This window comes from Sapajus apella, unplaced genomic scaffold (assembly GCF_009761245.1).
Source record: "Sapajus apella isolate SASKATOON/1434 unplaced genomic scaffold, GSC_monkey_1.0 scaffold7, whole genome shotgun sequence".
Taxonomy (NCBI): domain Eukaryota; kingdom Metazoa; phylum Chordata; class Mammalia; order Primates; family Cebidae; genus Sapajus; species Sapajus apella.
This window is the reverse complement of record NW_022436947.1, coordinates 13,951,293-14,023,381: the sequence shown is the minus strand read 5'-3', so window position 1 is coordinate 14,023,381 and position 72,089 is coordinate 13,951,293. Positions and strand designations below refer to the sequence as shown.

The 72,089-nt window shown below is 37.0% G+C and overlaps 1 protein-coding gene and 1 long non-coding RNA gene across 6 annotated transcripts; both read right to left on the bottom strand.

The window, feature by feature from the left end:
• Nucleotides 1-14,448: 14,448 nt before the first annotated feature.
• ZNF800 (zinc finger protein 800) lies at nucleotides 14,449-66,014 on the bottom strand. 5 transcript variants are annotated; one of them, XM_032276083.1, is made up of 6 exons: nucleotides 65,532-66,014; nucleotides 64,778-64,896; nucleotides 59,311-59,406; nucleotides 50,283-50,426; nucleotides 46,436-48,128; nucleotides 14,449-17,879 (listed from the first exon to the last, which is right to left on the bottom strand). In XM_032276083.1, exons 2-6 carry the CDS (start codon nucleotides 64,836-64,838, stop codon nucleotides 17,693-17,695), a joined length of 2,181 nt encoding a protein of 726 aa, XP_032131974.1. In that variant the 5' UTR covers nucleotides 64,839-64,896; nucleotides 65,532-66,014; the 3' UTR covers nucleotides 14,449-17,692. The 5 variants fall into 5 exon arrangements, with proteins under 5 accessions (XP_032131974.1, XP_032131972.1, XP_032131973.1 ...); XM_032276081.1 differs by lacking the exon at nucleotides 65,532-66,014 and adding an exon at nucleotides 65,337-65,512; XM_032276085.1 differs by lacking the exon at nucleotides 14,449-17,879 and adding an exon at nucleotides 44,553-44,916 and having other exon boundaries at nucleotides 65,337-66,011.
• LOC116550226 lies at nucleotides 52,304-55,241 on the bottom strand. The gene is made up of 2 exons (XR_004268282.1): nucleotides 54,522-55,241; nucleotides 52,304-54,488 (listed from the first exon to the last, which is right to left on the bottom strand). It is a non-coding gene; the product is annotated as an uncharacterized LOC116550226 (long non-coding RNA).
• Nucleotides 66,015-72,089: the final 6,075 nt, after the last annotated feature.

Sequence of the window (72,089 nt, the reverse complement as noted above, 5' to 3'; positions counted from 1 at the left end):
TGAAGTTGTTCTTCCCACAATGAATATCTGAATCACTGGTATCAAATGTATGTCCCATTGCTCTGTTTTTGTGCCTTTCCTTGTACATAGTAACTTTTCAATGCTGAACCATAGTGTATCATTTCTGAAGACTTCTTTCTCAATCAGTGGATTTGTTGTCTTTACCAAAAAATCTTCATGGAGACTTAAGATTACGTTGGCCAGTTCAGGCCTCTACCTGAGCTGTGAGGAAGTTGGCTACCTTCTGAACAACCTGATCTTTCTTCCAGACAAGATAGAATTTAGGATAATGCTACCTCCTATTTTAAGCTTTAAATATCTTGTTAGAGACTGGATTCTCTCTAGTAGTAGCACTGAGAAGAAAGAATCCCCACTGCCAACAATGTCAGGAATCTTAAATGTAAAAATAAAAAACATCCCAGCACTTTGGGAGGATGAGGTAGACAGGTCATGAGGTCAAGAGATGGAGATCATCCTGGACAACATAGTGAAACCCCGTCTCTACTAAAAACACAAAAATTAGCTGGGCGTGATGGTGTGCACTTGTAGTCCCAGCTACTCACAAGGCTGAGGCGGAAGAATTGCTTGAATCCAGGAGTCAGAGGTTGCAGTGAGCTGAGATCATGCCATTGCACTCCAGCCTGGTGACAGAGCAAGACTCCATCTCAAAAGAATCAAAATCAAAATCAAATAAAAACAATTCATCTAAAAATGGAAAACTATGGGCAGGGCAGTGGCTCATGCCCATAATCCCAGCACTTTGGGAGGGTGAAGCAGGCAGATCATGAGGTCAGGAGTTTGAGACCAGCCTAGCCAACATGGTAAAACCCCATCTCTACTAAAAATACAAAAATTAGCTGGGTGTGATGGCGGGTGCCTGTAATACCAGCTACTTGGGAGGCTGAGGCAGGAGAATCACTTGAATCGGAAGGTGGAGGTTGCAGTGAGCTGAGATCGCACCACTCTACTCCAGCCCTCCAGTCTGGGCAACAAGAGGAAAAATCTATCTGAAAAAAAAAAAAGAAAGCTATGATAAGGAACACCCCTGATTTCAGCAAGAATTAATGTCAGGGCTTATCTCTTCTCAGTTTGTATACTCTCTGAAAGGATTCGGCTGTTCTATCAGGAATCATTTTTACACGTAAGTGGAAATTATCTTTAAAATTTTCTCTTTTCTGTTATACAACTAAAATGAGAATACATTGAATATAGGTGGAGCTTAAAGATGAATACCAACGTATATTGCTAAAAATAACAGTGGGCCATAATTAGGGTTATGCTTATTTTTCTAACAAGAAAGAGAACTTGTTTTGAACTTAAAGGACTACTTAAAATGTGGTTTCCAGTGGCAGCCTAGAAAAGTACTGGCGACTTGCATTTCCGCAATACAAAAATGTGAAACTCAAATCAATGAGGAGACATTTAAATATATCCTAAATTACTCCAAGTTTCCAAGTAATGAAGGGGGAAAAGCCTTACCTAAAACCAATTAAAAATAAGTGTTGAAATCACTGATCATTAGAAAAATGCAAATCAAAACCACAATCAGATACCATCTCACACCAGTCAGAATGGCTATTATTAAAAATTCAAAAAATAACAGATGCAAGGTTGTGGAGAAAAAGGAACACTTATACATTGTTGATGGGAGTGTTCAACCATTGTGGAATACAGTGTGGCAGTTCCTTAAAGATCTAAAGGCAGAAATACCATTTGACCCAGCAATCCAATTACTGGGTATATACCCAAAGGAATATAAATTGTTCTATTATAAAGACACATGCATGTGTATGTTCATTGCAGCACTATTCACAACAGCAATGACACGGAATCAACCTAAATGCCCATCAATAATAGACTAGATAAAGAAAATGTGGTATATATACACCATGGAATACTATGCAGTCTTAAAAAAGAACAAGATCATGTCCTTTGCAAGGGCATGGATGAAAATGGAGGCCATTATCCTTAGCAAACTAACTCAGGAACAGAAAACCAAATACCATATGTTCCAACTTATAAGTGGGAGTTAAATGATGAGAACACACGGACATATACAGGGGAACACCACCACAGTGGCGCCTATCAGAGGGTGGAGGGTGGAAAGAAGGAGAGGATCAGGAAAAATAACTAATGGGTACTAGACTTAGTACCTGGGTGATGAAATAATCTGTACAATAAACTCTCATGACACGGGCTTACCTATGTAACAAACGTGCACATGTACCCTTGAGCTTAAAATAAAAGTTTTTTTTTAAAGATTAATGTTGAAAATGAAGTATAAACAGTACCTTAACTAGTAGAATCAAGGATTCCTTTTACTTTTTCCAATTGTGAAGGCTAAAGCCTTCTTTCAGGCTTTAACCATATACATAAAATAGTTGAACTTTCTATGCCTCCTTATGTTTCACTTTTATTAACTTATGTTTTCCAAAAGCGCTGAGTTACATGAGTTCCATGGATTCCACTTTATTCATAACCTAGAAGTCAGCATCAAAAGATAGAATAGTGTCTGTGACCAAAAACGATTAAACATCAGATCCATGTCCCAATGCCCTGCTTATCCTATTAAGTCACACTCTTTTTCAATTTGTACTTCAATTCTCTGTATTCATTTCCAGTAACTCATTCAATCAAAATAAACTGAGTTCTTTGGATAGGGACTCCAAAATAATGACAGCTCAAAAGCAAATCATTTCTCCTCTTTTTAGTTCCTTTGTCATCTTTATCAACTTACATGAGAATGCAGAGGTCTAAAAGAAGAAAAAAAAGAAAGAAAGTGTAACATTTTTTAAAAAATGTGATTATCCTAAAGCATTTGCTTCGGCCAGAAAATCAGTCTTTTCAAAATGGATTTTCTCAAGTAACATATTTCTAGTTTCTCATTTGGTTCCTTTGATTTTCTGCTTATGATATGGTGCTGATGTGGGCAACTACTGGAAAAAGTTATATGCAAGAGGATGATCATCCAATTATGTAAAAATATTTCCTGGGCAATTAATTTAGAGAAATAACTTGTGACATTCTATTGAATTTAATATGCTATCTTACATTTTAAATAGTCAGCAAATGGCTATATTATGAAGTATGAATGGGAACATTTCCAAGAACTGTGAACTTTAAGTCTTGCCCTCACTGTTCTTTCTTTCTGAACCCCAGCCTACCCTTATTAAATACAGAACTTCTACTGACTTTAAAAAAATGGAATCATATAATAGCTGAAGTGCTTTCAGAAGAATACCTGAAGCTAAAATAGACAAATGGGATTATATCGATCTAAAAAACTTCTACACAGCAGAGGAAACAACAAAATGAAGACAACCTACATAATGAGAGAGAATATTTCATCAGTCAAGAGACTAATAGCCAGAATATAAAAGGAAAGACAACAACTGACTAAAAAACAAATAATCTGATTTAAAAATAGGCAAAGGGCAGAAGTTCCAGACCATTAGGCCATTGTATTTGATGTATTATGCAAAATGATAAAGCATCCTATATCATGGAGTAGTGAGAGTCTGTTAAGTAAAACAATAGCAAACCGTATTTTTCTCTAAGTGTTGCTTTATCCTAAAAATCTTAAGTTTGCATATATCATTTTCAGATTTCTGCTAACACTGCAAACAAAAACCTACAAAGAGGGATGAATGATATTATTTGCATGAAATCTAATTTCTATAAAGCACTTCACAATATTTGGATTTTAAAAGTATCATAGAAAATAATTTAAACCATCAAAAAAGTGGAATTGATAACTGCATATCTCTTTTAGTTAGAAACAATTAATAATGTTAAAGGATGACTTAGAATATCCCATTCTCATAGATTAGAAGAATTAACATTGTTAAAATATCCATACTACCCAAAGTGATCTCCAGTTCAATACAATCCCTATCAAAATATCAATGACATTCTTCACAGAAATAGCGAAAACAGTCCTAAAATTCATATGAAACCACAAAAGACCCTGAATAGCTAAAGCAATCCTCAGCAATAAGAGTGAAGCTGAAGTCATCACACTACCTGACTTCAAATATACTACAAACCCATAGTAAACATAAAAGTATGATACTGGCATAAAAACAGACACATAGACCAATAGAGCAGAATAGACAACCTAAAAATAAACCCACACATTTACAGCCCACTCATTTCCCACAAAATGCCAGGAACATGTGCTGAAGAAAGGACAGTTTCTTTAATGAATGGTGCTGGCAAACCACAGTAACCATATGCAGAAGAATGAAGCTAGATCCTTATCTCTCACCGTACCCCAAAAAAAAAATCAAATCAAAATGGATTAAAGACCTAAATCTATCTCAGATTTGAAATTAAGAAACTACAGTACTGGAAAGCAACATAGGGAAATGCTTCAAGAAATGGATCAGAAGAAAGACTTTTTGGATAAAATCTTAAAGGCACAAGCAACAAAAGCTAAAACAGACAAATGGGATTGTATCAATCTAAAAAACTTCTACACAGCAGAGGAAACAATCAACAAAATAAAGACATCATCTATGGAATGAGAGAAAATATTTCACCAGACAAGAGACTAATAGCCAGAATACAAAAGCGATGATAACAACTAACTAAAAACAAATCATCTGATTTAAAAATGGGCAAAAGGCAGAAGTTCCAGACCAGCCTGGCCAACGTGGCAAAACCCAACTCTACTAAAAATACAAAAAAATTAGCTAGGTATGGTGGTGCATACCTGCAATCCCAGCTACTCAAGTCGCCAAGACATGAGAATTCTTTGAACTCAGGAGGTGGAGGTTTCAGTGAGCCGAGCTCATGCCACTGAAATGCAGCCTGGTGACAGAGCGAGACGCTATCTCAAAAAAATAAAAAATAAAATAAATAAACAAATAGTATGAAAATGGGCAAAATATCTGAATAAACATTTCTCAAAAGAAGACATAAAAATTGCCAACAGATATATGAAAAAGTGCTCAACACCACTAATCATCAGAGAAATGCAAATTAAAACCGCAATGAAATACCATCTCACTTAAGTTACAATGGCTTATCAAAAAGACAAAAAATAACAGATGCTTGTGAAGATGCAGAGAAAGGGGAAATCTCACACACTGTTGGTGGGAATGTAAATTAGTACAGCCACTATAGGAAACAGTATGGAAGTTTCTCAAAAGACTAAAAATAGAACTACCGTATCATCCAGCAATCTCACTGCTGGGTATATATCTAAAAGAAAGCAAATCAAAATATTGAAGAGATATCTGCACTCTCATGTTTACCACAGCACTATTCGCAATAGCCAAGATGTAGAATCAACGTAAGTGTCCAACAACAGATAAATGGATAAAGAAAACATGCTATATATACACAATGGAATATTATTTGGCCATAAGAAGAATGAAATCTTGTCATTTACAGCAATATAGGTGGAACTGAGGGTCATTATGTTCAGTGGAATAATCCAGGCACAGAAAGACAAATATTGCGTGTTCTCACTCATAAGTGGGAGCTTTAAAAAAGTACATCTCATGGAGAGAGAGAGAGTTGACTGGTGGTTACCAGAGGCTGGAGAGGGTATGGAAAGTGGGGCAATGAAGTAAGGTTGGTTAACAGGCACAAAAATGCAGTTAGATAGAAGGCGTAATGTCTAGTATTTGATAATATAATAGGGTGACTATAGTTAATAATAACATATTGTATAATTCAAAACAGCTAGAAGAGAAGAATTAAAATGCTCCCCACAGAAAGAAAAGATAAATGCTTGAGGTGATCGATATTCCAGTTACCCTGCTTTGATCATTACTTATATACATGTATGCAAATATCACATGTATTCCCAAAATATGCACAGATATTCTGTATCAATAAAAAAAGACATAGAAGTAAAACTGCAGATTTAAGGCTTATAATTTCAGAAAGCATTTTCATTCAGTTCAACATTGGTAAACTGCTCATTAAGAACTGGCAGTTAAACTTGAGGCTTTATTTTTTTTCCACAGGGAGCTAAGAAGCTGCTTAAGAGAAAGCTATACCAAGGTGCTAAACACCATGCAATTTAGAAATGAAACTGAAATCTGACCTATGACCGGTCAAAGCAGAGGGACTTTAAAAGACCACCTGGATGAGATTATGCTTTCCTTCAATTCTGGGGCTACAGTGAACTTTGGTCTTAGCCCTGCTTGTGTTAGTTTTCCACTAACACAACAAATTACCACAATTTTAGTGGCTTTATTTTCTATATTTTTTTGAGACTGGGTCTTTCTCTGCCACCCAGGCTGGTGTCACATTTTTGGCATCTTAAGCTTTTGGAAGTCAGAAGTCTCTGTAGATAAGATCAAGGTGTTAGCAGGGGCGTGTTGCTTCTGGGGGCTCCAGCGGAGAATCACCTCCCTTCCCTTTCTCAGCTTCTGAGACCACCGGCATTCCTTGGTGTCTCCTTTCAGCCTCTGCTTCTGTTGTCACATCTTCTCTGACTCTCCTGTTTCCTCTTTTACTTAAAGGAAACTTCATAATTACATTTGGGACCACCTGGATAATCTAAGATCATCTCCATGTTTTAAGATCCTTAATCACATCCCTCCCTCAGAGTCTTTTTTGTGATGCAAAGCAACATGTGTTCATTGGCTCTGGGGATTAGACATGGACATCTCAGCATGGAGCAATTGTTCTGTCCAAGCACACCTGAGGAGCACCCACTGGCTAGCAGCTGAGCAGTGAGCCAGGGGAGGAAGTCTCGCTGGGCAGCCTGTGCTCCAAGACCACATCAGGGCAAAGATGCCATGGACCAGAAGTGGACAATGAGAGAGAGAGAAAGAAAGGGAGAGAGAAATTCAGTTGCTGTGAGAGCAGACAAGCCTCAGAGGAGATAAGCCAAATACCACCATTTTCCAGGCACTAGGGAACAAGGGAAGGAGCGATGAGCTAGATCTGTGCCCTTCATGTGGTACCTGAGGATCAGGGCTGGTCCACTGACTGTTACTGGTTTATTAACCAGTATGGTGGGAATAGTACAGAAATCGAAAGTAAGCTTTGCTTTGTTGTTGTTGAGACAGGGTCTCACTCTGTCGCCCCGACTGCAAGGCAGTAGTGTGATCTCGGCTCACTTCAACTTCCACCTCCAGGGATCAAGTGATCCTCCCACCTCAGCCTCCTGAGTAGCAGTCACAGGCCACCACCCCTGGCTAATTTTTGTATTTTTAGTAAAGGCGGGGTTTTGCCATGTTGGCCAGATTGGTCTCAAATTCCTGAGCTCAAGTGATCTGTTTCCTTCGGCCTCCCAAAGTGCTGGAATTACAGGCATGAACCACTGCGCACAGCCCTTGAAAGTATGCTTTTAGAAAATTTTATAGCAGCTTGACAGTAATTTTATGTCTATTCAGTGTGATGATTTAAAATGTGGGCTTCTATTTTGTAAGACTTTTTTTCTTATTTTATCTTTGCAGTCATTCATTTTTACTGTGTGTTTTCAAAAGTATCAATCCACGGCAGAATGGAAATTAAAACAAAAACCCTTGGTTCTTTACCACAGATGGTTTTTCAAGAAGCCCCAAGCTAGGAGAAAGTGTATCATTCACAAAAGAGAACGCTAGGTGATAAAGTCCCCCCCAAAACATCCCCGAGGATAAAATCATCTTTAAATACCTGTCAGGCACAGAGTTCCACACCAACTCACTACGCTATCAGTCTATGAAGAACTTTCCTGGCGCCCTTTCCCACCTCCCGCCCCGTGCCCCAAACCCAGAGACCTGGCAAGCTGGGGAGGAGTCAGAGCACTGGGCCTGGAAAGGGAGAAGCCTGCCAGTGCAGCCTTCCCCACACCAAGGGAAGGGAGAGACTCCGCTTTAAATCAAATTTATTATTATAAGAGAATAGACATGCTAATTACTGAATTGAGAATGTACTCTATGGCTTCAAGTGAATGCAGGACTTTTTTTGTTGTGTAACAGTAACCAGAAAATTCATGAGGTCTGCTGAAGTTTTCATCCAGTAACAGGTCAAGAACAAATCCCACAGAATCATTTTAAAGGAACAGTTGAAGACCAGAATAGAAGTTGCTTTCTGATTTTGTCCCACAAGTTATGATTGTTTAACCTAATAATTACATTACTCAGATAGAGGGGAAGTTTTCATACAGAGCCACTCAAACTAAGATTTAGGGCAGCGTTTCTCAACCTTAGTACTATTGTCATATTGGGCTAGATAATAATTTGCTGTGAGGGGGCTGTCCTATGCTTTGAAGGGACAATGACCTCTAGAATATCCATTCCAAGTTTATGGCAGCCAGAAGTGCCTCCAGACTGCCAAATGTCCACTGGGACTAAATTGCCCCTAGTCGAGAAACACTGATTTAAGGGAAGAGTGTCTCTTCTTCCTGCCCTTCCTGCACCCAGTAATTACCTCCCTATCAAGCCCCAAAGCATCTGAAATTCCATCATTCAACACACTCTTTGCCCATTCCAGAAATACTGTTTTAAATTCAACATCCTCTGAGAAATGACATTGAACTGTTATCATTGATAGGTTAGTGTGAATGGGATCATCAAATTTCTCTCTTACAGATTGGCCCATTATTAACTTACCGGTTGTATGAAGCCAAGCTGATGAGGCACAAAGATCTGGGGGAAGCCTGTTGGTTTCTTCCATTTGTAAAACATCTCTTGAGACCATCTTCTCCTCAGCGCCACCTCCACACCAGTTCTCTCATTCAGTGACCCCACCTCTCACCTATATAATGGCAATACATTTTTACCATGTCCCCCTGCACTGGTTTCAGATCCCTCAAACTCATCCTCCACATTGTTCTAGGAATGATCTTTCTCATAAAATCTTTAAAGAGATGAAAATATCCAAGCTCTTTAGCAGAACATGCACCCCAGCCTCTGTCCACACTGCATTTTTCTATCCCCGAAGACTTTGCTGTTGCTCTGTTGCTCTTCCCTTTCCCTTTCTCTTTCCTTCACAACCCATTTGTGTCCAGGAAAACTCCCACTCAATTTCCAGGCTCAACTCAAGCACTCAAGTTCTTGAAAATCTTTTTCTGATTCACGCAGCAATATTTTAGTGCTCTTTTTTCCATGCTCTCAGATAACAGTGAGTAGATCTTTAGTGCAGCACTTACCTCTTTATTTTCTTATTAGAATCACTAGACCATGAACTCATTGAAGGTAAAAGCCGTGGTCTGGTTATTTTCCTGGAGAAGTTCATGATGTGGTTACAGCGCACCATGATGAGAGAAAGCATCATTGTGTCATTCCTCTTTGTCTCATCCGTCCACTCTCTGTCTTGCTTTCAACTCCCAAACCCTGCAGGCCTCCATTCAGTTCTAATTCATCCTGTTATCTCCCACCTCCAACCTCCCCATATGGTCTTCACTCCTGTTTGCTATGCTCTTCTTCTTTTCTTACCGCGAACACTGTTCCTGAAAACTATGCTCATTTTCCACCTCTTAGATAAATGTCACCCTTTACAGAACTTTCCTTAAACTTCCAGACTGAGAGGTTCCTGTGTTTCACTCTTCCAAGGCATGCTGTGCTTTGTTTTGTACTATTCTGTACTTATTACAATATAGCTAGTGTGACTCTCATACCATTATGCTTGGGTGTAACAGATGTGCTATTAATTTTCTAAATAAAATTCAATCTGATTTCTGAATTTCTCACTTGCCAGTGTAGGAAAATAATCACAATCAGCCCCGTTTTGGCAGGTCTGCTAGAGCACGGAATTCTAGAGACGTCTGTAGTGCCTGGGACTTGGGGTAAGAGTCTCTAGTCTTCAGCCCACTGCAGTCACAGATCCCTGCTGAGGTACTCATTGTTCAGAGTATGGTCTATTCAAAGACTGAAGGCTCTGGTGCTTCATGCCAAGCTTTAGGGCTCCATCAGGCTGAGTGTTATGACTGACACCCAGGGTTCTCTCTCAAGTTGCACCCTGCAGTCACTTTCCTCTCAGGCCCCAAGACTTCCCAGTGCCATTGTGATTGCAACTTTTGCTTGTAGCCTCTACGCACCAATCTCACCCCTAATATTTGCAGAGTAAAATGGAAGCTTATATACCATATGTCCAAATATTTTCTTCTTTATTTTCTTTCCTTGCCTCCCTCTCTCCTTCCTTCCCTCCCTTCTTTCCCCTTTTTCTTTCTGGAAGGGACTCCATCATAGCTCACTGCAGCTTCCACCTTCTGGGTTCAAGCAGTCCTCCTGCCTCAGCCACTTCAGTAGCTGGGATTACAGGTGTGAGCCACTGCACCCAGCCCCAAATATTTTCAAAGTTACAAAGTGAATGAATTGTTAAATAAAATGTGTTCTATTGCTCTATGCTGACAAATATATCTATGTAATTTCCTAGAAGGTTATATTCAAATTAAGAATTTTAGATTCCTTGGAGTCCCATGCTAGAACATGGTGGCCTGGTAAGTATAGGTCCCTATTTCATACCCCACTGCATCTCACCAAAGGGCCTCACATGTTTGTGTGTGGTTCTTTAGCCTGAAGAAACAGGCTATGTCCACACCTCTGCAAATGGCCATCCTTTGGCCTCCCTTTGGTCCTAGGTGTGCTCAACTGGTGGCACAATAGGATGAACCTGAAGGAAGGTCTGTTTGGATTAAGAGTTCTGGGCCCCAGGAGACCAGAATGTATCCTAAAGAAGAGGGCTTAGGTTCTAAGTGGACATATGCCCTTGGCTGCACAGATGGCTTTACCATGGCAGAGCAGGAGTGCCCAAAGGAGGGCCAGGGGAAGCCTTGTAAAGCATGGGTCCAAAGCAGGTCCTGTCTTGCCTGTCTGACTGCATTCCTGAGACCACATCCTACAGCACGGCCAGACCAACTAATCAGTAAGCAACAAGAAGCATCAGAAAGTAAACTTTCTCTGGCTGGGTGTGGTGGCTCACGCCTGTAATCTCAACACTTTGGGAGGCCAAGGCGGGTAGATCACCTGAGGTCAGGAGTTTGAGACCAGCCTGGCCAACATGGTCAAACTCTGTCTCTACTAAAAATACAAAAACTAGCCGGGCATGATGGTACGTGTCTATAATCCCAGCTACCCAGGAGGCTGAGGTGGGAGAATCACCTGAATCCAAGAGGCAGAGGTTGCAGTGAGCCGAGACAGTCCCATTGCATTCCAGCCTGGGTGACAAGAGTGAAACTCCATGTCAAAAAAAAAGAAAAAGTAAACTTTCTCCATATGATAAATCAATTGAGAATTGACTATTAATGCTAATTTAATTGACACTGATATGTGTAACAAAGCTGAAGACCCATGGCTATATTGCTAAGCCAATAAACAATTCACTGTTTCCCAAAGCTGTATAAAAATTATTAGCAGGTCTTATTAGAAGAAAGTATTCAATAATTGAAGAAATACATATTTTGAAGCAAACTTTTTTTCCTAGGAGCCTTTTGTTTTGTTTTTTTGATAGCATCTCACCCTGTCGCCCAGGCTGGAGTGTGGAGTGCAACGGCACCATCTCGCTTAACTTCAACCTCTGCCTCCCAGGTTCTAGCAATTCTCCTGCCTCAGCCTCCCAAGTATTGAGACTACAGGGGTGCACCACCATGCCTGGCTTTTTTTTTTTTTTTTTGTATTTTTAGTAGAAATGAGGTTTCACCATGTTGGCCAGGTTGGTCTCAAACTCCTGACCCAAGTGATCTGCCTGCCTCAGTCTTCCAAAGTGCTGGGATTACAGGTGTGAGCCACCACACCCGCCCAGGAGCCTTTAATAGAGGAATGCGGCCTGTGAATCCTGAAATAGACAAAAAAAAGTAAGTTATATTTCCCAGACTTATATGGTGTGTGCTTGTGTATGTGCGTGTGTATGCACACATGCCTGCACATGTATGTATATCTCTTAGCAGTAGAATTCTGAAAATGCTATCAATCAACTAAAAAAAAAAAAAAAAAAACTGTATCAGAGTTCTTGAGTACACAGGATAGAAAATACTTATGGCCAGTTAAAAGAACAAATGAATTAAGTGGAAGGATATCAGGGAATTTTCAAGGCTCCAGTTTGAAAAGCAAGCAGCTTGGACAGTAGAAGCCACAACAAGAAGAGCCCTGCCCTAGAGCTACTGTTACTGAGATAAATGAGTTCCCAATCATCTCCATTTTCAACATCACAGGGAGACGATCACAAATAATAATTGAAAAAATAAGCGAAAAGAGCATGATCCCAATTCAACAAAAGAAAGAGAAAGATTTACAGGAACAATCTTAGAAGGAAATACAATGGAATTTTAGCAATGATTTTCTGTGGGTAATGAAGTTACAGGGGATTTTTATTTTATTTATGTACATAAATTACATCTGTAATTATAAAAAACAAATATCTTTCAAACTACTTTTGCCAAGTCTAAAAGAAAAATTGTTCTAATGCCAAAATTTTGAGACAAAGTCTATGTTCACAATATTCAAATCCTTCCTAATTTCATAAACTTTGATGAGTTGCTCTAATTATCATTTGATCTTTTAAATTTTATTATACTTGAGGATTTCTGGTGCAATAAACATTTTTAAAATTCTCTCTTGACTTTTATATGGGTAAGTAGGACTTTACAAAATCAGAATTCCTGTAAATTGTTGGCATTAGTGGTGTACCAAGTCCCTGCTGTCAGTGATTATTACAGCTGCCACTAGCTGGTGCTATTGGTAGAATCTTGTAACAAGGAACTCTCCACGGTGCTTGTATACAGCTTCAGATGAGACTACTTCGCAGATAATTTCACTTTTTCCAAACAAAATCAGCTCTTTATTAAAGTGGCAACATAAACATTAATAAGTTTATTCTTTTTTAAAAAGAAAGGATTAACAATAACAAAAACATCACAAAACTATCCTAAATAATACATCAAAAATAAAATAAAAGCAGCAATTATAATCCATTATTATTAAATAGCAACAATTAAGAGACTACATACCAAAACTTTTGAGATGCAGTCAAAGCTGTGCCCAGAGGTAAAGTTATAGTCTTACGTGTCCTATTATTAAATAAGAAAAAATAAAAATAAATGAACTAAGTCATCAGTTAGTACAAAACATTTATAAAACAACAAAATAAACTTATAAGAAATAAGGAATGAATTAAAGATGAAAAGTTATATTAATATTATATCAAATAGAAAAAACAGAATTGATGAAATACTCAAGTGTTAAAGTGTTGGTTCCTTAAAAAGACTGGTAAGTCTAATAAAAGAAAGGAAAAAAGTAACAAAAAGACTAGAAATTAGAAAGAAGCCATAACCAGAGATACAGAGAAAAATATTTTTAATTATAATTATATATAGGCAACAAATTTTAAAATTCTATGAAAATGCATGATTTTCTTTAAAAATAAGATTCTTTAAATTGATACTCAAGAAGTGATAGTTAAAACCATAGAAAAATTTTTTTAAGTTTTCAGAGAATTGTCTTCTACTCAAACTCCCTTAAGGAGATCGAGGTCTGAACAGTGTTATGGGTGAGTTTCTCCAGACCCCAAAGAATAGCCAATTCATATACTATGTGCCAATCTAGAGCATATAACGAGATGGAAAATTCATTTTTTTGAAGTTGATAAAGGTAGAATTCAAAAATGTAAAACTACAACCCAATCTTATTCATAAATGTAAATGCAATAATCCAAATAAAATGTAAGAAATTAAGTTCAATATTGTTATACAAAAAAAGGAGGGGAACCACCATGATGAAACAGGATACATCTCATGCAGAAATAATCCAATATTGAGAAGCTATTAACATTATTTATTGTGATAATAGGCCAGAGGACTAAAACCACATGATCATTTCTAGTTGCCTAGAGTATGGTTAATATAACTGAACAGCTTCCAATAAAATGCTCAGCATATTTGAACCAGCAAACCACATCCTTAACCTGATAAAGATCTGTATTTCAGTCTAAGAGCTAACATTTAAAAGTTGGTAAAATTTAATGGCATACCTAACAATTCAGGAATAAGGGCAAAGTTATCACCATCACTTATTTAACACATAAGATATAAGTACTACAAAGAAAGAGAGAAAAATCATCATTAATTATACTTAAAATGACTGACTACTTAAAAGAGAATCAACTAGGAGTATTAATGAAGGGTTTCAGAAAAGCTACCAAATACAAAAATCAATAGCTTGACCCCAGAAGGAGCAATCAGTTATTAAAAAATAATGGAAAAATGATCCCATTCAAATGCAATAAAATAAATGAAATGGCTAATAATACAATTAATAAAAATATGCAAGACATACAAAATTACTAAAGAACATTTGGGAATTGTCTTCAGTAACCTTGACACATGACAAGTTCCTAAACGAGAAATTTAATATTACAAAGTTGGCAATTCTCCCCAAATTAGTCTATACTGTTAAAGCAATCTTAAACAAAATTGCAATAGAATTTCTTTTGGAACATAATCAAAACATAACTAAAGCTTACCTGGGAGGATACATGCACAAATATACCCAAAAATATTTTGAAAAAAAAAAGTACCATTTATCCCATTAATTAAGATGCTAAATACACAGTAAAGCAAATGATAAAATGGCAATAACTAAAACAGCATGGTTCAGGAACAAAGGATACAAAAAAATTAAACAAACAATAAATTCAGAAACCACTGCAAGTGTGTGTAAGAATTTAATATTTGATAAATGTGGAATTTTTAAAACAGTAGAAAAGGAAGTTTTCAATAAATGATGATGTAACAACTAAATAAATATTTAGACCCTTAATCACACCTATATCAAAAATAAATTCCATTTGGAGTAAAAATTCAAATCTAAAAAATTAAAATAAAAAGACAGATATTTATGTAACATTGGGAAAGAGAAGACCTTTTTAAACATATCATCAAAAGCAGAAATCATGAAAGACAGATTTATCTAAATGAAAACTGCAATATTTCTGTTTATCAAAGACATCATGGATTAAATTGATAGATATCTGACAAAGGACAAAATGTCTGCAGCATACAGAACAAACAAATGGTTAGTGGTTTTAATATATAAAGAGTTCTTACAAATCAATAAAAAGTGAACCCTCAACAGAAAAAATACCAAATACGCTCATTCATCCCTTCAACAGATATTTATTGTGCAGCTAATATGTGTCAAATATTGTGCTACAGGTGGAGAATACAATGTTGAAGAATCTAGACAACCAAACATGGTCTCTTCCTTTATACTTTCTAGTATGGGAAATAGACCTCCCCAAAAGGTAAATAAACAAGTAAATAACATTACAAGTTGAGATACAGGATTAGAGTGATGAAGAAAACAGAGGACTGATACAGCAAACGGGAAGAGAGGAAGGTAGGGTCTACTTTCAATAGAGTGCTCCGTGCAGGTCTTTCTCAATGTTATATTTCATCAGTTATCTAAAGGATAGGGTTGTGATGGGAGAGAGGATTGCTGTGAAAAGCAGCTTAAATAGACAGAACATCATTTCCTAGGCCCCTGAGGTGCAGAAAATATTTTGGCATATTGGAGGAATTAGTGTGGCTGCATTCAAGTGGGCAATAAAGAGAGGAGCATAGACTGGGGTAGAAGGGTAGGTAAGGGTCAGATTGTGCAAGTTTATGTGAGCCATGGTAAGGGGTTTAGATTTTACCCTAAAAGCAACAATTTGCTTAATTCGATTTGTGAGAAAGGCTATTGCTGCCACTCTATCAAAAATGTATTGGAGTGGTTAAGAATGGTGGCAGAGAGACCAGGTAGGACTGGTGTCACCGTATTCCCATAGGAAAGAATAGACAACTCCATTAAAAAGTTTAGTTCTAAAGGGGAGCTGAGAAATGGCTCACAGATGGAGAAGATGTGAACGAGGAAAGGTGTGGTTAAAATGAAATACACTGGAGCACACGTACAGGGAATAATCCATTGAGAGGAGGCAGGATTGAGGATGCAGAAGAGAGAAAAGGGAAAACCTAAGGAGGAAGTCCTTGAAAAGGCAAAGGGGCCGGGATTTGGGGCATGAAAGGAGGGACTTGCCTGTGAAGTTCCCTATCACAGAAAGGAAGGTTACCAAGGTAGCTGGGTTGGAGGGTTTTGTGGTGACAAGATGAGGAAGTCTGTATGTAGTAAATTCTGTTTTCTTAGCGAAATGTGAAGCAAATGGGGAGGAAAAGATCAGAACATTTTGAGGAGATGAAAAGGTATGAACAATAGTTTCAGATGTGAGGAACTGAGATAAGGTAGGAACAACAGCACCAACTTGAGGTCTGAGTTAATGGATTGAAAGCAAAAATTAGTTGGTTGAATTGTGTGGTTTTCTCAAACAAAATGTTCAGTTGTCCCAGAAAGGCCCATGGAAGGCAGATGGTAAGATTTATCCATAATTGAGATTTTGTCAGGAAAATAAATAGAAATTGAGGTTCAAGAGTGCTGAAAACATTGTATTTCAAGGAGAATGATGATGATAATGGACCAGAGAATCTAGGCTAAGCAAGGATGAGAATGCAAGACAGGGGCTGATAAATAGTGGAAAAAAGGAAGCAAACGAATTAGCTGCCAGTGAGCAACAAACCTAGGATAGGAAGATAATGATTGGAGCATGGAATGTCTGATGATGTGCTAGTTCAGGTCCTTTTAGAAGCAGACACCAAGACAGGGTTCAGTGTGCAAGAGTTTTATTGAGGGAGCTCCTGTGAAGGATAAAGGGGAGGAAGCAGGAAAGGGCAAGAGAAACTTCATATTATAATACGGGTCTGACATCTGTGAAAGGAGAGGGGAACTGGGCCCAAGAGCCTCAGAGTGCATGCAGCACAGTTCTCAGAAAGTTTCAACCAGGGCGCTCAGGTGTTCCCAAGCCAAACTTGCTCATCAGAGGAGTCCTGCATCTTCCATGAACGTGCCACCTCCACACCCCATGCTGTGCCCGATCACTGACTGGGAGTCGTGCTGGAAAAGCATGGCCTCAGTGCAAACCCAGCAGTAAATGCCTTGGGAAGGCAGGGGGACCTGTCATCACCTCCACTCCCTGGAGCAGGAGATCTGAGAGGTAATGATCATCACAGACAAGACTGCAGAGAGGATGCGGATTCTAACGATGACAAGGTCTAGAACTGTAGGAGCAAGGACTGAGTCTGAAGGGGAGAAATGATCACTGGAGATGAAGTTATAGGAAGGTGGGGACTAGATGTTGGAGTTCAAGGTCAACCACAGTTAAGCACCCCACACTCACTGAGGATATGGACAATTATTAAAACAATCTTCTAGCAGATGGCAATATTTGGGGTTGTGGTTGTGGTAGTGGTGGTGGGGGGTCTCGGGGGCTGGGGAACTAGCTTGTCGATGCCAGGATTTGAGGTGAAGGTTCAAGTAGGAGCTAGTCTTTGAAGAACTAATTATGACAAAACTCACTATGAATAGGAAATCTATAAATTACAAGCTGGAAAAAAAAAAAAAAAAAAAAGATGGTATTGTCCAGTGACAAGATTCTCAAAGAAGCCGGGATTTTGGCAGGCAGAGGACATACTGCCCTGGAGCAGTCACGACTCGTACGGAGGCCGCCCCAACCCGTCCCTAAGGCACGTGGTCCTCTAGAGGGCTTCGCGGGAGAGTCCTGGCTCAAACCAGGGCCGATGAGAGGGGTTTGAGGTGAGGCAGAGGACTCAGGAGTCTGCGGATGACAGGACTGCCCGTGGAGACGGCCGCGGCGAGGCGCCTGAGGTACCGTGGTGCGAAGGGAGGGCGAGGTTCCGCCGGCGGCCAGGCAGCGGCGCTGCTCACGGGGCTGCGGGCTTACCCAGGCCCCGAGATGCGAGCTGGCGCTCCCGGGCGGCGCCACCGCGGAGCTTGGCGCGGCAGCTGGCTGCAGCCTGACGCGTGGTGACGGCGCCCGCGGGCGGGCAGCGGCTCCCGGGGGCGGCCGGGCGCAGGGCGGCGGCGCTGCGGGGCGACGGCTTCGCGAGGCTTCGGCCCGCACGGGTGGCAGCGGTCCCCAGGAAGGAAAGACAAAGACACGCGGGTTAGAAACCAGGGAAAGCGCGCCGACGCCTCTCAGCCCCGCAAGAGCTGCAGACCCACGGGCAGTGCGGTGCCACTTTCGCCCAGCAGGGTGCCACGAGAGAAAACTGCAGTGGTCAGAGGAAAACAGATCCAATTCAGGTCTCATGCAACAACTGGCTGGCAATTTAGGAAAATGTATCAAAACCCTTAAATGGCTGAATACTGTTTGACCCAGAAAGTCTGGCTTGAGAATTTTCCCTTAAAGAATAATTATGAATACGTACAAATTTTTCATACAGGGTGTTCAGTTCAGTATCTATAATAGAAAAAAAAATGCAAGAAAAAAGGGCAAAAAGAATGGAAATGTCCTATACCCAACAATAAGGTATTGATTATAGTCTTTTTCTTATAGCGAATACTAAACTGCTATTAAAATAATGCTGTAAAATGATATCTAATGATATGGAAAAGAATTGATATATTCAATGAAAAAAATCAGTTTCATCTCCATTTGTACCATATGCGAGTGTATACTTACGTGTACATGTGTGTACAAATGACACATCACTGTTGTAAGAATGGGGAGAAACACACCAAAACGTTAAGCAGTTATCTCCAGCTGATAAAGCTGTAGGTAACCCTTTTTTAACTTATGTTTCCCAAATTTCACACTATAAGCATGTTTTATAGTAAAAAATATATACTACAAGGAATTTTACTCCATTTTTATGTACCCATTGTACATTTATCTCAATTCAAATTCATGAAAGTATTTATTTTCTATTGGGTAGCAAAGTGGTGGACATCAAAGTTTTTTTAAATGAATAGGTAGTTCTCGAAGTAGTTTATCTTCCTCAAAAGTTATGTGTAAATTACACTATTACAGAAGAGTTTATTACTTAAACATTTTGCAGTTAATCAAAGCCACTGTCTTTTGTGATGCTATACTTTATTTAACTATAGTAAGAATTTCCATTTCAGAAAAAAAATTCTGGGCTTTTGAGAAATGAAAAATGTAATTTGATTTGTAATTTCCACTGACTTGGGAACACAAAGTTTGCTAAAAACAGAAAAATGTGGGACAAATGTTTTAGGTAATACTAATGTTTTACAGTAATTCAATGAATTTCTCTTTAGTTTGAAATAATTCAGTGGGATCAAAACTAAAATATGACAATGAACTAGAATCTAAGCTTAACATCCTGGTCTCCCAATCATAAATTAATTTAAAATTTTAAGTTAATACCTATGGAGTCTTGGTTTTGCTAAACCTTGTTCCAGGAATGTGCATAAAAGTGATAATAAAATTATATTAATTTAACACAGGAGAGGGGTTCCAGGGCTTTGTTATTAGATCTATAGAAGATCCATTATAAGTTTCAAATATATTTTAAGCTAAAGTGAGCTCAGAGTTGCCAGGCTGATTTTATTTAATGATGAGCAAATCCAAGATTAGATGTTTATTGGAATGTTGCTTTGTTGCTTAAAAGCAACATGTGATGACATAAGTATTCACACCATCCTGTAAGTTTCCTTCACCCTGAAGGTACTGGATACAATTATTGTGTCTGGAAGCATGCTTTTGGTTAAAATAAATAAATAAATAAATAATCAGAAAAAAATAAAATGTCCAAAGAGAACAAATCCCCTTAAGTCCAAAAGTTTTTGTTAACCAACTGCTGCTGAATAAAATGAAGGTCGTAGGAGCGTTTTATAAAACATTTTCTCTCAAAAATCTTATTATTCACCAAATGTTGTAACCAGTGTTAAATACAGATAAGACAGAAGAGCATTTATTATTGGTGCTACAGTCCAGCTTTCACTAACTATACAGTGATTTCAATTTAACTTGACATTTTTGGAGTGCCTATTATATCTCCTGCACTGTCCTCAGACAGTAAGAACAAAAAAATAATGTTCCAAAAAAAAAAAAAATAATGTTCCTACCTTTGAGAAGCTCTATCTAGAAAATTACCTTCAGATTACTCAGATGTGGGGGTTAACCTGCATCCCTAAATCACTCACCACTGTCCTGCCAAAGCTTCACATCCCATAGTCTTCAGATGAGCTGATTTCCTGTCATTTCTTTGCTCAGATTTATCCAGAGCAACCCACTGTCTCCACAATAGTTAAATCAATAGTTCTTAGCCGTTCAGGGAAGTCAAAGACTGGTTATGAGGTTCTGACTAAAGATATGGACTTCCTCCTCCAGAAACATGCACAGAAATGCATACACCATATACTTTGTTTCACTGCACCAGAAACTGATTTCCTGAACATAAGCCATATTTATAAAGGATTATGCCTTCTTTCTCTTTTGAAAGAAAAATGGCTGTTTCGTGGGGGAAAAAAATTTTAGAAAATTCTGACTTCACTAGTACATCTCAATGAGATTTAGTTTAAATGAGTTGAAATTGTGCTTTGGCTTTTGATATGGCAACATATACTTCATCTTTGATAATCCATTACAACTTTTTCCCTATGGCAACAAGTGCTGAAATCCTTGACTAGCAAAGGTACATATTTAATAGAACCAAAGCAAAATTGCATAGAATGGAATTTGCCAGGTTAAGGTGGCCTGCATACTGGAACACCAAATTCCTCCAAGACTTTCAAGTTAGACTCAAGTCACATTATTTCCTCTGCCTTCAAGTTCAATTAAGACTTCTGGAAACTCAGCAGATTTCTGTCTGGTTAGAGAAAAACATCACACCCTGTTCCTATTTCTTGGCAACACCTTTTGGAAAGGTGGCGACAGCTGCTGATATGGAAAGTAACGAGGCACAATGACGTGCAGCAATCCTTTCCTCATCAAGCAGGAAAACCATGCTGTGTTCCTGACATCACAGGTGCACCAGCTGCCCCTCAGAGAGCAATTTTTCTTCTTCTACTTAAGATTATTTTGAAGATGTAACAGTCTTTCCAGCTTCCAAAAGGTGTGCTAAAATGGAGTTCTCCTTTGATGACATCAGCAAGCACATGAAAATTTGAAGCTGGATGCATTGAGAGGCATCAACAGTTTCATCCAGTTGCATGCTGAAGAGAAATATGCATAACTGCCCATTTCTTCCAAGTCTGAAGTGAGTGGTGTCATCTGACAGAAGACCTCAATTTTCTTTCATGGGCCCCATTTAAGAACCCTTGAGTCAAACTATTTGATTCTGCATTTCCTTACACTGCTGTTTCCAGCCTCTGTAGTTCTGTTCTTGGCATTTCACCCATTGAAAAATGTTTTCTCCCTCCTCTCATCTATTCAAATTCTGTCCATCTCTCAAGATCCAGACCAAAGCCAATCTCTTTCATTAAGCTTTCCCTGAGTACTGCAGCCTGGAATGATCTCTCTCTCTTCTGAATTCCGACAATGGTTCCTACCTTTGACCCCAGTTCTCAAAATGTGATTCTGAGTCCACCACCTTCAAAAATCCACCATAATATGTATTTTTATAAGCACCAGAAAGAGCTGTGGCAATTTCTCCAGTTTTCCTGAATCTTCTTTGCCACTCTTAAAAGAGTAATTCACCTCCCAGATGGATGGGAGAGCAGAAGACTGACAATGAATATTTTTTCTGGGGTAACCAACTGACTCATCTGAATCATTCTTTTCTGTACTCATTTTCACACAAAATGTTTTGTCAGTTGTGAATCTGTCAGGGTTGTAGGGTCATTGCTGACTGCTGAAATCCTACCTTTACCCATGGATTTTCAATCACAACCTCCCAGTGCCATAGCCATCCTTCTAAGGATTCAGATGCTGCTACCATTTTCAAAACAACTTTACACTCTATGAGAAAGAATTTAAACAGAGCTTAAAATGAAACCAAGCACAGTTACATGGAAAGGGCTGCAACTGTCATCATATACTCAAATAAGATATAAAATCAAATGTATTCTGGAACTGAGCAGTAACTTCATCTCTTCCAACAGATTCACATTACACATGGGGGAAATATGGAGAACGGGATATTTCAGAGCGAGAAACTGAAATTTAAAAGAATAAAAATCTCAAAGTTAAAACAATAGCAAAATCACACAGAGTCAAAGGCACTGTCCTAATTAGCTTATGGAGTCAATGTTAAGGTTAAATGAAATGAAACTGAAGAATTAAATGAAAAGATTTAAAGGATGAAAATAACTCAAAATGTAAAAGATGGATCACACTCATCTATTAAAATGGCCCAAAAGACTGTCTTTGATATTGCAAGTAACAGGGTGACTTGGACTCAAAACCAGTTATGCTTATTCATAATAATAGTTATCATGTACTTACTATATGCCAGGAATTGGGCTAAGTGTTTTACATACATTAATTAGCTCAACTGTAAGAAATTATAATTGAAAAAAATGTATTAAAGGAGGAAGTCTATAACACCTCTGTAAGAAATGAAGAAAGTAAAAGGTGGCTGTACATCTGTGGCCTGGTCTAGTAGAAAGGATGCTCTGAATATTGAACAATATCTGGTCTGAGTGGCAGTTGCATTCCTACGGGGAAGATGAGTGTGTCACAGTACAAAAGCTTGCTGACACTGGTTGCTGAGAGCTGATTCAATGCTCATCAAGCAACCTTCTGATTATAATTTATCTTTCTATGTAGATTTGCCAACTGGGAGAAAATGTACTGAACCACAAACATGAGAAACCACTGGGCCTGATACTTCCCATCACAAATTAAAGAACTGAATTGTGGTATTTATATGCTACTATCTATGAGGCTGGTTAAAGTGGTGCAGGGTTCTAGTACCTAGTTGCCTCACTGGATGAACCAATAATCAGGGTCAGCCTTAGAAAACAGTGGCCACGTCGAAGTTACCTATGAGGCCTGACAGAGAGGCCAGCCTGCCCTCTGTCTTGCTGTTCACCTTCTTTAAACAGCAAAATCCCATGTGATTACACACACACACACACACACACACACACACAAAAGAAATAACCATTTCAATTAGAAATGGAAATGATGGGACAAGGAGGAACAAAATATAGTGTTTTTCCATGATCTAGAGCACTACCTTGTGAGCTTAGTTGTTACAGCAGAGAAGACCAAAGGTGTTTCTTTTTTTCCCCAATGGGACCAATAAGTACTTATTTTGCTTATTAAAAGAATCAGTCACCTAAGCAAAAAGAAAAAGTTCAAGAACTTGGACATATAAACTTTTACCAAAGAATAAATGTAAAAACATTTCAGGTGTCCACAAATACATGCAATATATCATTACTTAGGGGTGTTGTTCTTTTTGGGATCTTTTGTTGGCCAGTTTTTGTTTCCTGACATCATTTCCACAGGAGAGAAAATTAATAAATATAGCAGGATCCTAATATGACTCATCACAATTCTTGACAAGACTTTTAGTTCATTATCTCACATCAAGAATTCCAAAGTCAGAATGCAATTAGGACCCTGTATTCAGGGTTGAGGATAACACATATAAAAGCTGCACTAAAGCTATGAATCTCAAGAATACGATCTTACTTGTTCAACTACTGATTTTTAACTATGATGATGGTGTTATGGAAATATATTTTTAGTCTGATTAACTTTTTTTTTCCAATCAACAACAGTTGGAAAATAGTTAATACTATTTTCAAACAGAATTACACAGTAAATAATACATTGAGAAGGCCTGCCATCTTTAGGAAGAAAGCAGAATTACTAATTATCTAACATAAAGTTCAAATATAAGTACTCAACCTCTATGAATATTATCACGGACACTTGGCATGGGACACATTTTTTAACGGATTTGTCTTTTGTGATACAATTTAGTCCACAAGATCTAAAATAAAATAGTTCTGACAGCCTCTATTTTTCTCTGAAAATTAAGGCAATAATTGCACTGATAGATAAGTTGGCCAAAAAAACCCCAGAATGATCAAAATTAATGGTGTATCTTTATATAGATGATCATGAGTCATATCAAGATAAAAAGATATAGTTACAAACTGTTTTGAGAAACAAATGAAAAACTATTTCTGTGATATGCATTTGAGGTTGGAGATTTTAAAATTTAGAACATGAAACAAACATCTGTGGTTTGATACTTATAACATCACTGCTTCTCACTAGTCTTGAGATAAACTGTTTGTACATACTGTACCAATTTTTACCCAAGTCTGAAGGTAAATGATTTCCCTGGAAACTTCATCTGCCAATTCTTTCTCGAATAGAAAAGTAAATATACAATTAGCTATTTTTAGTAAACAGCAATAACAGCTATTTGTAAATTTCCCTTATTTTTTAACTTTCAACATTATTTATGACAAAATTAATCAGTGACCCTCTCTTCCTGAAAGAAATGTGAAATACTACATCATGTTGCATGTGCGGTACTCAACACATATACTAGAAATAATTTAATACTCTGTCCATTCATATTAACAAAAAACAGTTGTCTAAATAATAGGCAGTGTAGCAAGATGGAAGGCTCGTGGACCAAGGAACAAAAAAATCCCAGGCTCTACAATTTTCAGACATATTGTTAAGTAAAAAAAGACAAGGTGCAGAAAAGTATGTATAATATGCTACCATATGTGTGAAGGAGAATGTATACACTTCTATGGTTGTACATACATGAAATAGCTCTTAAAACCCCCAGAAACTGGTAACTTCTTGCCTCTGGGGAAGGTAATGGAAGAACTGAGAGATCGGGTAGGGAAAAAACTTACCTTTCACAGTATACCTTTTTGTACTTTTTAAAAACATGTTATTACATATTAAAATAATCTTTAAGAGATAGCTGGCTTCTATCCCTGCCTTCTTCATTGGCTACACATTTGACCTTGTGCAATCACTTACCTCAATTTTTTCCATTTTAAAATACGAAATCTCTAGATTCTCCATGTACAACTCAACAAAATTATGGCTCAATCAAAGGTATATACAAAATGACAGGTGTTAAATAAAGTAACTATAAGCCTTAATATGCAATGACTTACTCTTCTTTCTTTTTACTCTGTATCAAAAGTGTGGTTAACCCACCTTTTTAACATATCCAAACTATTGCTTCTGAGATACACACTCTCAAAACATTTCAATTATTGAATAAATATTCAATGTAAATATAAAGAGGTAGAATTTTTGTGGTAGAGTTTCAGAATTCAACCTGAGATAGGAAAAAGCTGAAAAATCACCCCTGTCTCCAAAAGAATTTTCTAAAAATCATCCATAATCTTTATAAACAGAAGATACTAAAATAACCAGAGGTAACCAAGAGTAGAGCAATAGAAAGCTTAACCAGGACAAGTAGGACATGAAGAAGGCACTATAAAAAAGAAATCAAAACTTATTGAGAACTTATAGGACAAGGAGAATGTGGACAGGCCTGGTGACCCATTATTTCATAATCCTATATGCTGCAGGGTAAAACTGCAAGCCTTGGGTTTCAAAGGGCTTAGGGTCTAATCATGCGGGGCAATGTAATTAATAATGCAATAATAACATAAAGGATGAAAGTGAAAAATAAATGGTAAGGAAATGTGAATTTATCAGAAGAGGTCTCCATGACTTGGAACTATCAAGAACAGATTCATTGAAGAAACAGGACTTTGAAGTCTGTGTAATAAGCAAAGATTAAAACGGATAAGTAGCCTGGATAAAATGAAGAAGTCAAGCAAGGAGAGTCAGTTCTAGTAGGATGGGAGCAGTAATCGTAGATAAGAGGATGATGAATTTAGTTTTAGAACGAGTTTGATTCTAAATAGTAACTTGGCTAAAAATATTAAAAATTATTTTTCAAATGTTGGGTTGCCAAATTTTCTGTAAAGAATACTACATAGGAATGTGACATGCTAGTAATACATCAAAACTGGCTGACTAGGCAAGATCAACACACATCTAAATCCAGCTTTTTAATAGGCCGGGCCGTGAGGTATGAGAAAATCACACACAGGATGTTTAGCAATCATCTTCCAGTATTTTCTTGCAGGTGCCTAATATTATTTCCTAACACAACTTTCATAGTCAGGAATCAGCTCCACCCAAAAAACACAAACCAAGAAATCAAGAGGTGCCAGTTTTACTTTGCCATTGATTGAGTTTGTGAATTGGGCCTGGGTGATGAAATTCAGTGCTGTGGGTTTTACTAAATGAAAAATGTCTAAACAAAATAAACCAAAAAACCCTCTGTCAGTGATCTGGTGATTTATAAAAAGGTGTGTGTGTGTGTGTGTGTGTGTGTGTGTGTGTGTGTGTGTGTGTGTGTGTGTGTGTGTGTGTGTGTGTGGTTATTGGTAGCATACTGATAAACCTTGTAAGAAATTTCCAAAAATGTATTTCTTAAATGTTGGCATAGGGTAAGAAAGAATATAAACAAATATAAAGAAGGCTATAAAGCAAATGAAGTCCTCAATGCAGAAAGCATATATTCTAAAATTCTATTCTACTTTACAATCCTTTAAACACCCAAATACACATATCTTCATCAATAATCTCTTAGTGATTTGCTGGGGTATGAATGAGAATATAGAGGCTTGCCAGGAAAACAAAAAATGATGTTTAAACAAATTTATTTAAAAAGAGACTCGAAACAGGTATTTAAAGTTTATGGTTAATATAATTGTGTGTTACAGAAGTGTGCCTTGTGTTATTTGATGTGGATATTAGCATTTAATGCTAATACCCATTATTGATTAATTTAAAGGATAAATAAAGAAACCATTTGCAAAGCATTAAAACAAAAAAACTTTAAAAATGTGTGGGTTTTTTAACTATAGATCATAAGAGAATAACAAAAAGTTGTTTTATTATAGCTATCCTCTTCTAATTCAGGTCTGTCATTTCTATTACTGGCTTCAGTTTTTAGGAGTTATAACTCATTCATAAAATTTACTCTATTGAAACTTGACAAAGTCTCCTGGGAATTCTTTCCTTTAAAGGCATATTTTAAAAGTTAACACCAAAAGAGTTGGATATAGACCAATGGCATCTTGAGTGGTATACAGACCTATGCTTTCTTTATTAAATGAATGGTTTCAATCCCAAGCAGCGCTGACTTCTAAAAATTCATTTTTCATGCCCTCATAAGTACCCACCGGCCTGGGGGTGGGTGGTGGTAAATAGGCTGCTTCATTTCACTTTCAAGGAGACAAAAATTTCCACTTTTAATACTAGTGGTTTTCAAGATGACAAAATCAAAAACAGTTTTATCATTAGGTTCTTCCTCCAGAAAGGAGGTGGAAAAGGGAAAAACCAGTGAGGGCCACAGGATGACAATGCAGGATCTACATTTTATTAATTACGTATTCACCAGTCCAAAAAGTGCAGCTTTGCAAAGTATAATTCATATATTTAAATCATCGGTTCAACCTTTAACAGTACCTTTTTTCTCTTAGACTCTGGCTATGGATACTAAATTACTTAAGATTCTCATACAGATTACATCAGATTCTATCAGGATCTTATAAGCCAGATGGCTTTCTCCTAGTTTGTCTCACTAGATTAGGCACACAGACAGTACCTGCCTTGATCAGAGGCATGGAGACTAAACCATGAAAATTCCTGGACAGATCAAAGCTATGGGACTCAACAAATAAACCTTATTTAGTCCAAGAACACTAATAAATTGCTTTATTTTTTAAAATAAGATTTTCCCTTTTTAAAGAAATATCTTTTAAAATAAGTCTTACAGATTTTATCTTAAAAGCTCTCTGAACACAACACATAAATTAATTCACATTGCCTAATACTATTACAGTTTCGTTATTCAGTACTTCTCAGAGTAACATCAAATACATGTTATATTACATATTTTATATGGAGGTGAGGGGATACAGAGAGAGACACAGAGAGAGAACCAGAGCTAGCCAGATACTTAGTCCCAAATGAAAAACTAAAACAGGCTAGTATTATCATAAATTACATGATAAATGAAAAGAATTCATGTAGTAGCATAACTCATTGATTCTATTTATTCTTCCTGGTAATCCTTTCAAAGTCTATGGCTTCAACAACTACATGAACACTACTGACTTCTAAATCTCTAGCCCCTGGCCAATTTCTCTCCTGACCTCTAACCTGTATATCCTACTCCTATTAAGCATCTCCAATTAGATGTCCCACTGCCACCTCAAACTCAACAAATCTAAATTTTAATTCAGCATTTCCCCCTGGAAAAGTGTTCTTCCTTCTGTATTCTTTGCCTTGAAGAAGGGTGCCACCCACCTGCTCAACCACAATGTCTGAAATGGAATCACGCTAGATTCTTTCTTCGTCTCCACTGCCTGGAAATTTTCATTTCTGAAATAATTATTTTATCTGTATCCTTTTCTATAGTCTCATTGCCAAAACCTGAATTTAGGTCCTATCACTCTTAGACTTCTGAAACAGTCTCCTAATTGATTTCCCCCACACAATCCTACCTCCCCACCTCTACTCCAATTCAGTCCCCTTGATGCTATCGTATGCCTTTAAAATATTTCAACAGCTATTCCTAATCTTGAAATATAGTTCAAACTATTTACTTGGTACATAAAAGCCTTCTTGATTTGTCAATTTCCCTGTCTCATACTCCTTCCTTTAATCTACATGAGATTTCATGTTTCTGTACCTACATGAAAACTTTTTCTGCCTATCCCTTTCAAAACTCAAGAATAAATTTAGGAATTATAAGTATTTCCTAACTCCTCAGTGTGCCTTAATATTCCACTTCTATGTCCTTATAAGGTATTCCTCCTCCATCATACTTGAAGAGGAACTGCATTGCTTAGCTCTGTACCTGACTCAGTGCCTCACACAAAGCAGGAGCTCATTTGTTTACTGACTGAATGAAACAAGTCAATGTAAGACAGTGAAATCTGAAAAATAATGATGGAACGCTTTAACTTTTGATATAGAGCTAAGAAATTGTTTCATTTAACTTGCTAATTACTACTAATCTGTCCCTGATCATATTTTTAAATAATTTCTTTCATCTTCTATTCAATAAAGTGTGCTAAGTTGAAATCTTCAACTTTTAAAAGGCAAATGCCTCATTTCAAACACAACTAGTCTTACAAGTAATAAACTCTTTAATTAACATGTAATACAAAGTCTTGCATTACTCAAGAGACTAAAAGGAATTTGGGTTAATTTAACCCAGCAAATACCTGTTTGCCTGCATACCTAGGACACCATCTGCGCCATCAGTAGCAGGTAAACAATTCTAGCTGCCACCACCCCAAAGCCCCCAAATCAACTGCATCAGTAAACCTCCTGTCACATATCACAGCCCCGGCATCCCTTCAGCTTCATATGTTCAACCCAGTAAAGTCTGGATTATTTTTAATTCTTAGCAGCAAAGATAATTTAGTTATTTAAAAGCTGTAACTCTATTTCCACCTCTGTATGGAACATACCAAATTAAAAATATAATGAAGAGGACCTGAAAGGAAAATATTTTTAAATAAAGAAATTAAAGTTATTTTTTAAATAGAGCCTATCAAAAAACAAAATTGTCAATGCCTAAAAAACAATAAACACACCTAGTCCTAACAATATCATAATGAAAATTAAGCGTATGTAATTTTCAGAGTTGAGATTTTTAAGAGGCAACAGAGTCTCTGAACAGATGACTTGCTGCTTCTACTCATCTTTTATTTGACCTCAAAGGACCATAGCTGACAGGAGGATTGGAAATGAGAAATGACTTTTAGATTCATGCTTATCATTTATCTGATGATCACTGGAAAAAATGAAGGACAAAGTTTCATCCTCTGTGTACTAAAACTTTAATGGAAGACAATATCCAAAACAAAACTATTTTAGACTGGATCTAAAGCCCATTACACTCGTCTTACAGAATAAGCAAGAGTAGGAACAGATACACCACACTTAAATAATTTTTTTAAAAAAAGAAAATCTTTTAAAATATAGAGGGTTATTATTTATAGCATTATTGTTCAAAGTGTGGATCACATACCATCAGCACAGACATCACATGGATGTCACACCCAGAGCTCCTGACTCAGAATCTGCATTTTAACAAGGTCCCACATATATATATGTTAAGGTTTAAGGTTCTTTGGTTTATATAGTTGAGTAGTTCCGGCTAACTCATCAAATTCCCCAGGTAATTGGTACAAAATATACAGAAGCTTGGACACTACCACTAGAAATTACAATCTCATAGATGTGGAGTAAGCCAGACATCTGCATGTTTTCAAAATTTTGTAGGCAATTTGAATTTATATCCTGATTAAATAATCAACCACTAATGTAATCAAAGGAATCTTGGCTTTACCAAAGTACAGAACTCCTTTAAATACCAAACTCTCTAGTACATTGAAAATAACATTTTATATATTCATGTTTTAGGCACTCTATTTTGTAAAACAGACAAATGTTAATTTATATATTTACATATAATCCTTTATAATAGATTCAATATTCTGTCCTACCGAAAAGTTGAGGTCAACTCAGATGTATGCCCTTCTCCAAAGAAATCCGAACTGGTTCTTTGCTTAAACAAAATACATTTGAAATCACAAGGTATCACTAGCAAATAATATATTACTTGTGATTTTTTTTAACATGGTAAGTCATCCAAGAGGGCAGCTTTATACTAATAGCAACTCAAATAATTCAATCAACAACAAAGTTAAAATAAAGACTCAAAAACATGAGAACTAAAATATGTAAAAATATTTTATCAGTATCACTGATATCACTAAGGCACATATGTAATGAAGCATGCAAATGTGTGCTTGAGTATAATTAAGTTAAGAATAAAGACATAAGTTAGTATTGCTCATCAATAATGAGCAAAGAAGACTGAACCTGACATGATACTAGAGCATTCTGGCAGGTCACTTTACCAACAGCCTCCATCCAAAATGCATTCCCTCCATAAATTCTATTGATCAGAAACTGTGTACTAGGTACTGTGCTCAGCACTCAGGACACAAGGACGCAGCCCTGCCTTCAAGGGCCTTTTTCAGTCTAGCTGGGCAGACCCAAATAAACACGTAGTTACAAAACATGGTAGTAACTGCCACAGCAGGAGAGGGAGAGGGTGGGATGAGTACATTGAAGGGATATCTACAGCTGCCTTGGAAAGGCAGGGAGAGTTCCTAAGAGAGGAGTCCTAAAAGAGGAGAGGGGGGTAACACAAGGGGACATTCCAAGCTGAGACCTTGGAAAAAGATGAAGCAAGAATTTACACTTTAGAAAAGTCACTCTAAGGTCTGGTGTGGTGGGCATGCCTGTAATCTCATCGCTTTGGAAGGCCAAGTCAGGAGGATTGCTTGAGGCCAGGATTCGAGACTAGCCTAAGCAACATAGAAAGAATTCATCTCTACAAAAAATAAATAATAAAAATTAGCTAGGTATGGTGGTACAGGCCTGTATCCCAGCTACTCAGGAAGCTAAGGAAGGAGAATCACCTGAGCCCAGGAGGCTGCAGTAAACTAGGATTACACACTATGTACTTCAGCCTGAGTGGAAAAAAAGGAAAAAAATCACTCTGGCCTCTGACATGAAAAAAGCTTAGACTTATAAACTTCTTGAGAGTAATTAAGTCTTATTTTTCTTCAAATCCTAAATGTTTAGTACAGTCCTTGGCATAAAGCAGTTGCTCAAGTATAGATGGATGAATAAATGGGTGAATGGAATTATATATAAAGAAATTTAAAAGTCCAATAAAATTTAGCCCATAAACTATGTTCTTGAATTCACTGATATTCATTCATTCCATGTATTCTAAACATAACCTATTCTTGATGACTCTGGATGAACAAACTCAGCTTATGTAGAAAAGTATACCTTTGGAAAGGTTCTCATTCAACACAGTTTTGTCATTAAGCTTTAGAACTTAAGGCAAAACTGCTGGTACCAAATAAAAAGCTTAAAGCAAAACTATGTTGAATATAATTCTCTCCTAAGATGCCAAATACATAAGAAGCTGCATAGTGAGAGTTCTCTGAGACCTCAGACTCACCATGTGAACAGTTCCAATAGAGACAGAATTTTTCCAAGACAAGCACAGAGATACAATTATTCCAAGCCCCAGGCTAAGAGCCACCTTTCCCAAAAAGCTTTTTGCAGAAAATGCCCAAAAATAATATTTTGACAAGGAAAAAAGTCTAGTAATCTGTTATTTGATTGGAATTTCCTCAGAAATACAAATAGCCTCCATGAGACAAGTGTGACACTACAACTGCTTTGATTGACTCATCGTCAAATCTGATTCCCTCTTCTGATTGGAAAGGGTCCACGGTGCTCTACTAAAGTGTAAGTATAGGGTAATAATTTGTTCAGCCTCATCCTTAGGGAAATAAACGCAAAAAGCAAATGGGAGAAGACCAATACTATTTTAAACTACAGAGTAAGGTCTGTGAAATGTAGTAAGATTCGAGGACTCTGTAACTTCCCAGCCTTTGCTATCTGGTATCTGTTTGTCTGTACTGCCTGTGCTTTGCTATTATCCATCCACTCATTCAGCAGATAGGAGTTACACAGGCAAGTGTTACTATGTCCCAAGCATTGTGATAGGCCCAGGGTCTACAGAACTGTCCCTAGTCTCTTACATAAATCTCTCCAGTGGGAAGAAATACATTAAACAAATCAATGTGCAATATAAACGTAATCACAAACTGTATTAGATGACAGTAGAAAAGAAACATGAAACAAAGCAACAAGGGAGGCTGACATATTATCTTTATTTAGAAATGAGATTTGGCAGAGACCTGAAAGATAAGTAAATTAGTCAAGTGATGAACATACAGTAACAACAGATCTGTGTTTTAGGAAGATATTCCTAACAGCATGGAAGACAGATTAGAGAAGAGGTCAGTTAAGAGACTACTGCAATAGTGAAGGTAAATGATAACAAAATTACTAAAAGTGGAGATGGGAAGGGGAAGCAAGTGTGAGAAACATTCAGAGGCAGGATGGACAGGCATTGATCACAGATTAGGGAGAATGTAAAAGAAAGAAGTTAAGGCATTTGCCATGATTCTAACTAGCATAGGTAACTGGAAGGGTAGGGGTTAGAATAACTGAGACAAGGAGCACATAACGGAGGAACAAAAATTTTTTTTGACAAAATTAATAAATTCAGCTATATTAACATTTTTTTCCCATTTATTTATTTTATTGCATTTTAGGTTTTGGGGTACATGTGAAGAACATGCAAGATTGCTGCATAGGTACACACGTGGCAGTGTGATCTGCAGAAGGAACAAATTTTAAAAGGAAGATAAGTTTGGATTACTGAGTTTTTTGTTGCATTTAAGATACTGGAGACACATTCATGTGGAGATGTCTGACATGCAACTTTGAAAACAAATGGTCTTATAATAAGGAGAACAGCCAGACTAGAAAATGGACCTGGAGTCATCTTTATAGAAGTGATAAGTGATACATTGGGAATGGAGGATTCACTAAAATAATATAAAAACAAAGAGATTAAGGAAACCTTAATCCATATTTAAAGACCCAGTAACAAAAGCCAGTGGCAAAAGAGAAAGTATTAAATTTCACAGAAGCATCAGTCCAACAAACATTTATCAATATCTACCATGTTCCAGGTACTATGCTGGATACAGGAGTATAAAAAAAAAAGACAGGACCCCTACCCTTAAGAAATGCATAGCCTAGAGAAGAGATACAAATATTATTTCAAGAAAGTTATAAATGAGAGACACAGAAGGGGGACACTCAGAAGGTCAGGGAATACTAACTGATGTGAGACATTAAGATTAAATAAAATTATGCAAAAAAAGTTGATAAGAGCAAACCAAATGAAATCAAGACAATGCTTCTGGACTTCTGGAATACTAAGATAATTGGTTTAGGAAAGAACTTGGTTGGAAGAAGCCAAAAGGCTAAAGTGATTTCAACTGGAAAGAATAATCTATTCTTGGAAGAAAATGAACACAGAAGATGAAGAAAGGGGACAAAAGACAAGGGTTGTTTTGTTTTGTTTTGTTGAAAACATAGTTTACTTTCTCATTCTACAAGTTTTGGGTGAATTGTTACAGAAGAGAGTTTGAAGTTGCCAAGCTGTGTAAGGATTTGGGAAAAAACATGGGTAAAGAGAACTTACTTTAAGTTTGCTGAGCTTTATGTAACTGTATATTTCTATCTCTTTAGAAGACTTCAATAAAATATTACAGAAGTTCACTACTTTCCGAAGGTTTGGGGCTTGTTTGCTTCTTTTGAATGCAATACTGAGACTGGCCCAAAGTTACCCAGTTATAGGTGACCATGAATATGTGGGAGGTAAATTTGTAAGCATTAATGGTTGCAGAGGTCAAGCGTGATGTAAAGAAAGAAGCCACCAGATTTCACATGGTGACCGTCAAGTGAACTTTTAATTGAAATGTAGGGGTAGAAAAAAATTGCAGATGGTTCACAAAGTGAATGGCATAGGCATGGCTTTAATATTGTCTATTCATTTATTCAAAAAATATTTACTGAATGCCCACTATGCACTAGAACTAGCCTGGGCTTTGAGGAATCAACTGTGATTAAGAGACAGATTTCTCAGAAGCATACAGTCTGATGTAGAAGGAAAACAAGGAAATAAACAATTACAATGTGACAGAATCAGTACCAAAACAGGGTAGTATGAAAGAACATGAAAGGCTGACAGACTAGATGGCAGTACCTAGGTTGAAGGTAGTGTAGAAGTTTATTTTTTGACTGAAAGGAATTTGAGCATGTTTGTAGGTTGAGGAATAAGAGCTAGTGAACAGGGAGACAGAAGCAGGGGAGGGGTAAAGAGGAGGAGTTGTTGGAAGAAAGTCCAGTGAAGTAGACAGGAAAGGGTGGAAGTGCTGGACTTGAAACAGAAGAACAGCTCTTCCTCCAAAAAAGGGGCAGAATATTAAAAAAAAAATCCTTATGTGAAAAGAGGGCATAAACAAATGTCCTCTACTTTTTGTAATGATATAAACAAGAGCTGACTTTTATAAAGGAAGCAAAAATGGGGTTGAAGGCTTAAGAACAGGAACCAACCCAAATGCCCATCAATGATAGACTGGATAAAGAAAATGTGGCACATATACACCATGAATTACTATTCAGCCACAAAAAAGGATGAGTTAATGTCCTTTGCAGGGACATGGATGAAGCTGGAAATACTCAGCAAACTAACACAGGAACAGAAAACCAAACACTGCATGTTCTCACTTGTAAGTGGGAGTTGAACAATGAGAACACATGGACACAGGGAGGGGAATAGCATACACTGGGGCCTGTCAGGGGGTGGGGGGTTAGGGGAGGGATAGCATTAGGAGAAATATCTAATGGTAGATAACAAATTAATGGGTGCAGGAAACCACCATGGCACATGTATACCTATGTAACAAACCTGCACGTTCTGCATACGTATCCCAGAACATAATCTTTTTTAAAAAAAAAGGGGCAACCAGCAGCCCTCAGGGCTGCTCTGCCTATGGAGTAGCCATTTTATTCCTCTACTTTCTTAATAAACCGCTTTCACTTAAAAAAAAAAAAAAAAAAAAAAGGCCGGGCGCGGTGGCTCATGCCTGTAATCCCAGCACTTTGGGAGGCCGAGGCGGGTGGATCATGAGGTCAAGAGCTCGAGACCATCCTGGTCAACATGGTGAAACTCCATCTCTACTAAAAATACAAAAATTAGCTGGGCATGGTGGAGCGTGCCTGTAATCCCAGCTACTCAGGAGGCTGAGGAAGGAGAATTGCCTGAACCCAGGAGGCGGCGGTTGCGGTGAGCCGAGATCACGCCATTGCACTCCAGCTTGGGTAACAAGAGCGAAACTCCGTCTCAAAAAAAAAAAAAAAAGTTGGAAGCTTAGAGAAATGAAATGATAACCAATCAACTCCACTTCTTAAGATTATATAAATGACAGAAAGTGCAATCAATCAACAATTGTAGGCATGTTTTGTTTGGATCTGGGAATGGAACATGAAGTGGAAGGTAAGCTGCATTTCATGGAATTAGACAAGTATGAATTAAACAAAGTTAAGTATTAAGAATTATCAAGAAAAATCACTAAATGCACACCCATATAGCATGCAATTATATATGGCCTAATACTAATACAGTCAAGGTAGCACTCCCGTGAGTCTGAACCTGTCACTATTACTTAGTAGCAATGACAGAAGCTAGAAGGTTCACACAATGAAGATAGGCAACAGAAACCATAAGTATCCAGAAATGAAGAGAAATCTCACATGTAGAGAAGCTATAGAGATTAGAAGACAATGTAATAGGAAAAGAAGTAAAAGGCAAGACAGATTGTTGACTACTGATAAGCCTGAAAATAACAGAAGTGTTGTTCCTGCCTTCCTCCATCATTCTCTCAGTAACTATTATGTGCTAAGTACACTATGAGGCACTGGTGATACAAAGGAAATACAATTCCTGCTTGTAAACTCAAAATACATTCCTGTACTCACAGCCTAATGTTTACGAAAAAAATGAAGAAAAAAAAGCTGTCCTGAGTTTTGCTATTCAAAACTACATATTGTTCAGTAAGACATTAATCATGAAGAAGCAAAATAGTATCATAAAAGGTCTGCAAATTCTTCAACAATTAGCAAAAGTTGCCACCAAAAGTGGCATCAAACTCCAGCATAAAGGTCCATAAAACAACGATGTGCTCTAACTTAATAAACTTCTGTGTATCTTGGCTTTATCACAGATGCTACATTTGACTTTTCATTTAACGGTTGAATTAATGCCAACAAGAAGGCAATGAACATCAAAGGGCAAAGAAAGATAACCAGAAGCTAAGTGCTAGAGAGTATTTCAGAAAAAAACGAATAGAATTTCAGTGATCACTACAACAGTAATATTTACTGAGCTCTTCCCTGAGCCAGGTATTGTGCTAAGTACATTATATACATCATTAAGCTTTTATAAATTCCTACAACAAACGTACCCATAAGGTAGTTTCTAATATAACCATTTTACATACAAGAAAATTGAAGCTTAGAAAGATTTGGTAACTTGCCCAAACTACAGAGCTAGTAAGCAAAGAAGCCAGGACTTGAACTCAGGACTTCATGACTCTTAAAAATACATGCTTTAACCACTATATGATTGTTTCCCCAAAAGAATGGAATAATGCTAGGCACATGATGGATGCTTGATACTGTCTGTCACTGAAGGAATGAATGATAAGAAATAAAGCAGCCATTGCACGGTAAGCCCAAATGTGGAAAGCACAAACAGAAAAGCAGAAACAATACTAAGTTACCAACTCACTGTGCAGCATAATTGTGGATGTCTGGAAACTAGCAGCAACTGACACAATGGCCTAATATGCTGCTACAAAAAATGTAATGGCTCTTTCTGAGTGAAAACTTCAGGCTGTATATGAATCTACAAAACCAAAGAAGGAATGTCACCAGGCAGTTTAGAAAAGGGACTACAGATACTGATCAAAAGACTATTTTCCACATTTTCTCGATATGGAAAGGATGCAGCATCAGTGACACTGCATTGACATAATAGTCAAGATCACAAGTTGCCTTTCATTCTGTCACCTTTCAAAAGGAAGAAAAACATGTATACTGGAAAGCTCATCACATTTTAGGACCATCGTCTTTTAAAAGATTCTCACCAAAAGATTCCTCCTATGGGGCCCAGAGCCATGTTTTATGCCACTGACTCTGCCACCATGATCACAAATGACAGGACTGAGAGAGAACTGTCCCAAGAGCGGCCTATCTACAGACTGGCCAGCAACCTATGAAGGGGCCTGACATGAGAGATTTGCCCAACAGGCAATGTATCTAACGGGATCAATTAGATTTCCATATAGGAGACTGAACTCAAGCTATGTATGGAGGGGAAAAGCAGCTGAAAGACACAGAGCAGAGGGCAGACTGAGGCAATTACAACCATATTGAGAAGACAGAGTGAGGTAATTCGTTTTAGAAATAATAATAAGGCAAAAGTCTGAAAATGGCTAATAGCAGAGAAGCAATACTTCTGCTGCTCAAAGGGCAACAACCAGACACTAGAATTGCATTGATTTTTTTTTTCTAGTTTCCATAACACCTACCTAATTGAACTCTGTATGGTGAAGCCAAGTTGTACAATTAGATTCCTATAAGGCCTGGCCACTCATATCTCCCATATTTCCCCAGATGAAGTCTTCTAATAAACCTCCCCTTCCAAACTACCAAGTAAAATTCTGTGCTTGCAACTCAAAAAAGAGCATAACATAGTATTTGTATATATGGGTACATATACACTCACACACCTCCAATTAGATGACATGTAAAGCTGGGTGGTGGCTGACAATCCAAGCATTGTGGGTCTGACTTCCAGCCTGCAGCATTTGTGGTTTGGACACTGTGTTACTTACCCCTAGTTAACTGTTCTAGAAAGAAGGGTCTTTACCCTGAACCTGAAAAATTAATACCTCCTACCATTACAACTGTGCACTTTGAAATTAAAAAGATACCCAGGGCAGTAAAAGAAACAAAACCAAATAAAAACCAAAAACTCTTTTAAAAGTTTCTTGCTCTTATGTATATGTAAATCTGTTTGTGCCTGAATTTTATGGGAAATAAGTGAATTTGTTCTCTTAGAATCACAATAAACAATAGCTGATTAGTCAAGATGGCCAGGTAAATAAAGGAAAAATTGGAAAATTAGGAAGACGTTTTGTGGGAAGTATAACTTCTAAGTCTGGATAAGTATTCATAAGTTTCACTAAATGTGTTCTTTTTATCTCTATGGCCCCCATTAGCCTATCATCCTCTCAAAGCCTACCTATACAAAGAAAGGAGAATGAGGCGCAAAAGTTCTCAAACATCTACAAATGTGATGCATTGCATCACAAGGAATTCGATAAATATCTAATAACTAAGAGGCATGCAAATGACATGGCTACTCTCTTACAGAAGTTTATGTAAAACTACCCTCCCTAACAACTTCTATGTCAAAATTGAAGGAAACTACATAAAAATTATTTCCCTAAAAGTCCTGGGCAGAGGGGGGTGACGGGTTATGTAATTCAACAATATGTGCATACTGTGTTCCTAGTGCTTCACTATTTTTTCTTAGAAGTATTCCTTGTTTTTTCTGTCCATCTAAAATAAAAGCTACTACTAGTCACAACTAGCAAGTACTTTAGGGTTCAGGTATACCAAAGCAAGAAAAGTTTCAACTGTTTTTAAAAACGCTTTTGCACAGCTGAGAAAGTCTGACTAAAAGCCACAGTTCTATTTCTCAGAACTAATTTATTTTCAGGAGAGTCCCACAAACAGAAGAGATTAAAATCCAATATTCAAAACCTAAGTTGTGATGAAAGATAAATGCACCCAAGGTTCATTTTGGTATAACTTCTTGTCTGAACATAATATCATTACATACTCCTGTACTGAAAATGTTACCAGATTATACAGAGCAGGATGCTCAGGCACCCACAGTGGGTTTTTGTTGTTGTTGTTATTTTGGCTATTTTTTCAGTTACATCATTCTACTGCTTAAACATTACAATGTTTGCATCCCAGGAATATATTCTAGCTACCTGACACAAGCACTTGAATATCAGAAACACAAAGAAGTTGCACAGGTATAAGAACACCAGCATTTGATCTGAAGTTCAGGATATAAAGGGTCATCCAAACCTAGGGACACAAGGGTCCTCTGGTGATGCAAATTATACTAATCCCTAAACACTGACATTTCTAAAATCATCACCTTAAAAACCCAGATCAAAAACAGGTGTGAAAGTAAACTCTCTTAGCAGATAATTTAACAGTACTGGGGCCTTAGCTAAAACATGGAGTACTGCCACAAATGACAACCACTGGCAGGACTTTTGATAATTGCCGTTCTCTTTTTATCTCTTCATGACACCTTCACTAAAAACATTCCTAACAGCCCAAATCGTGCTCTCCTGAAGAATCTTCTTTCCATAATTGAATGCTTCCTTTCTAGTACTATATTGCTACTAGTTTTGTTTCATAAAAATATTTCAGCAATGTTATCCAATTAATATTTGCTTCATGTCAGTATTTTACACACGGCCAAAAGTAAAAAAGTTGTATGATAACACAAATGACTAATGAAAATGTTGAGACAGATGTGTTATTCTGGGGAGAAACCATAAAAACAAAGCCTAACTTACATTCAATGTGCTCAAAACTCCCTAATGTCTTTTTCAAAGAAAATAAAAAATTTATGAGAATGATAAACTAATAATATCTGACTATAAGAGAATTGGTAGCAAATAATATAATTAGTTGCCTTCATTGTGCCAATTAAATACAAAAACAGCAGGTAAAATTGAATGTGTAGCAATAAAATTCTCGCATCTAATGCATAAATTTCCATCTAAATTTAAATAAGTAAAAAATTCCATATTTGAATATGTTGTACAAGTCACTTACGGTAATATTATATAACATTTACTGTAATATGCCAGAAAGTATTCTAAGTGCATTATAGGTATTTTTCATTTTATTCTCAGAAAAGCCTATGAGGTAAGAAACAATATCCCCATTTTATAGGTAGCTAAGGCACAGAAGGTTTTAAGTAAACTTGCACAAGGTCTCACATAGGAAATAATTTATGGATCCAAAAATTTCAACAACTAATCTAGTTCCAGATCACATTAAGCTGACAAAAAGATAATGTAATAAATATGCTTGCAAATACTAAAATGCACAAATGTAAGGTTGCACTAAGGGCACAGGCATTGTCAGATCTAGTGTAAGTCTCTTAACAGCTATGTGAACCTAATAAATCACTGAAATTCTCCAAGCTTCTATTTTCTGTTCTATAAAATAGGGATAATGAAAAGAACAGGTCTTCACAGTGTTGTTGGTAGGATTAGGGACATGATGCATGTAAAGATTTGGCAGACTGCTTGGCATATAACAAGCACACCATAAATGTTCATCATTATTAGCTATTGCCAAGAATTATCTTTCTTTCTCATAAATACTTAGCACTGGTGAAACTTCCTAAAATAAGTGAAATCCATCAATATTGAGAGGATAAAAGTTTAAGACTAAGTCTCAAAGTATATGGTAGTACAATTTAGAGATAGAAAAGGCTTACTTGCCTTAATAACATTAATACTTGCCTTAATACCATTATCAAACATTATTTAAAGTGTCCTGCTATACATGAAAATGTGCTAGGCACCGTACAAAATTATCAAGAGAGTCCCTGACATCAAAAATACACAATCAAGCAAAATTAACTCTGCTGAGTGGACGCAAACAGCAAAATCTCCAACTTTGGGCAGTTTCTCAAACAGATGCACCTATGGTATGCTAGGTCCCTTTTGTTTATGGTGTTGTGGTAGTGAAAATAGGTAGAAGAGGCTTAAAAATCATAAGCCTCTCAAATTTGGTGTGGAGCAACAAAGATTTAGGAGGAAATGAGCTACATTTTCCACTCTTACCCTTCAAAAAAACTTTAGCAATTTTAGTACTAATGATCTATATTAAACCAGAAGAAAAAAAGGCAAGATAGGAAATGGAAGCTCAGAGGAATAGGGTATAGAAACAAATTACGAGAAGAGAAATGAATTTGAAAAGTTAGAAAAGCCAAAATAATTGCAGGTAAGTTTAAGTGAGACTTGCTTTTATTCTGCATTCTACCATGTGTTTAATGCCTTAAATTGCTGATCCTTATTCCTTTTCAATACCAAGGATCCCTTTAGCTCTTAAAGAGAGGTGAAAGAATAGCAGAGTACAGAAGGATTTTGTCTAACAGCACAGCCAATGTCATACTGGACATATCTTAGAGCTTGGCTTCAGATCAACTGAACACCATAGCTAAATCATAATCCTGATAATCTATGGATCCCGTTAGAAAAATAACTTCACCAACTCCAAACTAAGATCAGGATACTTCAGTGGGTCACTGCAGGAAACCTGGAAACCTAATTTCCAAGCATCTCTATCTCATTTTCAGAAGTCGGTGTGAAGAGATCTTTTGCAACTTCACAACAGGGAATGATAGCCACTGGTACCTGTCTCCACATGTATTTACCATAACACCTATAGGGAAACTCCTCTTTCTACACCCATGGCCTCATGCCATAGCAAAACCACACAACTCCCGCTACTGCATCCATTGCATACTTTAATGCAAACTGAGTAGAACAGACTATTTATTGACCACAAAGTAATATAATAAATATTTTCCTAAAAAATGTGAAGGGATACTTCAACAACTAAAGCAACCTGTGTCAACCAAAAACTTAATTCATATATACAAGACTAGGCAAAAAAAACCCTAAAACCTAAGAATGGGTAATGCATATATTCTTCAAAGGTTTTCTTCTTAAAGAGCAAAGGGGAGGGGTAGGGAATCAATGCATAAACCAAAAAAAATAGCAGTTGTGTATTCAAGGCATGTCTAATGAACACCTGCCCAATGTCAGCTATTCTTCATCCAACTCTCACTTGCACTACACAAACTTATGAAGTGCAACCTATACTTGTTTCTTCTCTTCCACCACACTTAGGAATGGCAGACATTTTTAGCAAGGAAGGTAAGTTCAGTTCTATAGGAAAACTCTTAATTGCTCAAATAGCAGCAAAAGTAGATATAATTTACAGCCAGATAGGTCTCGTATAAAATACGCAGTTTCTGATGGGTCTTTATCTGCTGTAATCCTCATTCTAACAAAAAGTCAACTACATATGTGTGTATGCAGCCTAGCTTCTGGCAAAACTTATTAGGCCTCTTCTCCTCAAGAGCCTTAAGCCTGAGCCTCTCAAATGATACAGCTCAAGTCAAATCAGGAAGGATGAAGACCACAAAGGAATACAAAGAACAATACTTTCTAGTCACTTGTTTGTTCTACCTTTGTAAACTGGTCCTGGTTCAGCTTCTCTTATATATGCCATTGTCCATTAATTCAGCTATTACAATAAAATGTTTCCAGTCTCTCTAATTTAGGCAAGTCCTGACACAGTGCTATTTTTCCTACATGACCCAGATGAAATCTTTTGACAGCCTTGGAACTCTCATTTATTTCCTGGTCTGGATGCCTATTCTGTGGCCCCAGAGTTACTATAGAGGAGACATACTGTGAATGGTCCCGTAGAAACAGGTGGGCAGAGTAACGGAATTCCAGCAAAAGGCTCCCCTCCTCCAACATCAATTTTTCTTTCTTCTCTATAGTATTTAACAAGTAGGCAGAAAGGGAAAGGGTGGCATACAAATGAGAGGATGCTACAAAAAGCAACTCCAAGCTTTTTAGGAATCCTCAAATCTTTTCGGCAGTTATTGGTATTTAACTGAAAAATATCTTTGGAATATGTCTTGTGTGTAGGAATGCATAAAAGATAACACCTTGCAAAAGTCAAACATATAGGTTTAATAATGTGCAACTAATGAAGATGGCTTATAAATGAAATACCACCTACACATTTAGTTCCCTAAATATATTATACTATTAGTTATTAAAGTTAGATCTATAAGTACAAATTGTCCATATGTGGGAAAGTAAATCTGTTTTTAAATTAAAGAGAAATTATTATTCTATTTCTTAAAAATAAAACTATCAGAATATAATTCAAGTGTAGCTGCTCATAGTCACTGAATAAGTTTAAATTTGATAATAAAACATTTAAGTTTCAACCAATGCACCTTTGCTGAAGCACATTTAGCTGAAATAACTTCGAGTCTGGTTTATTTCCATCACATATAGTACATTTTTCCAACAAGAGCATGTACATTCAATATAGAACATTTCCAGCAACAGTTACAGTCTTTCTAGTTTCCTTTCACAGTATATTTTAGTGCAAAGCACTGGGAAGGGTAAATGTTTTTCTAGCTATAGAATCATTTTATTAAGACCTTGTGGATCTTTAACATTTTAAAATTTTATACAAAAAGTATATAGATGGACAGGGTCCCTCCTAAGTACAGGTGTGAACCTATATAAAAACATGGTATATTTTCTGCTGTACCTTTTATAATTTGACACAAATAACTAAAAAATAAAATATTCCCTAAAAAGTACAAAGTATTGATACACAAAAACCTGCCCAAAATTTCATAAAGATAGATGTACTTCAGTTTTTTCTAAAATCTTGATTATAAAAATGGACAAGAATTCATCATTTTCTAAATTTACAGTAGGAATCAAATATTATCTAAAGTGGTCCTTTAAGATTTTTCTTGGGAGGAAAAAATCAGGGTTTACACCCGCATCTTCGTTTTGTAGCAATATTTAAGGAAATAAACTAGTATCATAAGAAGTGGTTGTGCATGGATTGTCTGCATCCATAAAATATCCGTAAGCTATTTATTACCTTCATATTAACATCAGTAAATGTGTGGTCTTTAAAAAAATAGAAACTGAAAAATTAAGTTGCATCTATCATTAAAGTGCTTTGTATAAAATTTAAAGAAAAATAGGGGAATGTTTAATTTTCATAAAAACCTATGTTTACAAGTGAAAAATGTAATGATCCATGCATGAAAATGAACTGGAACTTTCCTGTAGTATATATTTTTGAATGAAACTTTCAAACACTTAAGTGCTGGAGAACAAGCTAGAAAAAAATGGATGTAAAAATAATTACAAATATTTAGTAGGCTAAATATTTATAATGTGTTGATACTATTTTGTCTTTTGTTCCTAACATACACTCACTAGAAAATCATTTATCTATACAATTCAGATGAAAATTTTGCCAAATAAAGTGAAACAAAACTAAAATCACTAAGATATAAAGTCTTTGTCAATTAAAAATTGCTATTTCTTCAGGTTGTTGATCACTTAATCAACAAATTGTTTAGAAAACAAAATTTGTAACATTTTTGTAGAAACTGTAGACCAAACGCACAAGGTCAAGGGTGGTTAGCTGATGGGCTGTGATGACAACATGTAATGTCACAGCTACTTGAAAGTGCTGGAATAGGCAGTGCCTTAGAAACAAGTGGTTAGATGGTTACTATTTTAGTCAGAAAACAGCAGTTATAGTTGAATATTTAGAAAAATGTTTTTCTTTTTTTCCTCATAGTACCATTTGAAGATGTTTAGTGGTTCTAACACCAATTTAAAGTCTTTCCACAAAAATGAACTCCAAACCTTTTCGTACATCACTTGAAGTTATCTGAGGAGAAATGGGAATAAATGAACACTTTTGAGTTTACCAATAAAACCTTGTTTTTAAAATTATGCAACAGTAAATTACTTCTAAAAGATGGTTTCATCTCAAGTTCTCCACACAAATTAAAAAAATGTGAGATAATCAATCCACAACATTTAACCTACACAGCACTCAAACTAGTATTTTGCTTTAGAACCTGAATCTGAAACTAACTTAATACTCATAAATACATTAAATGTCTTAATACAAGGGACACAGGTATAGAAGGTAAACTTTTAAAATATATATAGACTTGAGAAAACAAGTACAGGGAGTCTACTCATTTTTGTTGCATTTTTTAAAATCTACATTTGTTCCAAAACCTTCTTTAAAAAGAATATTTTTCAGCCGGGTGCGGTGGCTCATGTCTGTAATCCCAGGACTCTGGGAGGCCAAGTTGGTAATATCGTCTGAGGTCAGGAGTTCAAGAGCAGCCTGACCAACATAGTGAAACCCCATCTCTACTAAAAACACAAAATTAGCCAAGCATGGTGGCACATGCCTCTAATATCAGCTACTTGGGAGGCTGAGGCAGGAGAATTGCTTGAACCTGGGAGGCGGAGGTTGCAGTGAGTCAAGATCATGCCATTGCACTCCAGCCTGGGCAACAAGAGCAAAACTCCTCTCAAAAAATAATATTTTTCTTTTTTCCAAATAAGAATTTTATTTTTCTTACAACACACAACCACAAAAAAATCCCTAGTTAATAATATTAACTATGTTAAAATGATCACCAAAAAGGTTAGTAAAAAGTGAGGGAAAAATAAGAGTATCTGGAACCTAGGCAAGCATTGTTTCCATAAATCAAAACTAAAAAACAGTAACTAACATATACTCCCAAGAGAAGGGAAAAAAAAATTCAAACTTCTGTTTACCAACTTTCCCCCTTTGCCTAGAAGCACTATGTTAAAAGTAAGTGATAAATGCTAATCATTTTTAATTCAATTTGGGGATTTTTTTCTTCTTCTGAGTGCAGCACTTTATTTAGCCGTCACAGATTAATTTTTACAATAATTACAGTGCCTCGAAAGATTTTTTCCCTATAATTATCACCTTCACAAATTCATTCTAATATATTTAACTTTCCTACAATTCATTAATTAGTAAACTAAGTCACTAAATCAAATTAAACCTGTGCAAAGTTAGTTAAACAGAAGATTTCTATTGTAAACATAAACCAATATAAATGTATATATTTTACAACATTAAAAGGAAAGCACTGACCCTGTGCCATCTACCTATAACTACATTGCATTGTCCTGTGGAAGGTAAGTTCTGAAGTTAACTTTTGTTCCCAAGCCACTGGAATAAAGGTCACTGAAGAGGTAAATGCAATATGCACATTACTCTTGCAGTTCCCATTGCCATGAGATATATGGAAGCAAACGTGTGTTAAAATGGAACCAGCTATAAATTATGGTCAAATGATTTTTTTTTTAGTTCGATGGGGGAAAAAAAGCAAAACTCTGTAACTGTTCCTCACCAGACAAGAGCCTTAGATCTTGTACTTCGGCCTTTGGTTTTGTTTCCTTCAGGTGAATTGGAAGCATTTGCCTTATGAGTTTTCTTATGATGTTCAAGATAAGTCTTTTTGGCAAATGCCTTTCCACATTTATTGCATCTGTGAAGAGAAAAGTTTTTTGTGACTTTTACTTCAATACCAACGTCAGCTACTTCATACTTTTTACTAGGAGAGTTAGAAGTGCCATCATGTTTTGAATCACTATGTTTTGCTTCATCCCTCGAAGGGCCTCTTTTTGCCACTTTATTTAGAACAAAATCAATGGGCTTTTTTATAGCTCTGATCTCTAAACTGGCTGTTATTTTCCCAAGATAACGAGATGACTTTTTATGAACCACAGTTATATGTCGTATCACATCGCGTTTCCGACGAGTTTCATAAGTGCAAAGAGGACACTTGTAGAATTTAACATAAATGTTATTTCCATCTGTGTGCAACTCGATGTGTTTAGTCAAGTTCTGTTTTGAAGTAAACTGACGTTTACAAAGTTTACAGTAAAGTTGCTTAAAGTCAAAGCCAGCTGAAAGTTTTGGTTTCCTGGTTTTTTGCTGGCCACCTGCAGCTGACGGACTAGTTGATTTAGGGCTTTCAGAGTCTTGTTTAACTTTATTTTTCTGTGCTGCCGGTATGTTCTTTTTTTCATTTGAATGATTTGTTCCCTTTAATTCATTCTGTGGAGAATGGGTAATGGAAGGGGGTGAAGATTCTACAGAATCTGCTGGTTCAACTTTAACTTTTATTTCTGAACTGTTGGCAGTATTATTAGGGCCTTTCTCTCTTTTAGAGTTTGTTCCAGAAAGAGTTATCTTGTGGACAATTTGCATATGTCTTTTGAGCATTATTTGTGAACTGTATTTCCTCTTGCAAAGGAGGCATTTGCATGCAGTTAAATTGTATTCAGCCTTTGAAGACGACTTTTGTTTTCGAGTCTTAAAAGATTTTTTAGCAGAAATAGAATCCAAGAACAAAGGTTGCCCAGGCTTTGTTGCTATATCAGGAGTAATTGAATCCCTCCTTAGTCCTCTATGAACTTCATCAAAATGCCTCCTTACATTCGCTTTTGTAGCAAATGATTTACAACATACTGGACAACTCCTACTTAATGGAACTAGAACATTCTTATTGCGTCCTTTAGAGGATTGGTTTGGATTCTTTCGTGTTTCAATGTACTTTTTTAGTTCTTCCATCTTTTTCTTGTGTACTTTTCGAATGTGACGGCGAACACTTCGTCTAGAATTGAATTCTTTTCTACAAAGACAACATATCAACTGGTGACCAAAATCAGAATTGTCAGATGTTTCCAAGTCAGCCTGTGACTCATGAAGCTGTTCATCAGATGTAGGTGCAACTTCATCTGTAACAATCTCAACAGGAGGGGGCTCTACGGTTTCCACTTCTGTATCTATAACCGGTACTGTTTTTGACTGTTCAGTGCTAGTTTCCTGTATTTGAACTTCAGTTTGTTCAGGAGTACTGCTTGATTCTGTGACTTCAATAGGATTATCAGTCCTTGAAATATATTGAAACACTGCATTTTGATTAGTTTCTATGGGTTCTAGCTTAATAATATATTCTCGTTTGTCCACGCTTGGATATATGGCTTCTAGGAGATCACTTATGGCTTGGCTTTGTTTATCATTTACATCAGGAAGGTCTGTTAAGGAAAAAACAACATTTTAATCTGAAGTAATTAGCCTGCTCTAGCCCTCTAATATTTTTAGATATATTATGAACCTCTATCTCAGAATCTATTACCAGTTTAGTTTTATAAGAGCATTATCTACTTTTCAGTATTTTACAAAGACAAAAACTACTATTAAACTAAAATGTCCTTTAAATTCTCATCATAATATACAAAAATGTTAAGGAATATATACAATCTGAAGGGCTGCTTTTGCTTCAAATGCCCTTAATATAAAATATATAAGCACTTACACGTGTCCTAAACAATAAAAATGATATTTCATATTTTTCATCTGAATATTTTAGACTACCAAAGGCAACTCAAAGTTCTTATAACCCATGATTGACAAAACAGCATGAAAAATGTTACTACATAAACAAAAATGGTATTTTTTAGAAAACATAACAGCATTCCTATCAATTTAATCCGAAACAGTCTAATCTAATCTAGTCTATTTGAGCATCTTATGAAAATCAAAGATTTGTAAGCAAACACATAAACATAAGTGGCATGATGTGTAGAAGTATTTGCTAAACTCAGTTCTATTACATGTCCTCTTAAAATGACACAATTTTACTAAAACAAATGATTAAAAACTTTACAGATTTATTTAAAAACTAGAGGTAGTTTTATTTTCTTGTACAATAATCACACCCTCTACAGGCAATCAAATATCCTATTGTAACAGCGTTGTCTAACACTGGTTCCTTGTATTACACTAAAATCTAGCTACAAATCTAGTACCAAATCTGGTATCTATACAAATCAGGAAGTGATTCATTACAGCTCTTCTAGTCTATTCATCTGTCTTTTAAAATGAATAAAGTAGTGCCTATAAGAAAAATACTTTCACAAAAGTATTTCTAGAATGAGTATTGCCAAGACAAGTGCACAATAATCTAGCAAATCCATTTATCCATTTCACTCTGTAAGTTAACTCTATAATAAAAAATAATAACTATTAAAAGATAAACTAATTTTCTACTAGTATTTTAATTAAAAGCTTAGATTTGAAATGAATCTCTATAGACTGCTTTTTAATTTAGATCTCAATGAGAAAAAGAACAGTAAGATCAAATAGTAGGAAAATTTTTCAGATAAATATGAAGTATGAAATTTTTATTTAATCAATGCCCTATAATACACTTTAAGTCAGCTTCGTTATAATTAAAGCCATACTTTGTTATTTGGAGATTGGATTTCATACCCATCCCTAAAAGGTTAAGTTGAAAAATGCACAAAATCCACAATGCATCTATGGTATCAGACTGACAAAGCAGGTTCTACATTTTTGTAAGTCAACAAAGAGTTAAATCCCTAAACTAGAAATACTAAGGTAAACCATTATTGAATAATTTTTTAAATTTACATTAATTCTTTAAAGAAAGAAAAATAATACCATTAGATATACTGCTAACTTAATCATACAGAGACAATACACAGCATTCAAAACCAACATTCTAGTCCAGAAAGACTTTGTATTAGTCTGCTATCTGCCTTTATCACATAAAGTTATTTTGGATCTCAAGTTAGCCTGCAACATAATGTAATTTCTGAGAAAATGACTTATCTAAATTTTTCTGAGAACAAAACTGACCTTCAAAGCAAGACCTAGAAAATACTAGAAAGATTAATAAAGACTTTTTAATTCTCTCCACCATTCCAAAGAAATGAAAAAATTTACCTCATTCTTTGCTCTTTATTCCAAACCTTCTCATTTACTTAAGGGAAATCTAAATAAGTGATCAATCACATCTGATTGCAAGTTGTTAAAAAATAAAGACATAAAAAGTAATATAAACTAGAAAATCCACTTATGGCCCATATAAACATTCTAAAACAATATCTAATATTTTAATACAAATAAATATCCTCAAATCTAACCACTTATAGGTCATCTTTAGGAAATTTCAAGTGGAAGGCATTGATATGAAAGTATCTAAAAACTGAATATAACATTGAGTCAAGTATTTAATTTTATTCTCCATTTCCATCTAAAAATTATCTGTAACTAGACATTATCAAATTATCAGTAACAAGATACCATTTCAATGCAAATTTATAGTTGCACTGTAAGAATACTTAGCTGTAAAATGCCTAACTGAATATATGAATAAAACTTACTGTCATCCATCTGGAGACTTGGTGGGCAGTAGAATTTTTTATGGGTAATTAAATTTGGTAATCCTCGGAAGAGACTGCGGCACAACTTACATTCAAAAATAGTGTCCACATCTTTTAATAAAATATGCTTAAGTTGTTTAGTTCCTGAGACAGAGAAAAAAAGAAAAACTTAACACAAAATGTAACTTTAACATGCACTTTTAAACTGGACAACCACTGCTGACAATCCAAAAGTGCAGTTACTATTTGACAACAAATTATAGGCATTGCCAATTTCTACCACAGTATATTTAGAACCAAGTTACAGACTAAATTCTAAGCAAAATCCTACTATCATTTGGAAATTAGGACAACTAAAATTGATGCCTCTTTTCCACTTCAGCAGCCAATCAATTGTTGATATATCCCAAGGCAGTGGTTCCGACATGAGGTTGATCATTACAATGAGCTGGGAATAAAGATATGTGTAGCCCTGCCCTAGAGGTTCTGATTTAATAGATCTGGAGTAGGGCAGAAAAATTAAATGTTCCCCCATTACTCCCTGCCAAACTTTTGGATTGTGCTTTCAAGCTCTTTTCTGTATTAGGAAGTAAGCAAGTTTTTTAATAAATTTTCCCCTGATTCCTTAAAGAATGTCAAAACTGTATTACAGGATTGCCTGTGACTTTTCTTTTTAAATTCAGCTCAAATTACTTCAAGTTCTGAGCCAACAATGGGATTATGCCTATTTCGTGTGATGCTCCACAAAATAGAGAATCTTTGTCCATACTAAGAAATAATTTTGAACTTTGCTTAGGCCTCTTGACAGCACTATAAATTTATTAAAAGCCTTTCTCCCTTAAAATATCCCAATTACAATTAAGTATTGATATAACTACTAGTTTAATGCTTACCTTCTCTACTAAATTATACATTCCAAAGCAGCCAAGAATAAGCCTATCTTACTTACAAGTGCAACGTGTTCAGCTCCTGTAATGCTCAAAATCTATTTGTTGAAGAAACGCTACTATCTAGGGAATCTAAGTACTATGACAGAATATCTTTAGGCAGAGAAAAAATAAATGGCAAAAAGTACCCAATCTTTAAAATAAAAACATCTACCAGAAATAAAATACAAACGGAAGGTCTTCAGTCACTATTTTCCTATAGCTCTTTGCCGCAGGTAAGTTGGCAAAACTGATCTGCAGTACTTTACTAATTAATGTGCCTTTACTTTCCTCAAATTAAAAAAAAAATTTTAATGACATTATATTGACTTGAACAGGAAAAGCCCAAGTACCCAGAAAAATATCCTTAAGGTTGTGTAGGTGCAAAGTGTTGTTTCATTTAAGACGCATTTACCTGTCTATTAAGCTCTGGGGCATTGCTAAAGAGTATAAGGTATCTTAGTAGTATAATTAATATTGTAGGGTCTGTAAGAGTTAAATAAAATAGTTCAGATTCAATCTTTTGCAATCTGTTTACATTTAATCTTTGAAGTGTATTTTATCATTTTGAAGACAATAATAAAATCATTTTCCCCATCCCCTAAAACACACACACACACACACACACACACGCACACGCACAGAGAGAGAGAGAGAGAGAGAATTATTGTTGATCCAAGCATTCAATATCCTACTGCGAAAAAGTTACTAGGTTATCACAACTTTACTACGTCTTTAGAGATTCCAAACCTGATATTATCTACTTGTGTGACCTTAAAGAGCTTTATAATCTTTACACTTTGGTTTACTCACGTTATAAAATAGAACAAACCTAACCAAACCTATATTGAAGAATTATTAAAGAAAATATGAACCTAAATCCCAGAGAAATTATATACTTGAGTTTCTACTGGAAAAAAAAAATGTATAGAATGAAATAATTTCTTTCATTTCCCAAATCCAAATCTATGTTTACTCCACTAGTCCTTACTACAAAATCAGAAAACATAAATTTAAAAAGATTCAGAGAATAGCCTGAGTGTTATTGTTTATATGAAAGTAAATTCTCATATATATATTTCTGAAGTCCATTTCATATTACAAAATACCTTGGCAAGGACTGCTAATATGGTTAGTTCATAGTTAACTTCGTAAGTGAATGACAAACGATGAGAGGTAGAATGATTTAAAAATGCTTTGGTTAAGGCTTTCTAATTGACCTATACATAGCTCTCAGGAAGTGTAGGTGAGTATAATAGCAGTGGGAAGAAAACAGGAAACTTTTGCACACGGATTCTAAACTATAAAACCTGCCAGACAGATTCAATTCTGTCTTTAGGATAGTCAAAAAAGATTGAAGAGGAAACAGAGATAATCTGAACTAGGTTTAATTTAAGAATTAAACTTAAGATTTAAATAAGATGCTGTACGTGGCGGCAGATTTAAAGCATAAAATAATCAGTCTGTAAACAACATGAGATTATACATAAAAAATAGTCAAGTGAAAAATATAAAACTGTATCCCTAAATCAGACATATCATTTTGTCTACCAGGTTCTCGATCACAGAAAAATAAAGACACTATCAATTTCTTAATTAGTCTTAATTATACAGTAAATTATATTCAGTAGGGACTGTATATTTATTCTCAATAAACATCCAAAAATGGTATTTTCCTCTAACCTTAACTAATTAGTCTTAATTATCAATCACAAACGCTTCCCCCAACACACATACACACACACACACACACACACACACACACACACACACACACACACACACACTTTCTCTCTTTCTCCCTCTCTCTCTCTCTCTCTCTCTCTCTCTGTGTGTGTGTGTGTGTGATTGTCGATCCAAGCATTCCAAATTTCTTTCAGGTCCACAAAATGTTCTCTTTCCCTCCCTTTTCAGGCCTTCACCTACGTTTTTTCCTCCCTGACTACAATGTTCTCCCACTTTCCTGATCTGACTCATTTCTAATAATCCTTAAGATCCCAGGTTAGATGTCACTTCCTCCAGGAAGCCGTCAATGACATCTTATCTGCTTTGTTGTTGTTATTAAAAATCCTTCATCTATATTCTTATAGCATCCTAGAAATCTACACTAGCTTATCCTACTATTTTGTAATTACTTTTCCATAACCCCATTAAACTGGAAGATTAGAACAGAGAAGATATCTCTGATGCTCAACATTACCCCAGCCCTCAGGATAATGTGTGATTAACATTTGCTAAATGGCATATTAGAGAGCTCTATGTTTTAAAAAAAAAAAACTTCTCTAAAAATAAGATTTTTTAAATCTACATGAAGTTAACGGAGAAGTCAAAAATGAGATATTAAAACTCTTCTAATTCTACTTACATATTTAACAAATGAGAAAAATAAGATGTGTCCCAGTCCACAAACAGATATTAAAAGTTTTTCCCTTAGTTTCAGTCACCATTTGAGATTTTGTTATGTTTTTCCCATGGGGATGGAACAGCTTTATTCAAAGTTGGCTATCATATTCTGATTGCTCTGCTCACTTACAATTGGACACAGCCAGTTCTAAGTGCCTCTGTCAATAGCTAGCTAAAACTTCCTGTCACTTGAGACAACAGACGTGGTCATCTAGACAGCAACATAAAGTTCTTCCACTGCTCTTGATGCTGAGAAACAGACAGCAATGCTGCCTTCCTTCTTCTTTTCTTATACTGCTCTCTTTCTTGCCTTAGGTTTTTAAATTATCTTAGAAATCACCACTTACTGCTTACATAGATCAGTACCTTTCAAACATCCAGCCCTCCAAGGGAAAGGCTTGTGATAGCTAAAGATTAATGACTGTATATTCCAGATTTTCACACATAATAGGTGTTCAATAAAAATTAGTTAAATTTCATCAAGTGTTTACCTTGTGTTATTCTTTAATGGCAAGTGCATTGCATGTACTGATGAAAATGTTTAAAATATATTTTCAAAAGGAATCAGTACACAGTTTTACATTACGTTGGATGGCAGTCACATTACAATATGACAATATTAATTCTAACTCTTCTATCCTAGAAAAAGACAAGGTTTCATTTTCTTCCTTAATGCACTGATATTTTGGTCAACACCCATTTTAACTGATGACAGGAATACTTCTTAAATGGTATACTGCTTGCCTACTACTGGCTCAAACATAAACTCAATCTTATTTAAGATGACCACTTAACTACAATATCATCCAAACATTGCAAGCAAGTAAATGTGTGTTCCTTATCACAACTCCTGAAGGAAATTTCTTACTGATTATCCCTTAACATAAGGATTTGAATATGCAAAGAAAACTTAAGAAATTGAAAGTTTTATCCTAAAACTATCACCTATAAGGGTTGGTTAAAAAAATATGTTAATTATAGAGCACTGCCACATACCACAATCAACTTATAAGTAGAATAAAATTATCTTAGGACAGTGCCCAGTTGGGGAATCTTTTGGTTTAACCTAACAAACGCTTATTGAGCACACATCAAATACCAGGTACAATGTTACTCATCGGAAATAAGAAAGATACGTTCTGTGCCCTCCTGAGAAACTCACAGACTAATATAAATGGCTGTGGTCTTGGGAACGTAACACCAGACGACATGCTTTGAATCTGAATGTAAGAACAACAAATCAAACAAATCTACTTTTTTCTTATACAAAAAACAACTAGTCCCATTTTAAATTTCCTGTAACTGCTACACAAGAACAAAAAAGGAAAAATTCATCATAGGTATGGCACTGTCCTATGTACCTCAGAAAAATCACATCCACCTTATGCTTTGCCTTCAGAATCAGGACTGAAGCGTCACCACTCAGTCACAGCTTAAACTAACTGCAGTTAAAGCTGTTTTAAGCAATTAAAAGAAAAGCCTAAGAGTTAAATGATCAAACCTAAATTTAGAAAGATAATGACAGTGGCTGGGCGCAGTGGCTCACGCCTGTAATCCCAGCACTTTGGGAGGCCGAGGTGGGTGGATCACGAGGTCAAGAGATCGAGACCATCCTGGTCAACACGGTGAAACCCCGTCTCTACTAAAAATACAAAAAATCAGCTGGGCATGGTGGTGCATGCCTGTAATCCCAGCTACTCAGGAGGCTGAGGCAGGAGAATTGCCTGAACCCAGGAGGCGGAGGTTGCGGTGAGCCGAGATCGCGCCATTGCACTCCAGCCTAGGTAACAAGAGCGAAACTCCGTCTCAAAAACAACAACAAAAAAAAAACAAAAAAAAAGCAACAAAAAAAAGAAAGATAATGATAGTAAACACCACACGAAGCTAATTCTCATTTTTCATTACCATACTATCTAAGTTACAACTTATTCCTCCATAGAGTGAAAAAAAGATAGAGCTCCCTGCACGTACTACTCTAGCATATTCTAGGCCTGGTATCTCTTTGTCTGCTTAACTTGCAAGTTAAGCTAAATGGGTTTTCTTTTTATAATAAGTAATATATGTTTGTGGTTTTAAATAGTAAAGTACAAAAGGTTTATAGAATCTTTTCTACAAATTATACATTTCTCTTCTTACAATATTATATATTACATGAATTTCAAAAGAAGATGTTAGCTTCATATTAAAGACCAGTCTTGAATACTGGACAAAATCATTTTTTATCTTTCTAACCACAAGGGCATTCCAAAGTTCCTTTGCTTCTACCAGACAACTAAGAGATTCTGAAAGAATACTAAACTCAACTAAACCAATTTAATAAATACATAAAAGATATTTAATAAATATGTAAAGGTAGTGTACTTTTTAATCTCCTATTTAAAATTTTGTTTAGTTTGGGGAGAGAGGTCAAACAGGAAGGAAGATAAAGTGTTACAGAAAGGAGGGGAATTTGAAGACACCAAATTACAAACATGATCCTAGCAGGATGACACAGCCAAAGCAAGACTACACAAAGGGCAAAGCACAGTCAAGGTAGTACCAGAAGCCAGGGCTTCAGAGCAAATAGCAGGTCTCAAGTCAGCCAATCGTCAGGAATTTCTGAGTAGAAAACTGCAGCTGCAAAACAGGCAGGCTTTATCTAGAGACTGATGTCAAAAATAGTTGACTCTACAGTCAATAAAGCAAAGGTACAGAAGAGTACGCAGAGTGAGCTACCATTTGTATTAAGAAGAAAATGAGAGATATATGTTTGTATATGTATAAAAAGGTCTCTGGAAGAAGGCACATAAACCATGTAGCAGTGTTGCCTGAGCAAAGCGGAGCTAGAGGACAGAATAGCATAGAAACTTACTTTTTCCTCTATAACCTTTTGTACTTTACTATTTAAAACCCCAAACATATATTACTTATTATAAAAAGAAAACCCATTTAGCTTAACTTGCAAGTTAAGCAGACAAATAAAGAGATACCAGAAGTCAATAAAAATTTGTAATTTAAATCCAAGAAAACATTTCAAAGCAAAAGCTGAAGCGTCAGGCAAACAGAATGGGTTAAAACTGGTCAAGCAGTCAGTATAGCATACATGGAGTGCTGGACATTAAAAATGGGTCAGCTCTTTCCTAAGACAGAACCTTTTATGAACTTCCAGCTTGCACAGGAATTAATACCTGGTCATAGACAGCCCCGTGTAGGCAGAGGAAGGTGAGACACAAAGGAGATGATACAGCAGCTGAAGATAACTAACTGAGCTTGAAGATAAAGGTAGCTAACCTAACATATTACTACTGCTCAACCTGATTTATACCCTGTAGGTTAACAGATGCAAAAGCATGGACTCCATCAGGATTCCATCTTCAAATATCTGTCAAAGATATATAGCACCACCAGGATAGTTCTTTAAATGCAATGTGTGTGACCTAGTTGTAGTGGAAAGAACCTAGAAATAGATGAGTCATTGAGGGTGTGCTTGGGAGTAGAGTGGAACAGGGAAGAACTGACAGAGCCTCACAGCTAGAAGGGACCTTACTTCCCAAGTTATGCAGTCCAAGCTTCTGTAGCATTCTCCCAAGGTTTTAGTCAGTCTCAGCTTAAACACCTTAGTGATAAAGAAGAGCTACCATAGGAGACTTTAGATTAATCAGAAATGCAACAGATCACTATCTTGAAGAAATTAAAATTTCTTCGTTACAGGATATAGTAATGAAGTAAAATAATTCTTTTTTTAATCCAAAATTAGATTCTGTGTACCACTCAGCGTATTTCTAAATTACCTCTAATTAGAACTGTTGGGTACTTAGAAAGTTAAAATAATAGTATTTTCAGAATTTGACTAAATAAAAAATAACTTGAAAGGCAAATTTGCTGATATCATTTTAAAAAGATCACAATTCAAAAGGTCAACATAAAATGGCTTTGGAATTATATACCATTTCAGATTGCCCATTTCACTGCCTCACTTCTTTAGCTTAGAGAGTAAAAATATGACAAACACAGAGAACAGATATGATCACAACACAAGAAGAAAATGATTAATTTCATCTTTAAATATTTGCTTTCTAAAATTAAAAAAGGTTTTTGGAATCTTTTTAAATTTTGTACCTATAGAGATTTTGGATACAGATTCTTGTTGAAAAGGCATTTTTTTTTAACAAGTCATAGCACTTATGACTTAATGAATTCTAAGTTTCTTAGTCAAAAAACACTGACACAGTATAGCTTAATTAATTCTGAATTATAAATTTTAAAAAAGAAACCTATAAGAAGTAATATTACTAAATATGAAACGCTATTGCTCTCATTTCCATGGTATAACAACAAAAAAAAACTTTTAATCTCTATTTGAAAAGTAGCTAAAACAAACAGAAACTATTTTTTCTGTTATGCCAGAAATATACTGTCCCTAATGAGTAAAATTCTATTTTAATTGAATTTATCACAGGAAAATCTGACCCATAAATTGTCAGTTGAGGGCAATTATCAAAAGTAAAAAACAATAAAAAATCCCTAAAATAGTTTATACCACCATCCAATATAAGGATAGACAGTTGGTTTACACTCAATACTTACTGAATTAAATATAGGTAAAAGCAATACCATGAGTACTACAGATGAAAAGTCTAAGAAATGGATCTTTTGGAGAGTCAGAGAAAAAATAAATGTTTTAATTTAGATTAAGGGATAACCTATTTCTTACAATCCTGAAGTAAAGCAAACATATGCTTTCCCCTTGTATAACAATTTAAAAACAAGCATCTCAAAAAATTTCTCATGAATACACAAGTAGTTACATATGAATTATTTTTTCCTTTGAACCTCAGAAATTTTTCATTAAGATAGTAAGATTTAAAATAAAATGACAAGATATTCTAATCCTCTAAGTGTCCATCAGTTAGATATCCAGCAGTTATATTTATTGGCTTGTCCACATTTGAGTGAATAGTCTGTAGTATCAGAGAAGTCAAATCTACAAGAGGTGGATAAGTGGATCATAGAAATACAGCAACCTAACATTTTACTGACAACATAGGAGTGCTAACAGTTCCCAATCATTTTACATGTTGTAAGTAACACCTGTTTTTAAACACTAGATTGCAACTACACAATTATATTTATTATAAAGCTAATTCTTATTATCAGCTAATAAAAATAAAATCTAAGCAAATGTATCTGAAGATATCAGGGCTGGAATATTGTCTTTCTTCTATCTTGTGCTCTATTAAAGATGCCAAAACTCCACAAACTCAGGGGTTAGGGAGAAGAAAATGAATCACATAAACAGAGATAAGGTAATTAACCTAGAACAAATGACTTCTCAGACATTCTGAGTAATCTACTATACCAAAGCTCATGAAAACCCAGAATAATTTACTGTCTTTTGAGAGTTTACACAAAACATGCCAAAAGATATCAAGGGATCCTTTAAGAAGTGCTTTAACAGAAAATACACCACATAATGTATTTCTTTAAATCATACTAAACAAATTTATTTTAAAAAGAATATACCACATATAGTACTGAAGAATAATCTCTAAACCATGTTAATATTTATATATCCAATTTTAAATATGAAAAATTTAAGTATTCTATAAAGAAAACCAACATATACATTTTAATGTTTTTTAAAAATTATTTCTAAAGACTTCTACGTAGTTTTTAACTATTATGTGATGATTGAAAAATATATCCTAAAACATTCATACCTGATCGAAAGCACTCAATTATTTGTTGAATACCAGATTTGGATGTCTGTAGTGGTTGCTGTAACAAAGGAGGATCTCCAGGTTCCAGGATATAAACTACATGGAAGACAAACACCCATCCCAATCCCCACAGAAAAAGGGTTATTTAAATCAATTTACTATTAAAGTAAAACAATGGCTTGCTACAATTACATTAAGGATAATCACACTTGTGCCCACACATGCGCACACAGACATATATATAATATGCAGATACATATAATTTTAACCATCTTTATAAGGCAAAATGAAACATGGAGAAAAATGCTAAAACTATTCTCAAGTAAAGGCTAAATTAAAGCTACTTAAGGCTACATATTAGGTTTAAGTACAAATACCTTACTATTTTGGTATTATTTAGTACACATTCTTCATGTTTGCCTTCTTATTCCCCTTGAAGAGGAACCACTATATTTAATAAAAATTCTAAGGCCTAGCCACACTTCATAAATCATTCCAAAATCCTCCGGATAATCTGGTAAAACTCTGGACATTTATGAGCAAAAAGTCAAAACCCACTGCCTATGGAAATAACTGAACAAGTGCACAAAGATGGATGCAGAAGAATGTTCACTGTAATGCTCTGAAGCACTGAATAGAATTGAGAGAAATTTCAAACACTTTAAAAGTCTCTTAGCAGTGACCAGATCAAATAAACTATGAAATGTCCATATGACAGACCTTCTCATGGCTGTTAGAAAGCATGAGTTAGTTCTACTTGTATTTACAACAAAGGATGACAATAATTGTTAAGCAACAAACACAGGTTATAGAATATGATCTCATTTACATTAATACATAGGTAGATACAGAAATACATAAATTTAATACATATTTGTATATTTGTATAAATGTTGTTAGGGTGGGCTTTTAGGAATGATGTTTGCTTTCTGCCTCACACTCCAATGCTGCTTCAAAGCCTAGCTTTCAAAATTATGCATTTTAGAAAGAACACATTTTTACAATAAGTAAAAATAATCTTTCCATTAAAAAACTGTTTAACTCATTTTTATATAGAGAGGTTTATATTATCCCAAATGCCAAAGATTCTCAGATTAGCAGTATAGTTATAAAATAAATTACAGTAATATGAATAAAGGCAACAGAAAAGGAAAACCGAGCTTCTTCATCAGCTATCAAATAGAGAAGGCTGTGATGGAGAAAAACTCACCATTTTAATTATCTCTTTTTTAAATATGCTATAATATTCTACTCAACTATGACCGTTGTAATGCAGGACCACCTGCTTAGTGTGAGGAGAAATGAAGGCTGATTTCAATGATGTACACTACTCTTGCTTCAGGGTTTAGGCTTAGCCAGTACTTAGCTTTCTGATAAGGGGGCAAAACTAGCCTATTGTACTATGTATATAGATACAGGCTTAGATTCACCTTTATGCTTCAAGACTAGTGCTCAGTGTACACAAACAGGAGGAATGATGTTTCAGGACCAACTTATTTCATCAAGCAAAATTTCCCCAATTTTAAGAGACACTTGGCCTGGTGCAGTGGCTCAGGCCTATAATTCCAGCACTTTGGGAGGCTGACACAGGAGGATAAATTGAGTCCAGCAGCTCAAGACCAGGCTGGGCAACATGGCAAGATCCCATCTCTACAAAAATACAAAAATTAGCCAGGCATGGTGGCTCATGCCTGTAGTCCCAGCTACTTGGGAGGCTGAGCTGAGAAGATCACTTGAGCCCAGGAGGCAGAGGTTGCAGTGAGCTGTGATCACACCACTGCAATCCAGCCTGGGCGACACAGCAAAACTGTCTCAAAAAAAAAAACAAAAAACACTTTAGGTGTATTATAGATGAATTAAGAACACACACACACACACGCACACGCGCGCACACGCACACATACACTCATTTTGAGAATATCTCACATTGGCACTAATTGCAGCGATTAAAAACATAAGACTCCAGACCTGGACTGTCTGTGTTTAAATTCTTTTTCTGCCATTTACTAGACACAATTAGGGCAAATTAAACTCTCTGATTTCTCTTTTCTCATTTCCAAAAAGGAGATTTTCAAAGTACTTAAATCATAGGGTTGCACAGGGGTTAAATAAGCTAATACAGGTCGGCCGCTTAAAACAGAGCCTGGAACATAGTAAGTGCTCAATAAACATTCTACCATCACCATCATCAACATGTATCCATCAATTGCTTTCCTGACATCCAAAGCTAAAAAATCTTTTTTCAATATCAAACAGAAAGAGAATTCAACCTCTTAGGAAAACAGAAGTTTGTAAACAGACCAGTATCATCTATTTGAATAGATGGATTTGTTCTATCTATACATTATAGCAACAGGTAACTACCAAAAAAAAAGTTAACTACAAAAAAAAGGGTGAAAACCCACACAAGTGTAAAAAACGAAATGCCTCAAAGTTTGCCTCTATCAGTTACAAGAATTCTAGAATTGGAGGATGAAAAAACAGAAATGAATAAGGGAAAGAGATTGGGGAAAACACTCTTCTCCTTAGAGCTCCTTCATCTACGAATGTGTTCCAGAAAACCTTTTATATAAAATACACCAACTTCTACTTCCACATGACAGCACCTCATTTTAAAGCTAAAGCAAATGTTCTTACCCATCACCCTCAGAACACTGCTTCCACCAGAGCACACATACATCTGGAGATAACATTCAAAATAAGCCCAGGATTAGCTGAGCCGTACCTGGATACAACCACTTGGTATATACATCTGTGTGGCTCCTACTCTAAAGAAACAATTATTTCTTCACTTGAAAACATACTCTTAACTCTAGAAAACCTTATTATATTAATACTTTATAAAAATTGCTTCTTACATATTCTATCATCCTCCCAAGATCAGACCCACCCAGGTTACATGATCATTTAGAAAAAAGCATCTTTCTCCCACCCAAAAACCGAAATCCTCAGAACATCTTTCCTTACCATCCTTCCAAAAATACACTTCTCAGAATATAACATCAACTTTTCTAAGTCTCTCCTCCCTTAAAACAAAACCCTTAAAAGATCCTTCTACTTATGATGTATGCGACTGCTTACAAACACTAGGGGGAAGACAGAGTAGGTAGAAGGTAGAGAAGGGAATTAGGGCGGGAGGGTGGAAGAGAGAACATAGGAGAAAAGAGACTGTCCATGTAATAACAACTGATGGAGTTGTGTGATAGTTACATCAAGTTCCTTGTATCATTCTAGTTTTGAAAGTTGGGAAATTTCTATTAATAAAATCTTATAACTAAGAAAATACATACACCGTCAGGTTTATAGTGCCACCCTTCACTATAAACTGACCTATCTCTTCAAGGCACAATGGCCTCCTCAGGAATATACTGCTCTCCTCTGGAGACTCACCCAGTGTTCATAATTTAAATGAGGACAGATTTTTCTCAAATATTATGTCATCCTCCATCTGTGGACAAGTTCTTTTAAAAGCTATCATACTACAAGATATTTCTTTCAGTCTTGGAAATATCCTACCACTCAGCATATACCTTCCCCTGAAATAATGACAATGAACTACCCTATAAGTTAACAAACTTCTAGCTTTCCATTCAACAAAATTGTCAGAAAGTTTGATTCATGCTAAGAAGGCAAGGAAACAATAATTACTGTTGACCCGGTAAATCTGAAAATTAACCTGCATAAAAAAAGTTTCTAGTAAAAGATGATAAAAATTTTAAACTAATGCAATTTTATCTGAGTTCCTGCTAACTGGGGAGGAAAAAAAACCAAGCAAAAACATTTAAATACACATTAAAAAGTTCAACTGTAGAAAATATCTTTAAAAAGACATTAAAGTCTTCAGAAAACTTTCATTATCAGAACATACTAAATAAGGTATAATCACAGATTAGCTTATCTGTTTATGTCTTTATGTCTATCTCTTCCCACTGAAATATTTTATGAAGAAAGGACCTTATCTGTCTTGTTCCCCACTTATATCCCCATTGCCTTCGACAGTACCTGGCTCTCAATAGGTGTGGAATAACAATTTGTTAAAGAAATGAATGAGCAAATAAATTTCTTCTTAAATAAGATGGCTTCATTAATTCCATTTCAATGATTAGAAGTGTTCTCAGAAAAAAAAAAAAAAAAAAAAAAAAAAAAACTAGACTAAAAAGTCAGTGCAACATGAGTTTAAATGGCATTCACACCTGTATAGTTCCAAACTAGCATATTCCATTCAACATGGGTAAAATATAAGTGATATATCTTAAGTTCAAATACACAAAATATGCAATGTGAAAGGGTCATGAAAGATAAACAAGAGCAGTTCAATAGAAACTGGATATCATCCAGGGATTGCCTGTTTTATTAGTACAGGTAAGTTATTATTGATCTCAGCAAAGTACAGTAGAGATAGGGCTGTAGTACAAATTTTATCCCTACGTGTAGCAAAGTTTTCTGAAAATGAAAGCTCTTCCCTATTACTGATGACATTTTTTCTCATTAATCAGAAAATTACCTAAAATGAGCTCTACTGTTAAAATCCAAGTACATAAGTGCAGTTAAAATACTCCAACAAAAAGCAAGCAAAAGTATGAAAAAATGTAGTAACTTTTAGGTCAAAAATAATGATAAACATCTCCCTTTAAACTAGAATAGCATAGCCTTCATTTGATTTAGTGATGGTATGCATTCAATGATTCCCTTTTAAGTTATACTTTTTATAAAATGCATATCATAAAGCATATCAAAGTTCTAAGAAAAAACTGTCAACAGTTTATATCTCAAGTTTATCAAATTAAAGTTTGCTAGTATTCCTCATGAGACTCCGACAAACAACTTTCTCATTTCATAAATTCAACTAAACCAAATTTCACCCCATAAAATACCCTGGAAATAATTATGTATTCTACCTAAATGAAAAGAAAAGAGATTTCTCTTTTATTTTGCAATATAATATGTTCTGCCCAAGAATTTTTTTTTAAAGGTTACACTTAGCAAAACCTGATTCTCCCAATGACTTACAAACTTTTAAAACCCAAACTAAACTCACTTTTAGGCTTTCAGAACGATTTGCTGATAAAAATGCAAAAGAAACTTTTAATTTTTAAAGTTTCAATGAAACAATGTCATGACAACAAATCTAGTATTCTATTTTTTCCTTTCTCTTCAGTTCTAAACATTTACAGACCATAAGAGTATACTAACTGCAGGATGCCTTGAAAAAGAAGGAAAACGAACTGAGCGACTGATCTTGTGGAAATGATTTAAGGTGACATTTGCAGTACTTTTTTTAAGGGATCAAGCAGGGGAGACCTCTTGTTTGTACAAGCTTTTAGGTTCATAACTGGCTTATGCTGGGGAAAATTATAGCCCGCTTAAGAATGACTACTAGGGGAGGAGGGAAAAAAAACTAGAAAGAAAGAGAAGGCAGAGGGGCTCTGATGGAGGGCAAAGCTACTGGGGACGAAGAGGGGTATACCTGGTTCACAACATCCGTGATGATGGTGGTCAGTCTGACAGTATTTGTCCCTTAAAGGCATTTTCAGTGGACTCGACCTACTTTCCTTTCACTGTAAGAAGCTCTTCATTGCGGCGCGGCTGTTGAAAGAAGCACAAACCCGTCACTCGCCCTGAACTTTCTGGGGGGCACTGGCTGCATTTTCCAGATACGTTCCCAGCACCAGCCCTCCACTTTCCCTCCAAGGATCCGCACCTCTCTCGAGAAGAAGAAAACAGAAAGACGCATAAACCCTCCTGCAGCCCAAACTCCCCACATAGGTTCATCGCCCTACCCGGAAACGCAGCCTCGGGTGCGCAGCGAGGGCGAAGGCCTGGCCGGCTGCGCGGGCGGCTGCGGCCTCGCCGTCCCGGGCGCGCGGAGAGGGAGCGCGGTGCGCGGCGGCCACCGCCGGGCTCCGGTACGACTGAGGTGCCGCTCCCGCCGGCTGCCGGCCCACACCGCGCCCTCCCGCCACGCACGTGCGTTGGGGTCTCCCTGGAGGAGACCCAGTCCCCCCAAACAAGTGCGCCCAACTTACTCAACTCCTAGGGCGGGCCGGCGGGCGGGCGGAAGGAAGGAAGGCCGGGCGGCTGCGGGGACAGCCTGGCGTGGAAGGCGGCTGCGGGCCCCACCTGGCGCAGCCTCCGCTGACCACGCGAGGGAACCGGGGCTCGGGCCGGACGCGCTCCCAAAGAGTCCCCGCCGGCGCTGACGCGGAAGCGCCACAGCTCACCACGTCTCTCCGCTGGCCGAGGCGACGGCGGCGGCGCCTCACGGCGTCCTCCGCGCTGTGTGGCTCGGCGGGCGGCGCGCGGGTGCAGGCAGTTGACAGGAGGAACCGCCCGGGAGCAGCCGCCGCCTCCACCAAAGAAGCCGGAACCGGAGCTGGCAGGACCTGAGGCGCCCCTCGCAGGGGCAACGGCTATTGCCGCAGCCGGGGTCTCCCCAGCGCCGCTCCACCTGCAACGGTCCCTCAGGCTTAGGAGAGGGGCGGGGAAGAATGGGGGTCTCCCCCCACCGTGGGCCTTTTCGGTGGAAGTTGTTGTTTGAGGAAACTTTATTAAGTCAGCCTCTCTTTTTCTCTGTCGCCCTCTCCCCCGGAGAGTCCAAGCTACCGCCGCGGAGCGCGTAGGAAGGGAGAAGCACAGACTCTCCGGCAGCGACAGGGAGCGACTGACTGACCCCGGACGGAGATGGGGCGAGGGCAGGAAGTGACAAGCTCACCGAGTGGGTGGGGGGAGTGTGGCCGGCACGCCCGGGAGCGTCGCGCGCATGCGCCCGGCCAGCACACCAGCCTGTGGAGAGGAGACGCGCTTTGCCCGCCGCGACCGGTGGGGAAGGAACAGGGGCCGGGGGCTCGAGGGCCGCGTCCGAGAGCGGGGAACCGGGGCAGGGGACACCAGCGGCGCAGCCGGTGTCTCGGGCGGACAGAGAGCAGAAGTCCGGGGTGAGATGTGAGACCCGCGGTGCGGCGAGCGCGCCCTGGAGACTGGCTGGTCGGCCACCAAACTGTTGATCTGGCTGTTCTCTGTCTAGTGGAACTGAAACTCGGGGAGGGTTGGGAGAGGACTTAAGAAGCGGAGGGCAGATGTAGGAGCCATAAGTACTGATGATCCCCAAAAGGCTGTCAGTGCATTGCTAAATGGCAACAGCTGAACTTATTTTTTTCGTGCCAACAATTTTCGAAGCACGCCTCCCGGAACTTGGAGGGTCTTTTATCAGACCCAAGAAAGGGAACGTATCGGTAGCAGATGGGTATTTGTCCCGGCAGCTCCGCTCCTCAAACATGAAAGTGAAGGTGGGTCACGTGGGCTCACGCACTTTCCCTCCTCTTCTGCTCCCGCATTCTGCTTCGAAAATCCCCGATCGCAGTTGTCTGTCAAATTCTGCCGACCCGTGGCCGCTTCTTGGGGGAAAGGGAGCCGCCCCTGTCGTTTTCTTCCCAGCTCCTGGAACGCAACTCTTGCTCCTGGTGACTTGAAGCAAACATGTGTCCACTGTCGGTCAGGAAATTTTAAGAGAATAAAGCCCATTCGCCTTATCTCCGATCCTCCTCAAGAGCAACTGAAAGCCTTTCCAGGCCGGGCGCAGTGGCTCAATCCTGTAATCCCAGCACTTTGGGAGGCCGAGGCGGGTGGATCACGAGGTCAAGAAATCGAGACCATCCTGGTCAACATGGTGAAACCCCATCTCTACTAAAAATACAAAACATTAGCTGGGCATGGTGGCGCGTGCCTGTAATCCCAGCTACTCAGGAGGTTGAGGCAGAAGAATTGCCTGAACCCAGGAGGCGGAGGTTGCGGTGAGCCGAGATCGCGCCATTGCACTCCAGCCTGGGTGACAAGAGTGAAATTCCGTCTCAAAAAAAAAAAAAAAAAGAAAGCCTTTCCAGTTGGTCCAAATTAAGCTGCCATTGTGTGGGGTCCTGAAAAACTGAAGTTTAGTAAATAGACTGTCTTTTAGAAGAGAAAAAGTTCAATTGAGTTTTCAAAAATCCAAAGGAAAGTTTGTAAATTGATACATTTGTTAGTTTTTAAATGTTGGGCTAGGCACGGTGGCTGGTGCTTGTAATCCCAGCATTTTGGAAGGTCAAAGTGGGAGGATCGCTTAAGCCCAGGAGTTAGAGAGCAGCAGCCTGGGCAGCAAAAGCCGGTCAGGATGGCGCGTGCCTATGGTCCCAGCTACAGGAGAGGCTGAGGCAGGAGGATCACTTGGGTCCAAAAGGTGGAGCGTTTGCATAGGTCTCTGGGAATTGCAGCAGCTTGATTATGGGGGATGACAAGAAAGGGATAGAAAAATGATCTTAACACTTAACAGTGACATAAGTGATATGTATGATCATATATCTATCCCTTAGTTGAGAAGTATCACCCAATGTGAGACTAAAATATGAAATGCCACGGTTTGTAAATTAATGTAAAATAAGTTGTAATACTTCTGTGATAGTGTTTGTTATGCAGCCAATAAAAACCACATTTTGTATAATATTTGGTTGTGTGGAATATGCTAAAGCTACAAAAAGAAAGTATTTTGAAATGTGATACTTTAACAGCGGGCCATAAGTGCAATTACGAATGATTTTTATTTTCTTTATTTTTTTGTATACTTTGCAAAATTTATAAATTAAGCATATAAAACTTTAATAAACAGAAAAATTAACTTTGAAACTCAGTAGGAAGGCTGTAATAATATGAAAATGGTATAGACTAATAAAGCACAAAAGATACAAAATTAAGTATACATTATGAATGTCTCTAAAAAACGCAGTGAAAAAAGACTGAAAGAAACATAAAAATATCTACATTGGAGATACCTTGAGTGGTAAAATTTGTGGTAAAATATTTTCATTTTCAGAGGGTCTTTTATGTAATAAATATATTTATCATAAGCTTAAAATGAATATGCAATTCTAAATTTCCCTAACCCTGAAAAAGCTTTGCTTCAGATATATCAGTTTGCTGACCAGGTGTGAGTAAAAAAAAAAAACGTTTTGTGAGCCAATGTAGTATTCATATTCTAATGCAAAGTGGCCAGTACTAGAGGGTCCTCAAAATTGCTTGCTAACAGAATAAGTTTAGACAATCTCAGAAAAATTAGAATTAGAGTCTAGATTGAAATGTGTATGTGGGTAAAACAAATATTAAACATATCTGTATAAAAATGAATAACATTTTAAAGATTAAAATAAACCATGGAAGTTATCTAGTAAACCTTGTTTTATAGATGAGAAAACTGAGACCCAGAGAGATTAAGTAATGTGCCAGTCAGTAGGAACTTGGGGTCAGGACCTAGATTACTCCCTACTATGACAACAGTACTACTAATTGACATATATTGAGTAGTTAATATGTTTTAAGCTCAATATTAGCTCATTTAATCCTATCAATTTAATGAGGCTTCACTATCCTTCCATTCTACAGGTGGGAAAAGTGAGGTAAAGAGAGGTTAGATGACTTACCAAGTGATATGGTTTGGCTATGTCTCCACCCAAATCTCATCTTGAATTGTAACCCCTATAATCCCCAAGTGTTGTGGGAGGGACCCAGTGGGAGGTAATTGAACCATGGGCGTGATTCCCCCCATGCTGTTCTCCTGATAGTAAGTGGGCTCTCCTGAGATCTGATGCTTTTATAAGCATCTGGCATTTCCCCAGCTAGCACTCATTCTTTCTCCTGTTGCCTTGTGAAGAGGTGCCTTCTGCTATGATAGTAAGTTTCCTGAGGCCTCCTTAGCCACACATAACTAGTGAATCAATTAAACCTCTTTTCTTTATAAACTACCCAGCCTCAGGTATTTCCTTATAGCAGTGTGAGAATGGACTAATATACCAAGCTAGATAGGTAGCTGAGCCCCCGTTTGACCCCAAGCAGTTTGGGTCTGGAACTCATGAACTTAGCCATCACGCCGTACTGTCTATACTATGCTGCCTTCACTATGCCATAGCTATCTTGGTTCACATTATATGTGAAAGATGAGCCAGTAGATCCTGCCAGTTGTGCAAGGTATTGCATATTAAAATGCTATGTGCAAGTTCATGAAGTGGAAATGGAGTTGCTCAATTAGAAAATTTTTTTTTTTTTTTTGAGACGGAGTTTCGCTCTTGTTACCCAGGCTGGAGTGCAATGGCGCGATCTCGGCTCACCACAACCTCCGCCTCTCGGGTTCAGGCAATTCTCCTGCCCCAGCCTCCTGAGTCGCTGGGATTACAGGCACGTGCCACCATGCCCAGCTAATTTTTTTATTTTTAGTAGAGACGGGGTTTCACCATGTTGACCAGGATGGTCTCGATCTCTTAACCTCATGATCCACCCGCCTCGGCCTCCCACAGTGCTGGGATTACAGGCTTGAGCCACCACGCCCGGCCTCAATTAGAAAATTTTAATTGAGATTTCACAGGAACCTTAGACATCATCTAGAATTATCACCCTAGCTGTAAAAACAATGCACACAAACCATCCCAAAAAATGATCTCACTTCCCTTTCATTGTTCACTGCAGCAACCTAGGTGACACATTACTTTTTTATCCTTAAAAGTCTAGCAGTACATTGTAATGGTTAATGTAAATACATTTTATAGTTTAAAATTCTCTCATCCTCAAGGTGACAGAACACTATCTCTCATACACACGTATGCATATACAGTATATTATTGCTGCATCGCCACCCCAGAATTGGTGGCTTAAAGCCATTTTATGTGCTCTCAATTCTGAAGATTAGTAATTTGGGCTGGCCTTGTCTATGGTCACTCACACAGATGCTACAGTCACCTAGCAGCTTGACTGGGTGTACTCACATGGTATTTGGTGTTGGCTGTTGGCTGGTCCTCTCTTCTTGTAGCCTTTCATCCTCAAGGAGAGTGGCCTGGGTTTCCTCATATGGTGGCAGCATGCCAAGCCAGTACAGATTAGAAATTACAAGATTTCTTGAGGCCCTCAGTTCAGAATTTATATGCTATCACTTCCACTACATTTCGTTAGTCAAGTCAAAGAGCCAGCATAAATTCAGGAAGTAGGGCCAGGCGCGGTGGCTCACGCCTGTAATCCCAGCACTTTGGGAGGCCGAGGCAGGTGGATTACGAGGTCAAGAGATTGAGACCAACCTGGCCAACATGGTGAAACCCCGTCTCTACTAAAAATACAAAAAATCAGCTGGGCATGGTGGCACGTGCCTGTAATCCCAGCTACTCAGGAGGCTGAGGCCTGAACCCAGGAGGCGGAGGTTGCGGTGAGCCAAGATCGCGCCATTGCACTCCAGCCTGGGTAACAAGAGCAAAACTCTGTCTCAAAAAAAAAAAAAAAAAAAAAAAAAAAAAAAAAAAAAAATTCAGGAAGTAGAGACTTAGACTCACATCTTGCTTGGAGAAGCAGCAAAATCACTTTGCAAAAGAATATGCATTCAGGAATAGGAGGAATGATTGTAATGATTTTCACATTTGATTTATCACACTGTATAATTATTTTAAGAATGATATTAACTAATTGAAGCTGCTGATTTTTTTAAATGCTTTAAGAAAGTAAAACAAGGAAACATTAGACTTATTCTTTAAACTGACTGAGTCATTAGACTTATTCCTGGTAAAACAAGGAAACATTAGACTTATTCTATAAATAAACTTTGGTGATTCCTTAAGTTTTCCTGCTGGACTTGTTTTTCCCATCATTTTGTTGTTTTAAGATTCATTCTTAGTTTTACATCTATTCTAAGCAGAACCTACTAAAACACAGCACAGGAACCTAACATCGAATAGAAGCAATTATAGTTCCTAAAGGACCTATGTACTCTGGTCCAGATTTCACCAGCTTTGATTATGATGTGGCATTTTACAACACATAACTAAAACCAAAATGATGCAGAAATCAAATTATGAGCCAAGATAGGGTCTGAGATTGTAGAAAGGGTCATGGAAAAAATGATTTAGAAGGACAAATATTAAACTGTTGATCTATTATCAATTACGTAGACCATAACACCTAAGTATTTTGCAAACAACATAACAGGAAAAACAAAGATAATGCTTTCCCTAAAATGCTTCTTTTAAAAAGGGTAGAGAGTAGATCTAACTGGGTTGCTACCCTGGAGGTAAGCTCCCTACTGGGGAACTGCTGACATGACTTCGTATCTTCCATTCCTGGTGCTAAAGGTACTCGCAGGTCTTGCTGGCCAAATGACACAATGATGCATGCACAGTGCTGCCTTGTGGCTATCAAACCATACCTTACAGATCTTTGATTTAAATGTGTTTCATACAGCATTTAAGCAAATTCCATGGGGGAAAAAAAGGTTTTTGTTATAGTAAGTCACCTATTACAATAATAATAATATGATTATTAGCTGTATTGCAATCTAATAATAACTAATGATAATTTTGTCACTTATTGAATTCAGACACTATGCTAAGTGCTGTATATTTTTCCATCAAATCCTTACAAAGATCCTGGGTTAGATACTATCCCATTTTACAGATAAGGAAACAGACAATGAGTGTCTGAGCTAGACCTAGATTTTTTTGGTTGTTTTGTTTTTTGTTTGTTTGTTTTTTGAGACAGAGTCTCCCTCCATCGCCCAGGCTGGAGTGCAGTGGCAGGATCTCGGCTCACTGCAACCTCCAACCTCCACTTCCTGGGTTCAAGTAATTCGCCTGCCTCAGCCTCCAGAGTAGCTGGGATTATAAGCACGTACCACCATGCCCGGCTAATTTTTGTATTTTTAGTAGAGATGGGGTTTCACCATGCTGTCCAGTCTGGTCTCAAACTCCTCCTGACCTTCTGATCCACCTGCCTTGGCCTCCCAA

Coding starts and splice junctions, on each gene's coding strand:
- ZNF800 (XM_032276083.1), bottom strand. CDS start 64,838: ATGCCTTTAAGGGACAAATACTGTCAGACTGACCACCATCATCACGGA. Junction 59,407..64,777: donor TCACGGATGTTGTGAACCAG/GTATACCCCTCT, acceptor TCTTCCATGTAG/TTTATATCCTGGAACCTGGA. Junction 50,427..59,310: donor AATTGAGTGCTTTCGATCAG/GTATGAATGTTT, acceptor TCTCTGTCTCAG/GAACTAAACAACTTAAGCAT.